This window comes from Scleropages formosus, chromosome 23 (assembly GCF_900964775.1).
Source record: "Scleropages formosus chromosome 23, fSclFor1.1, whole genome shotgun sequence".
Lineage (NCBI taxonomy): Eukaryota > Metazoa > Chordata > Actinopteri > Osteoglossiformes > Osteoglossidae > Scleropages > Scleropages formosus.
Genome location: NC_041828.1, coordinates 20,920,103 through 20,987,780, shown reverse-complemented (window position 1 = coordinate 20,987,780; position 67,678 = coordinate 20,920,103). Strand labels below are relative to the sequence as shown.

General features: G+C 44.4%; 1 protein-coding gene across 2 annotated transcripts; it reads right to left on the bottom strand.

Moving 5' to 3' along the window:
* Positions 1-6,965: 6,965 nt before the first annotated feature.
* On the bottom strand, positions 6,966-34,628 carry LOC108942525 (adhesion G protein-coupled receptor B1-like). Of its 2 annotated transcripts, XM_029248451.1 has the most exons (33): positions 34,074-34,628; positions 29,703-30,592; positions 28,060-28,218; positions 26,973-27,071; positions 26,608-26,769; positions 26,243-26,407; positions 25,819-25,983; positions 25,448-25,612; positions 24,995-25,096; positions 24,586-24,692; positions 23,866-24,057; positions 23,326-23,394; positions 22,883-22,991; positions 22,605-22,748; positions 22,310-22,382; positions 22,030-22,132; positions 21,629-21,672; positions 17,998-18,124; positions 15,167-15,270; positions 14,808-14,910; positions 14,547-14,697; positions 14,044-14,113; positions 13,429-13,495; positions 13,218-13,303; positions 12,671-12,842; positions 12,422-12,517; positions 12,277-12,307; positions 11,797-12,001; positions 11,373-11,682; positions 10,422-10,457; positions 10,049-10,153; positions 9,672-9,725; positions 6,966-8,734 (listed from the first exon to the last, which is right to left on the bottom strand). In XM_029248451.1, the coding sequence occupies exons 2-33, from the start codon at positions 30,373-30,375 to the stop codon at positions 8,537-8,539; spliced, it is 4,446 nt and encodes a 1,481-aa protein (XP_029104284.1). In that variant the 5' UTR covers positions 30,376-30,592; positions 34,074-34,628; the 3' UTR covers positions 6,966-8,536. The 2 variants fall into 2 exon arrangements, with proteins under 2 accessions (XP_029104284.1, XP_018621450.2); XM_018765934.2 differs by having other exon boundaries at positions 11,373-12,001.
* Between the last annotated feature and the right edge of the window lie 33,050 nt (positions 34,629-67,678).

The following is a 67,678-nucleotide window of genomic DNA, read 5'->3' as shown; positions in this document are numbered from 1 at the left end:
GAAATGCTGCAGGTGGTGCAAGGCAGCTCAGTGGTGTGGTAGGCCTACCTGCAGTGTAGTAAAAAAAAAAAAAAAAAAAAATCCTACCTGAAATAGGTGAAAACTAAGTTGCTTTGGTAATTATAATACTGCATTGGAAGGACCAGCTTCAAATCCCACTTCCTGCTGTAGTACCCTTTGTCAAAGTACTTACCATGAATTGACAAGTCATTCTGTTGTATGAATAGGTAAATCACTGTGAGTCACTTTGGTGGAAGGTGTCAGGAAAATGTAAATTATATGATCCGTTAGTCAGTGATGGTAATGGCATGATGCAAGTAAGTATATAGCTAAGCGCATAGCTCAAGCATGGTATTCTGCAGTAGCACAATGGACTGCTGGCCACTGTTCCTCATCATGCAGGCCTATGATAATTCCTAACAATAATCACTGAGATTTCTACAGCCTGAAGGCCAAACTAGTTTCTCCATTACTGCAAACGAGGCTCACATCTGACATTTTTACTGCACCAGAATTAATATGTGTGGTTTCCATGGCAACAGTCTTACAATGAATGATTTTGATCATCCTGCTGCTGTAACAGAGATCTGAGCTGACTTTTGCAGCAGAATTTTGTAACTCATTACTTCTGCTAATAAGTACTGGGGTCCCCTCTGAAGTCTTCTCAGTGTCCACTGGCATTGAATCTCTATTTTGGAAGGGAGCTGGTGATGACAGCACTGAAGACCAAGGGAAAAGTAGAATATTCTTCAAGCAAAGTGCAGTTTGTGTCCACTATGTAGGGAGGAAAGAGGGAAAGCTTCTCTGTCCTTCGTTCAGGAGGTGTCATTCGTGAGCAGAAAGAACATGTGGAGGACACTGAGGGTACAATGGGAAAACTTGGAACACAGGGAGAATACTGCAGACACAATGACACAAAGAGGACACCACTTGGTCCCTCAGTTAAGAGGATGTGTCAGATGAGCAGTGACTACTTCCTGCAAGCTCAAACACTTTGAAAGGGTCACAAGTTGTTGACTAACACATGCTTTGCTGACACTTTTAGCCAAAGCTACTTACCATATGGGGCCAGGTGAACAGCAGGGCTTTTTACTGTGCCAATTTCAGATGTTATAGCAGTAGTGGGGAGTGAACCAGTAACCTTCAGGATACTCCAAGTGCAGCAGTAAAGAGATTCTTGTATTTTAAAATATGAATTAATTTTAGAAATAATGTACTGTAAAAGTTACAGTAAATGTCTTAAATGACTTCAAATAACAGTTCATACCAGCAGTTAATGTTTGAATCCTGTTCTAAAATAGTGAATTTTAAATATTCTTGTAATAAAAATAACATACGACACTTCTGTTATACTACTGTCTGACAGTTTTTCCACCCTGAGAAACAAAGCACAAAAAACACAAAATCATGTAAAGAATGACAACCTAAATGATACTGAGTATGTGGTGGAGTTGGTCTCTTCATGTCCTCAGGCTTTGCAGTGTAATTCATGGGTTCTCTGTCCACATTGCGACAGCCTTTGACGTAATAAAAAAATTCAATAAATTAAAATCCATACAGTTCAGGCACTGTAAACAAACAACATTTTAAAACAGATGCTAATGTGCATACTGCACATAATGATAAGGCTGACAAAACACAGCAGGCAGGAGGTGGACGGATGGGTGGACAGGAGGACAGGTGGACACATGACGTAAAAAACAGCACAGAAGAATATGAATAGCGGCATTAAAAATCACACACACTTTAAACAAAACCGCTTGTCCCAAGTCAGGTTACAGCAAGCCAGAGCCTAAGGCTGGAGGGGGAGAAGACACACCCAGGACGGGACACCAGTCTATCACAGGGCAGCCCAAGTGGGACTTGAACCCCAGACCCACTAGAGAGCAGCCACAGGCCAAACCCACCACACAGCCACACCACCACACCCCCTCCATTAGAAATCCAAACTAGCAAATCCAAGTTCCCTCTTCAGCTACCAGCTGCTATAAAATCACAATTTTATTCAGGACTCAACAAAACTACTTCAATTAATTCTCATTTCCTCCTTTTTACCTGAATTTAAGCCATTAAAAATCCCACAAATTATTATCTTTAGTGAAAAGCCTTAGTGTTCCATGAATTTTGCTCCTCACTGGTTGACAAATAATTCAAGTTGGGCATCTTTAAGAGTGAAATTAAGAGAAATGCCATTTATTAAGAGTAATGACCATCAGTCAGAATCAAGATTTTTTTTTTTTTTTTTTAAGAGACTGTTTGTTGAAGGCTGTAATTCCATTTTCTCAAAATGAAACAAAAGCATTCCAATTTATAGTTTTACAGTGTATTTATGGACTATTATTTAGATTTGATAACTTTTAAAGGCTGAAAGTAAAGTGCATCTCCCACCACTCTCTTTTCAAAACAGCATTTAAAAATTCCTGGTAAAAATACAAATTTATAAACTAATTTCCATGAAGTCCATTTGATATTTTCTAGAACTGATGTTTAACAGAAAAAGCAGATTTGAATGGTAAGCAAGCAGTGGACTAAATATAACACTGAAAGATTTTACAAAAATAAAATGTAATCTCAAAAGTGGGACATTTGTAGATTACTTAATGATACTTGATGAGCCCTTCAGCTACATTTTTCCTTTTTAAGTCTTCATATTTACTTTATATAAATAAACAGCTTGTGGTTATTTTTCAATTCCATCTTTTGTATTATGCTGTATTTCAGTTTCCTTGATTGTTCCCCTGTAATGTCAATGCTTTTGCAGCAAAGTTGTCCCACATGGAAATGGAACTGAAGCTTTTTGAAGCATTAATTTTCTCTGATTCTCTTCTTGAAAAAAATAAATTGAAAAATTTTTTATTATTTACAAATTAATTATACACAAGTTATTGAAAAAGTGTATCCTGTGAAATCCAAACTCTTTCTTTTCCCCTCAGCACTTAATCTGAAATATATTTTTACTTTTTAACATATGCCACAAAACTAAAACTAACTTTGCAATAAAGTATCCTTTTTAGTAAACTTACTTAGTTACACTGCAGTAAAAATGCAATGGGAGAAAACCTTACCATGCCAAGGCAACAGCTCAAACCACTACACTCCCTGGTGCCCCAGGTTAATGAATATCATTTCAAATAGATATTTTTTTCATCCATTTTCAGCAGCAGCTTCATCTTCAGCCCTAGTCCTGCTGGTCTGCAGTGTTTGACACTTTTTCTTCCAGCTGAGACCTTAATCATTTTGCTGTGATTTAGCTATTCAATGAAGGGTTCTACCTTCAGTGGGGGATCCATAATGGCAGCCATCTTGTGGAAGTCATTAGGTCTGGTAAGTGCTCTGTATGGTTGTTTAATGACCAAGACCAGGTGCACCATATGTAGTAAAAATTGTTCCCTTCTCACATTCCAGGATACCCTCTTACATACTGCTAAACAATTTAAAGAGTGATTTTATGAACACCAGGATGAACTTAAATGCTTTCCACAACCTCTCCAATCACCAAATCTGAACATCATCAGAAGAAGAGCTGGTTATTTTCAGCAAAGTAGTGATAGGTGAACCCATGAGAGGTGATATCAGAACCAAGGGAAGAGGTGTAGGTGGAGAAGAGTACGGAGGCCAGCACTGAGGCCTGAGGAACATTAGCTGAAAGAGACTGAAGACAAGATGGGGATCTGTGCAACATCACCCATCAGGACATATACAAGTTTTCCTCAAATAATACAAATCTGATTATACAAATAAGGGAAGTAGGAGATTAAATATAATGTGAAACCTTCAGCACTTTGAGTCCTCAGCTCCATCAGTAATTGAGTTTATCTGAATAAAACTCATGGACATGTGTGTGACCAGGGTCTGGGTTGAAAGTAAAAGCATTAATGAAACTTACAGTGGTGCTTGAAATTTTGTGAACCCTTTTGAATTTTGTCTATTTCTGCACAAATATAACCTAAACCATGAACAGATTTTCACAGAAGTCCTTAAACTCGATAAAGAGAACCCAATTAAACTAATGAGACAAAAACATTATACATGTTCATTTATTTATTGAGGAAAATGATCCGCTGTTATATATCAGTATGTGGCAAAAGTATGTGAATCTCTAGGATTATCAGTTAATTTTAAAGGGAAATTAGAGTCATGAGTTTCAATCAATGGGATGACAATCGGGTGTAAGTGGGGGAGGCCCTGCCTTATTTAAAGAGCAGAAATGTGGGGCTTCATTGTCAAAGTCTGATCTTCACAACACATTTTGCGGAAGTCTGTCATGGTGTGACCGAAGGTGATTTCTGAGGACCTCAGAAAAAAGTTGTTGATACTCACCAGGCTGGAAATGGTTATTAAACCATTTATAAAGAATTTGGACTCCACTGTCAGGCAGACTGTGTACACATGGAGGAAATTTAACACCATTGTTACCCACCCAGGAGTGATTGACCAACAAAGATTATCCCAAGAGCGATGCGCATAACAATCTGTTAGGTCACCAAAAAAACCCAGGGCAACGATTAAGGAACTAGAGGCCTCTCTTGCATTGGCTAATGTCAGTGTTTATGAATCCACCATCAGAACAACAATGGTGTACATGGCAAGGTTGGTACTACTCTCCAAAAAGAACACTGATGCCCATCTACAGTTTGTTAAAGACCACATGGATCAGCCAGAAGGCTTTTGAAAGAATGTTCTGTGGATAGATGAGATCAAAATAGAAATCTTTTGGCTTGAATGAGAAGCGTTGTTTGGTGAAAGGTAAACACTGCATTGCAGCATAAGAACCTTATCCCATCTGTGAAACATGGTGGTGGCAGTATCGCGATTTGGGCCTGCTTTGCTGCCTCTGGACCCAGATGGTTTGCCATCATTGATGGTGCTATGAATTTTGAATTGTACCAGCAAATTCTACAGGAAAATGTTAGGGTAGCTATTGGTGAACTTAAACTTAAGAGAAAGTGGGTCATGCAGCAAGACAATGACTTTAAACACACAACTTGTTCTACCAAAGGCTGGTTAAAACAGAAAAAAGTTAATCTTTTGGAATGGCCCACTGAAAGTTCTGACCTTAATCCTATAAAAATGTTCAGAAATAGGTGAAAATTTATTGAAAGCAAAGGTTCTCATAATTTTGCAATACACAAATATCTAACATTGTATCATTTTCCTCAATAAATAAATTAAGAAATGTGTTTTTGTCTTGTTTATTTGGGTTCTCTTTATATACTTTTAGGACTTGCATGAAAATCCGACCATGTTTAAGGTCATTTATGCAGAAACCGAAAATTCTAAAGGGCTCACAAACTTTCAAGCACTACTGTATTCATTATTCACAGGGAAGAAGGGTAAGATGGCAGGGACAGCTGGTAGCATTGTGGTTAGAGCTGTTGCCTTTGGACCAAGGTCGCAGCTTTGATCCCCACCTCGGGCTATAGTATCCCTGAGCACAGTACTTACCCTAAAATTGCTCCAGTAACACTAACCAGCTGTATAATGGGGAAATACACACACACACACACACACATTTTCAGAACCACTTGTCCCATACGGGGTCACGGGGAACCAGAGCCTACCCGGCAACACAGGGCATAAGGCCAGAGGGGGAAGGGGACACACCCAGGACGGGACACCAGTCCACCGCAAGGCACCCCAAGGAGGATTCAAACCCCAGACCCACTGGAGAGCAGGACTGTGCTCCAACCCACTGCGCCACCACACCAATGGGGAAATAATTTTAGGTAAACTAACACTGTGAGTCATTTTGGAGAAAAGCATCAGCTAAATTAATAAATTTAAATGTAAGATTCACTTGGCACAAAACACAAGTCCACCAAAGGATATTATGCCTTTGTCCAAAGTGACTTAGTGTGTGAGGTTACGCACTAATCTCTGTACTGTGATTTACCTATTTATACAGCTAAGTAATTTTTACTGGGTCAGTTCAGGCTGAGTACTTTGATCAGGGTAATATAGCAGGAGTGGGTAGAAACACGGAACCTACAGCCTTATGACTTTAAGGAAACAACTATAGTGATCAAACCACATGCAGTTCTGTTAATGTCAATAAGTGCTGCTAACTCCTGTTATCTGATGTTCCCTGGTTCTCCCTTGTATTCTCTGAAAATGCCCCTGCGTGTTTTAATTGTGCCCTGGGGTAATTAGGGTCTCTTGACTGACAGGAGGTTGAGAAAATGTAATGGCACTTAACATCCACCTGGTGAACTGATATTAAATTTCTCTTTAATAACAGTGACTTCAGCCATTCATGAGTAATACTGAGGAGTGAGCAGCGAGTTCCAGTGTGTGTCATGTTCGAATCAAACACAGTGAAATGTGTGTGACTAAGTGCAAAGTTGGATGGATGAGTGTCCCATTGTAAGTAGTGTATCTATCAGCGTAAGTCACTGTAGCACGCCGAGGCTGCTCGGGGAGACAGGGGCAAAGCAGCCACAGCTGGGGCTGATTTCACTCCCTATTTCTTCCCCGGTGCCTAGCAGTAGAGAAAAGAGACCGAGGCGAATCCAAACCCGATTCCTGAGACGACGCCCGCGTCCCGACCGACCCGACTCTCCCAGCTCCCCTGACCAACACGAAACCTCTCCTTACGTGTTCCCTGGTCCCCCTTTCCCGTCTCCTTCCTTCTCCTGTCTAAGGGCAAATAAAAGCCCACAGCAACGGGCGACTGCATCTCCTGTCTCCTGCCTCGTCTCTTACAGTCACCTTGGTGAATAAGGTGTGTGGGCTGATAATACTACATAGAGTTCATTGGAAGTCACTTTGGAAAAAAGCATCTGCTAAGTAAATAAATGTAAATGTAATGTAAAGTGTTTGTGACACCAGTATGGGTCCTGCATCTGTGGACAAGAAGCAGTCACACACAGCCATGACAACACCCTGTCCGCTTCTACTGAAACACACAGAGGCTTCTTCATTATAGAGATATATTTTATTGCAAATTACAGTTATTTTGCGTTCAGAAAAAGGTCATACTGAGAGGAAACCTAAGAAATGAAAGAAAGAAGAACGGAATGAGTCAGACAAACCAACCTTTAGACAGGGGGCTCTGGGGCAGGAGAGGAGCACGCTGGAACAGCAGTATTGTAGCACATACCTTTCCTTAATAAATAAGAGAACACTATAATATTTGACAAGACAGCGGATTTTGAAAGAAGTATATCCAAAAACACAGTACAAAGATGTCTGTTAGTCAAAACTCAATCTGTGCAGCTTTGCTGATGTTCTACAATATGTACCAGTTAGAGTAGCTGCACTTGGTCTTAGTTTGCACCCAGACATAAATTAAATCACAGTTTCTACGCTAAGTATACATTCATATGGACCTCTGAATGATACTCTTTGTATTAGCTGTGGAAAATGAGAAAAATTATCACCAATATGATCGGTGGTATTTGGCCGAATGCTGTGTCAAAAAAGTGCTCAAACACGGAAACTGAACAGAGACATGGATCTGCCCAACCACCCTCTGTGGCACACATGGCATCATCGACACATTAGGATTATACTGAAATTTCTGCACGACCTGCAGGCCCTCAGCTGCTGTCTCACGCCTTTGGGACTCTGCTCAACTGGATGGTGTGTGCTCCCAAAATGCCCTGCTCCCCAGGATATAGCTGCTGCATGTCTCTAACCATCTGTGTTCTCTTCTGAGTTACAGTTAAGGGTGAACCCACTGTTTGTAACATAACATCTTAAGGTGAAAAAAAATGATCTTGAACAATGACATGGTAACAGGAATATTCAAAATCATTATCATCATCATCATCGTCATCATCATTTTCACAGTAATAATACAAACTGTAGAATTAATAACATGATATCAAGTCCAGGTCGGTTTTGCAGTCCCTCTGAACTTTTACAGAGTCAAGTTAAAAAGCCAAGGTAGACTTGGGAATAACCATAATAATAAAGTTCTCTTCAGCAGTTCCACTGCAGGCCACATAACAGAAGCAGCAACACTAAAGGCAGTGTGTCCATCTCAAACAGTCCCAAAGAGGAAGTGTGTCATCGAGGTCCCGGCAGTCCAGCGCAAGGTGGACAGAAACCACGTGAGCGTTCACTTCAGGATCTCCTTCTGACAGCTGGAAGACGCCACTACAGAAAGCTAGAGCAGCCACCGACGGGCCGCGGGAAATGCCCACACGCGACAAGTCGGAGAGAGGAAATGGACTGGTGTGCCGGCTGATTACCGGAGTCCAGACTAGAGAGTGCAGGAAATTCCTGACGGAAAAACCCGGAACAGATTGCAGCCATGCCCCCTTGCAATTCACCTTCCATCAATGATACCACACTATTCCTTCCTGTCTTATTTTAATACTGTCTTTTCACAGATGACATTGCTTTAGTTTGTGTTGCAGAGTGGAAGTGAGACAAGCAACGCAGCCTGTTCTCTCAGTGGTTTAGGTTGCTGGGGGGTCTTCGGCCTCTGCTACCTACTCTCCGCCTGGTTCCATTCCTCCTTGCCTGTGATTTCGACCCAGGGTGAAATGATGAGAAGACTCTTGAGGTGGCATGGAGAGCTCTGCCACCCTCACACCTCCGTCTGCAGGTCAATGATCTCCTGGCCCACCAAGGGGATTGTAGCACTGGTCTTCTCCCATTCCACCACGGCTTGCAGCTCCCGGGGAGAGGCCTGCAGGGGCTCCAGGTCTGGACACACCCAAGCGGGGGGTGAATGCACCTTTGGGACACCTTCCCATGTGCGCTCACTCGGGGTCTGTGGCTTGTCCTGTTGGGTGGGGCAATCAGAGACATAACACATGAGCCAGTGACAGTCACATGTTCCACAATGCTTTCCTGTGATTCTCAATATGTCTCAACTCAACAGAGATGATACCAAGACTGTAAGTCACCAACAGTGTAAATCTGACTGCAAAGCAAAATTACAAGACAATTACAGTAATCCAGCTGTGCAATGCAGTTACATATAAATGACTGAGATGGTTGAGCTCTTCACTGAATGCTGTTCATACCATTTCACTTGTTGTGTCACTAATTTTGAAATTGTCTTAAACCAAATTTGCGGATGAATTTGTTTTCCTTAATCATTTGTAAAACAGTCAACAGAACAAATTTGAAAGCTATAGACGGCAACAAAATATTTTATTGAGCAGACCCCAGAAGGATGAATATTTATTGTGAAAAGTGATTAATTATAGGAACTAATGTTATTGTTTTTACCTTTCAGGCAAAATGAAAATGGGAAAAAAATGTATCTTTTCGTTCTCTTTGGGTAATAAGTTTTACAGTGAACCCTCAAATAATGCTTTAAGAGTCAAACGATTTGAATCGTGCCGTTTATTCAATGAACAGTTGAGTAAATTAATAAGCTGCACATAGTTGGCATAAAACCAGTGTGAACAGAGGTGTAGAATGGGGAATCAGTGGGAAACACTGATTCAATCCAACATCAAGGCCAAGACCAAAGATGACAAGGACCCTTAATTGCTAAATGCGATAACGGGAGTGTGGATTCAGACCCAGCATCTGAAGTGCTGCTGACCCACTTCCTGGGGCTAAGGAGATGCAACTGCTACACATGACAGATGGCTGCGCTGTGGGGCCTGTGGGAAAGGGGGGCACCTTCCCCTCATCCAAAGGCCAGTTCTGCCGACTGAACTGCGGTAGTAGCACGGTGACAACACAAGCAATTTACGGGTACTCACACTGTGGTTGGTTTTATCACTGCCTCCAGAGGACACACTCCATCTCTGGACAGACTGTGGGGTAGAGAGGGACACACAGCACAGCTCATTAACAACACATAGGTCTATTTTTTCCCCAAATTTAGTCACTGTATTCTGTAGTTCTGAAGCAAGAGAACAAGAGAACAGTTTTTCACAGCTGAGACTTTTCCTGGACACTTCCTGTTCACAAAAAAAGCAGAACCAACATGGACCAACAAATGTCCATGCACACAGAAACACACTGATGTGCTGTGTGGCATTTTTTGCAGTGTTGAGGTATTTATTGGGCTATGTATTATGTTGTGTGTGTGTAATGGGCTATATGTTTGCTGAGTGGAGTGTGCGCTAGCTCTCACCTTGCCATCTGAGGCCGGCGAGTCCCGCTCCTTGTCAGCATGCTGCAGCTTCCTGTTGAGGTCCTGGAACATGTCCTGGTGACGCTTCCGTGTGTGCATGACCTTCTGCTCGGGGACAGGAGCACAAGAGGAGCACAGTAATGAATGATGAGCCCAGCTCTTGCTGTGGACACACCCATGTCACTTTGACTCACTTTGATTTCTGTCTCAGCTCAAATTAAGGCTTAACCTATGCATGAGCTTATGGTCGATCTAACATGGACATGCTACTGGCCGACACAGGCACTGGTCATGTGCAGGAAAAATGGCCACTCTTATTTTCTACTTTAATGGTAGTTCGGTGTAAAAAGATATGGCTGAAGGAAGTAATTACCTCGAAGTCTAACTCGGCATAACGGGATTTTGTTCTCTGAAAAACAAGAGAGGGGAAAAAGACAAGAAGTTGAAACAGCTGATCTTTAAACTGACACGCAGACATGGAACGGAACTCAAAATCTCTCACTTGAAGAAAGAATTCGCACCTTCTAGGGCAACCACTTCAAGATATTTCCTGTATTGGATGTTCTCCTGCTTCCAGGTTTTTGTTTTCTCTGTGCAAACAGCACCAAAGCAGGCGGAGACACTGTGCTGTACCAAATGAGCACTCACTGGCTGATGTGAGTAATTAAGAGGAATGAAAAGGAATGGATTCGGTGAGAATGAGGGGAGCTCTCAGCGCTCTGACTCATGTTTGCTCGGCTTTTAGAGCCGGAAGTGTAGCCAGTTCTCCTGCCGCAGGCCCATCTCCGCAGAGGGCCAGTAATGCACTCTAATCTCTTAAACAGCTATGCTAATGAGCCCTCATTTGTGCATCGCCTCCTCTTGTTGTAAATGGGGGCCATTAAACAGGATTACCCACTACGAGGAGCCCTGAGTACACCCAACTCTCTGCTCCGCTATGAGCCCAAACACAACAAACACAAGTGGAGTGGATGAACGTCCCTCACACTACTTCTAGCGATCCCACCGCAACCTCTGAACCCGCCAGTACAGCTTCTGCATTCATGACTTGGGAAACAGACAATTTTGTGGCGCAGTGGGTTGGACCGGGTCCTGCTCTGCAGTGGGTCTGGGGTTCGAGTCCCGCTTGGGGTGCCTTGCGACGGACTGGCGTCCCGTCCTGGGTGTGTCCCCTCCCCCTCCGGCCTTACGCCCTGAGTTGCCGGGTAGGCTCCGGTTCCCTGTGACCCCGTATGGGATGAGCGGTTCTGAAAATGTGTGTGTGTGTTTCTTTGGTTATCCTCCTCTATGAAGGTAGGAGCCAGAGGTTTCCCTGATTCCTCACCTCCAAGGAGCTCATGGAAAGCGTGGAGATGGTTTCGCTTTTGGTCATGGAATTGAGCGAGTCCCCCGCATCGCAAAGGCTTCCCGTCATCTGGGACTCGCTGGACAGGTTGTGCAGGTTCTGGACAGGTGAGTCCCGTTCAGAGTAGGAAACGCTGATGCGGTCGGCAGGCAAGGTCTGAAGGCTGAAACCAGGGACAGGCTCCCCGAAGGGGTTGCTGATGTGGACAAAGCGTGTTTGGGGCAGTTGGTCTACGCTGATGTTGTACTTGGCTGGGTCTTCCTTTGACTTGACGCGCAGTGTGGATGTGCTGTTGGGCAGGAGCACATACCCGCTGCCATCAGGGGAGCCACCAGGTATGGCGCCACGGCCCAGTTCAGCATCTAGCTGCTTGAACAACTCGCTGTCACACACGTAGACAGACCTTCCTCCAGAGTGCTCGCCTCCAGGTTCTCCGCGTCCCTTCTCCCTCTTCAGGGTCAGGGTGTGGCTCATGTAGTCGGGTAGCGTGGGCAGCGATGCTTTGGCAATGTTGGCGGGCAGTGTGTGAAAGTTGGAGCCCTTGGGCATGGACAGTGGTGGGGGAGCTGACTTTTCCTCTGCTGGGAGCATGGGGCGCTTCAGGGTGCCTGGGTTAGAGGACAAGATGGTGAGATGCTGCTCTGTTTAATTCACTGACCTATAGTCGTCTTATTCTTCTAGATCGTCTTCTACACCGTTGTAACAACACCATTAGCAGAGTAAATGCTGCAAGGGACTATTCTCTACAGGCGAACAAAATTCATTTAAGATTTATGCACATTTTGACTTGACCATTTAGGGAAGTTATAAGCAAATCCTTGGTGAAATGGCAAATCTATGGTCCATGGGCTACAGACAAGAACAAGCCAATGTAGAGACTCACCTGATACAGAAGCTGTGTCACTGTCCTTTGACTGTAAAAAATACATACACAAAAAACTGTCAGGGATGCCCAAACAACAAAGAGAAAGAAGCAATTTGAGATGAGGTGTAAGAAAGAGGTAAACACATCCAAGATATGTCCTCACCACAAGCTGGGTGTGACCATTTTTGTGGGAACCACTTGAGTCCCCGTTTCCATCATCCTTGCGATCTACCACTCGGCACTTTACCGCTTCCTGAACCTAAGGTGGAGACAGCGTGAAACAGTTAGCATTTGCTAGCACAGGCAATTAGTCATGACTTGCAAATTTGGGTCATTATAGCTACACAGCTCAGTAATATCACAGCTATGGATTTAGTTTCCATGGAAATCCATGCAATGCTTCCTTGGTTACCTCTCTGCGGAGAATGCAGTGCACCATGACAATGATAAAGCCTTCAAGTGAGTCAAACACGGCAAAGAGAATCTGGAAGAGGGCAGAGCGCCGGTCAGTGATGGCCAGCACAGCGGACATCCAGGTGAGGGCAAGCAGGGGCAGGACCACGCAGGAGCTCCACAGCGATGCCCTGCAGCACAGAATGGGAACAGGGACCTCGCGGGTCATACTTGATGATAAACATATGGTTAATATGCAGCGAATGAATAATATGAAGGGGGGCGCAGTGGTGCAGTGGGTTGGACCGGGTCCTGCTCTCCAGTGGGTCTGGGGTTCGAGTCCCACTTGGGGTGCCTTGCGACGGACTGGCGTCCCGTCCTGGTTGTGTCCCCTCCCCCTTCGGCCTTACGCCCTGTGTTGCCGGGTAGGCTCTGGTTCCCCGCGACCCCGTATGGGACAAGCAGTTCAGAAAAGTGTGTGTGTGTGTGTGTGTGAATAATATGAAAGAAGCATGTCTCTCTGAGCTCAGTGGTACACACTGAATATTTGTATCAGATGGGCATACCCAGCTCTCTCCTTCAGTTTTACATCAGTGATGCCATCTTTGGACACAAGTTTGTTGAAGACCAGAATCCCGATGATCATGTTCACCTGTGAAAGATGAGAGTCAAGCAAATGCTGGAGGAGGAAAGCCCTTCACACATGGCAGTAGCCTACACAGGTAAATGGCCAGAGGCACAAGAACCTTGTTTCCAAGGAGTGTGTAAGAGACCCACCAGCACGACAGCAGCAGCTGGACCCACAAAGGAGTAGAGGAGTCCACCCTCGAGAGAAAGCCAGCAGCTTGAATGGAGAAAAGAGAAAATATTATTAATTATCAGTCATGTTTTTAACTGATCAGCGTTACATTTAATTCCTGTTTTGTTTAATGATCTTTCCATTTTCTTCTTATTGAACCAGTAGATGCTCACAGTTAAAATATTCAAGTGTGTTGTGCATTTCACAGTATTATATTTTTGTAGTATTTGTGGCACAGCTCAGATTATTTTGACATGCTAGTAATGTTGAAATATGCAAATAAAATATTTTATTTTAATCAAACACCACACGATAAAAAAATTCTGCATTTACTTCCTTACCAAATTCTACATTTATAATAAAATCTTTGTGTGTTATTCAGTAAATCACTTCAAATACTGAAATAAAGTGATTTTTAACAATCTATGTCCCACTTTGCTGATTTAATTTATGGAAAGCCCAAAAAACAATACTGTGATGGACTGTTCATGGGCAGATCAACTGTATATCCCTCCCAAGGACTCTCACAAGCAGAACTAAAATTACCCCAACACAGTAAATGACAAAGGGCTCTGTCCAGTGTGTACACTTACTAGTTGACCGTCCCATAGCCCTTGGCCTTCGTGAAGCCCACTGACACGGCCACAACGAGGGCAGGGAGACCTGAGAGAGCAAGTGACAGCTGTCAAAACGTATGTATTTTGAGGCAAATGAAAACATAACATGGACAAGGGTGAAGGAGGAAGGAGCACACAGCACCAAGAAATGGGAGACAGGAGGCCAAGGACAGTCCGAGGGTGAACAAGAGGACAGACAAGTCCAAGGTGAGACCAGCATGAGAAAGAGAAGCAGAGATAGTGGCTAAAGATAAGAGAGGACAAAAACCTGGAGAAAACAGGACAAGAGAGCACTAGACAGGGAGGAGAATGTCAGAAAAGAATGTAAATGAACAACAAAGGGAGAAAATAGCGGAACAGAAAGAGGAAACTGAATTTGAGCAAGAAGATGAACAGGAGGGAGACAGAAAATGAGGAAGTGAAGAGAGTTGAGTGACTGGGACATGGCATGCAGGGGACACCAGAGGTACGTCGCTCACCCCAGCCCAGGCAGAGGAAGCGCTTTCGAATTATTCGATTGCGCAGCCGGCCTGTCACAGCCATGTAGGACTGCCAGGCTTCTGTGAGGACCCAGCAGAAGGAGGACAGGAAGAAGAAATGCAGCAGCGCAGCCACTAGCGTGCACCCCACCTGGTAGAGGGGGGAAGGGGCTGTAAGGGGTAGGTGTGGCTCCACCAAGCAACATGGGTATCAGACAGGTGTTTGGAAGGAAATGGGTGCAGAAATGTGGTGTGGCATACCTTACTGCGAGCCTGTGTCTGCCCAGCCAGGATGAGCGCATTAGAGCAGATGATGGAAAGGCAGAAGTTGATCAGGATGACTGAGCGCTCAGAACGGATGTACCTGCAAGAGAGAGAAGGTGGAGTAGTGCGACAGGGCGATACTGTCAACCTGCTTCTTCTGCTTTCCTTTATGTCGCAAGCCTATGCCTTCAGCCACTTCCTCCAGCATCTGCAGGCACTGGGAAGGTGCTATGAAAGACTAAATCTTCCACACCATGCTTCCTCCATACTACTTCCAGTTTCCACTGATTCTTCAGATGTCTGATGTGGTCTCCTGTCTTTCTGTCTGGCTCGAGGAGACGAGAAGGCGCACTCACCTCCACACGGAGACATAGATGATGATGAGCAGCAGCAGGGTGAGAGAGGAGACTCCGCACCCCACAATCATTGTCACGGAGGGCACCAGAGTCTTGTCCATATTCTGGCACAGTGGAGAGACAAGGAGTAAGGTTAACACCCTGACGATGCACACATACACACTCGCGCGCACACACTGCTAACTACTGCTAACACCCAGCACAGCAGTGAACCCTCAGCTGATGAAAGCAATCACACCAGGACTGCAGCAAAACAAGGTGATTTCAAGGTGACTGGGCGAATATGGAGCAGAGAGACCCCTGTGGCTGACTCGCTTTAGAGTGATCACCTTGAAGTAACCTTGAGTCCTAATGTGCCAGAACACAAATCTCAGAAGATGACTGCCTGCTATAAACAGTATTAGCATGAAGTCCTGATCATCACAGTTTCTCTACCTGCTGCCTTCTGTTTCACCTTTATCTGACTGTGATGGAGGACACACGTGCACATCTGCACAAGACTCCCTGGCACCGTTTCTCTCTCCCATAGTCGTGTCTCAGGCTGAATGTTTGCACGGGGAGGACTTTGTTCGGTACCCTTGATTAATCTGCAGCGGGTCTCGTAAAATAGATTATGAGCACTTTGGAGCAAGAGCACCATGGAGACGGTGTAGCCGGCCAATCGAAAAAGGGCAGAGGGAAAAAAGTAACCAATGGGAGAGGGAGCCCAGAGACACAGCAAGGGCCATGATATAATATGCAGCAGAATTCAAACCACAGCTCGGTATGTGGAACAAGGATGTAATGGATGGAGAGAACAGTGAACATGCAGCTTTTCAAGGGCTCTTAATATTTGCATTTATATATTTAGCAGGAGCTTTTCCCCAAAGCAACTCGCAATATAATGCTCCTTACGCTGATTTACCCATTTATACAGCTGGGCAATTTTTACCAGAGCAATTCAGAGTAATCTTGTAATCAGAGTATCTTGATCCAGTACTATATCTGGGTGTGACATTCAAACCTGCATCTTTCCAGCGCAAAATGGCAGCTCTAACCACGATGCCACCTGCTGCATCAAAAAGATACTTCTACAGGAACCACACACACATTTTCTGAACTGCTTGTCCCATACGGGGTCGCGGGGAACCGGAGCCTACCCGACAACTCAGGGCGTAAGGCCGGAGGGGGAGGGGACACACCCAGGACGGGACGCCAGTCCGTCGCAAGGCTCCCCAAGTGGGACTTGAACCCCAGACCCACCAGAGAGGAGGACCCGGTCCGACCCGGTCCAACCCACTGCGCCCCCTATTCTACAGGAACCAATGTAAGCATAATTTTTTTGTTTAGCTGATACTTACTTCCATCCAAAGCAGCTTACAGTTTTTGACTAGGAACATTTCAGAGTAAGTGCTTTTCTAAAAGGTAATGCAGCAGAAGTAAAGAGTGGAGGAGAACCAGCTACCTTTAGGTGAAAAGTCCATATACTCCCTGCTGCCCAGGTAAGGGCAGAATGCCCATCAGACCATGCATGCACGGTCTATCAAAAGCCTCGATTCTTAAAATCTACCAAAAGAGGGCAGTCAGTGTGGTAGAGAAGAGCTTGGTTCTAATCTCATCTCCTACTGTAGTATCCTTGAGCAAGGTGCCTATACTGACTGATCCGGTAAAAATGACCCAGGTCCAGAAATTGGTAAACTACTGTAAGGATCTTAACTCTATAAGGTGCCGTTGACAAATAAGTAAGTGTAAGGTAAATGTAAACAAATTCAGTTTCTGAACCAGAGCTCAAGCTCCTTGGCGCGCTCTCTGATGAGCTTTTGTGCAAACAAACACACACACAGAAGAGCTTGATGGCTCCCTGCTTGTATGGCATTAACAGCTTGTTCTATACAGGCTCTGACCCCTAACCATGTCGGAAGGTGCCAAAGGGGTGTTGGGTCCTCAGAGCTCTCAGTCAACCATTAGCACTATGGTAAGAAATTCAAGGTGCCATAATTGGCTGGGACATTGATCAGCACATTGATCTGCCATCAATGTGTGTGGCCTTTTCTGAGCAGGATGTGGATCCTGTGCCATCAGGGTAAGAGTGGGTCCGTCAAACGAAAATGTGGTCGCAGAGGCCGTGGATGAAATCCAGGCTGCACAGCACTTTGTGTAGCTGTGTACGAAGCACTGACAGGGCTGTGGCATGAGGTGGGTTGCAAATTTGAACTCCCTGCCCCCAGCTCTGCATGTATTTGGAAAAGCCAAACTGAACCCCAAAGCTGTGGCTCTCCTCTCACAAATCGTGTTTACTATATTTGCTCTGCAGATCCTGTTACCATGGCAACCAGGAACCAAATAGTTTATAGCCAATAAACAATCTGTGCAAACTGACCTTCTGAACAAAGACAATCCTCACATTCAAAAAGCTGAATAAATGGCCACTAATGAACACAGTGGAAATGTAAAATATATAGAAGGATCCATGTGTCACAGTACTGGGGATATGTAAATACTGCACAGTCACATTATTTCCTGAATGAAATCCACTGAGAGGTCCAGGCAGACAAACGCAATTTTAGACATGATGTCATGGAACTGATCGCAACTACACGCCAAAAATATACATATTTCAATCTATGCGTGATTCATATTACTGATGCATGCCTTCATTTTCATTTCCAGTTTTAATTTAACTGAGAACGTTAAAATCCAGCACATGAAAAACGGCAGGAATGATGAGCAGCTACTGTTATATTTTCGTGCAGCTGCCCAAAGGCGTGAGACTCCCCGCGCGGTCTCACACGTCGTTACACACGGACAAACACTGATACACACGGAGACACACATGCGGCCGAGGCACTCACCGCGTCCGGGTTCAGGCGCGCTAAGACGGCGAAGGCGGACAGGCGCTCGCACACGCACTTGGTCCGGAGCGCGTCAAGCGGCACCGCTCTGCAGCCTCGCGCCGACCACGAGCCTAGCAGCGAAGAGCTGCGCGCGCCAGCGAGAGGGAGAGGAGAGAACACCGGTCAGCGGCGGGAACAGCGCGCGGGAAGAGCACGCCGAGCTGCGCGCGTCTTACAGGATCCGTTGCACGCACATCTAATGCTGTTCACACACCACACACAGGCACGGCAAAACATTGTGGAAACTGCAGTAAAGCCCCTCTGAGGGGGTCAGTAGCACTTAGGACCATACAGTTCGACACAAGGTGTGTGCCACTTTATATTGCAACAGTTTACTGCAGAAATTATAACAAATATTAATGTATTCACAAAAAAATGTAGGCAGTAAGGCACTTCCCCTGTTTCATACAGAAAATAAACGAGTTCACTATAAGAATGACAAAAGTGATGACTTTTACCCCTTATGTAGTGTATGAGCAGCCCATTCACTAGCAGAGTGTGTTCCAGGCAAATTGAGTCGCCATTTTCTGTCCCTTCAGCCCAAACCCTGTTTTTGACCTTGTGTCTTCTGTGTTTCCATAACGCTAATTTCCTCTGGCTGAGACTTAAGGTAAGGGATCATGGAAGGGGTTTGAAAAGAAGCTCCAGCTTGGTGTGTTAAAGTTCAGGGTGAGCAATTCAAAGAATTTCCCAGCAGTCAGCACCATTGTTGGGATATGGTGGAAAGGTTACGTTGCTGGGCTTCAATAGAAATACACACTGTCTGCCTCCTCAGAGTATTCCACTTAAAATCTTTAAATCAACGTGTTTGCCGAGCACGCCAACAGGTGTTCACCGTTAGACATGGCTGGGCTGTGAAAGTGGTCAACCGCATACAGAGAACGATACTGCATAAACACAGATTGTAAAAGAGGTCTTTTGGGAGTTTAAGGTATAGGGTTGAGATGAGAGGAAAGCCCTTTAATTCTGGTTAAGACTGTCACACCCTTAGGGTCCATCTCCTTTCATCAGGTTGTGCATCAAATGAATGGTACATTCTGCCAGGAAACCCTTTCCCTTTATCCCCTCTTCATTACAAGATATGAGATAAATTGATCAATATGAGGTCCCTTTAACTTCACCAAATGAATAATTTTGTGTAGTTAGATTTTTCAGAGGATAGCATGAAATACGGTAGTTGACCAACACAACAACTGGGTCTGTAGTTTACCACATTGTGTATATGACTATTTAAAGTCTTCCTCTGCCTTAAGTTGCCCTATCCTCCAAAGAGTAAACCAAAATATGGTCAAATCATTGTGAGGAACCTGAGAAAATCTTGGGTTATCCCCTTTTAATTAAGAATTCCAATGTCATTTTAATAAAAGTATTGCCTTCTTCTTTTCCATCAAAAAATAACATGCACCACTAGGTCTTGATGTCATTGGTTTCACACTTGGCAATGCACATCATCTAATAATATTCTGGAAAGGTGCGGATTTTGCAGGCGGTGAGGTGCGAAGCTGAGCAGAGGGAGCTGGCCGGGAGTGGGTGGCAGCACGTGGGTGGTTGCTCGAGCAGCGTTGGAGAAATTAAAACACGCTTTTAAGGCCACCATGGAGTGGAAGATGTCAATCTGTGACACACGTTCAAAATGCAGTGTGAAAAGATGGGCCAAAGTGCGTCACTAGGAGCCCACCTAGCAAGCAATCTCCGTCAGCAGGAATATTTTTGTATCTGAGGCATCTAAGTTGCTAAGACCTCAGAATATTTCATTATAACTTTTTTATACAAACCTGTTCTTTCGGCATTCAGGGTATGATTTAGTTTCATATCAAGTCTATTCTTAGTTTCTTTGAAAGGAGTATATTTTATGAGCATACCAATTGATACAACATTATCCTCAAGTATTACTCTACAAGTGATAATAAGAAAGGAATTTTCTGATAATTACAGGAAGACTACACAGACCTTCTACCTGTATAGTGCCATGGAAGTAGTCTGTATCTTCAACAGCAACGGACATGGCATCAGTGACCCCATGGTGTCCTCACATCGCATCTCAATGTTTGGCCACAAAGTGAAGATTTACTTCTCTGTGCCACACTTTTGAAATGGCATTGGGAAACTGATGTTCTACCCAACATCCAAATTCGGTCACTTCAATGACAGCAGTCTGTTGAATACTTCCAAGCTCTAGTGGTAATAACATCTATATATAGGTGCCTGATGCAGGGAAATGACATGTGTGGGGAATATGCCATCTCTAGAGCCAATTTGAAAAGAGGAAGAAAACCCCACAGAGTAGGTGGCTGAAGACGGAGCTGTCAATAATTAGTGCTGGCAGGGGCTAATCTGAAATGCCAACCCACTGCTGCTGAAGCAGCGATGACGCACATCAACCAGCGGAGGACATTCTGTAGAGCTTCCATCATCATGGCAACCGCTTGGAGCACCTGAGGCCACATACTGAGGCCGTTGAGGAAGACTTTCAGAACATTTTAATAGCCCTGTCATCACCTAACAATGCTTTATCTTGTTGATTTCTGTTCCCAAAAGAAAAGATCACTAGCTGGCAGGTATTCTGAACCCTATTTAAAATCTCAAAAGGGTAACGGGGTTTGAAACAAAGCTGAAGTTTTCTCCTTTTTTGGACCCTGATCTATGATAATATTTCATCACACCAGTTAGGGCTAGGCTGTAAAAGCTTTAGGAGACAGGTTGGTCATTTGAATGCCCTGAACATGAAGTCCCATAGAACATCACGGACACTATCATAGCACTGACAAAGCGCTTAGACCATAAACTTCAATGGTTGCTTAGTCTGGGACTGTTTAATTCTACTGCTTTGATCATCTGCAGATACCTAAACAGAGATGTCTTGTTATTTGTTCAGTTTCAAAATGAGACTACATGACTTAATTTTTATTGACAGGTAACTCATCTTCACTGAAGGCAGTAACCCAGGACCTGCTACTTTTTGCTTTGTTCTCTGTCTCACACTCAGTAGTTTAGCTGCTCCAAGGACTCCTCTTAGTAACATCCCCTGTGCTTAAGGGATGGTTTTTACCACTTAACAGACAACTAGCTTTTTTCACGTTACCCACAGTACATCAAAGCATCTCTTTGTAATCATCCACAGTGCACTTGGGCATCACAAAGACTCTCAAAAGGAAAGGAAAACACTTAAACAGCAGACATTTCTTAAAACCCTTGATTACATAATATCAGTTCTCCTAGAGCTGTCACAGTACATGTTTGGATTACATTTTTCCTGGTGTGCCCAGTTGTGGTGTGATGGACCATCAACTGTTGTTATTCTTCTGTAGTCGGCACTGCACATTTAGAACCTGATACAGAGCCTCCCATTTTTGTCTCCCTGCTGCAAAGGTGCATAGTTAGCCTGCAGATTAAGTTCTGTTTTAAACACTCAGTCTGGAAACTTCTGTTGGGCCAGAAGAGTGAGGCTACACAGAATGGGATGGAAAGGCTTTCTGCTTCTGTTGCTCCAGGGATTTTTCAAAAATGTGACATCCCCAGGTCACACCACAGTTGAGAACACTACAGCACTCACATCTGACCACAAGTGAAAGTAAGAACAGCTTCTTACCTGTCACTTTCATCCCAGGAGATGCAGGTTTGGTTGGTGGTACCCTGTAAAGATATTGAAATATATTGTTGGTTGACCTATAAAGATATGTGTGCATGTGTGTGTGTGTGTGTGTGTGTGTTCACTCTATTATGTGATACAATGTTTAAATGACAGTTCCACTGATGCACCAGTTCATGATGAACCCCAGCTATGGCCTCTAATACTGCTATTCATTGTTAGGTATCCCACTCCTTCAGTTTTCGATGATATAACCATATGCTTGTGGAAATATTTCTTCTATGGACTAATTTAGGCTAATAGTTTGCAAAAAGACCACTGTTTGTCCAGCGTATGTGCAAGAAAGATATGGTATTTTGGCTCTGTAGGGTATGGCCTATGTGAACTGTGTAAACACTCACATTATAGACATGGGCAAATTCGATTTCCACTGGGGAAGGCAGAAAGTCTGGGGTGGGCTTCACTGTCACAGAGACCACCTTGGAGTTGAGCACAGTGGTGTTCCTGAAACAAAAAGAGATGTGTAACGTCGGGTGCTGAAAATGTATCACTGGTCTTACTAAATTTTTATGAACGTCCATTGTATGACCCTTTAACTGATGTGTTTCTAGATGGACGTAAATGTTTAGAGCGTCTTCGGTTTCTTCATCAGCAGAAAGCAACAGTGTACAATGATCTCACCTCTGCAGTGACAGGATTGTGCCCAGGTTTCTGTATAGTACAATCCCAGTTATGGAGGAGCTGTTCATTACATCTGCAAGACAGAAAACACAGAGAACTAAATTGAATTAACTGTGCAGAGATGGGTTTTGGGGAAATGGAAGCAGACCGGCAGTCAAGAAGAGCAAAGAGTGTAGTAATTATGAGGGGTAAATATAGTATGTTTGATCTCCAGGGTCTGTGTGTTTACCAGGCAGCTGCAAGTTGACATGACGTTACTCTGGTTGTGGTAAAATTATCTTTGTGGCACTCCTACCTGGAAGGGCTGTCGACAGGGCATTTTGGGTCACGGTGACTTTGTCCTCAGACTTCCTGACCCACTCCATCATGCCCCTCCATCCCCGCACTGGGAAGCTGATGTCAGCAGTTGCTGAGGCCGGGCGCTTATAGACACTGAGCACTGGGAAACACAGTAGTGCGAAAGCATACAGTTAGTAATGTACGTCAAGCTTTGCCATAGCAAGGGAGGTAAGACCATCTGACCTTCAACCCTGCTTTAAGAGGCCTAATGGCATATAGCAGCCAAGGACTGACCTAGGTTGTCTGTGGCTTCATAGGTGTCCTGGAAGTCCTCCATCTGCAGGCCAATCACTTCCACAAAGTCCTCAACCAGGCGGAGGAGCTCCTTGATGTTGGGCCCCAGCTGGGACAAAAAGAGCATTGGTCATAATTTTTACTCCCAGTATACTGAAATGGATATGCATTCAGCAACCAACTGACATGTTTGTCAAGTGCTATAAACACAGATGTTCATAAGGTAAAATTAAAAAAAGAAAAAAAAACTTTTGCATATAATTTACAGTTTTGGTGTCAAACAACACCATAGGGAAGCTCAGCATGTGACACAGATCTTCTCACAAGACATTACATAGTAATGCACTTCCTAGAATGACTGTGAAGACTAAGGAAATGGCAGTATGAGTACCTGGAGGTAATGTTAGTTGGGCAAGGCTTAACACATGGCCCACATTACTCACCGCTTGGGCCTCCTCCCACTTCTCGTGGTTCTCCTCCTTCAACAAATTGCTGACTGAACGAGCAAAGTTCTGCAATATGTGGAAAACAAAGGGGCAAGTGCTCAAAAGCCAGGTCATTTAAACTATGACTGCCTCTAAATAAGCAAAAGAGATGAACAAATCCTGATGAACCTGTACATTTAGAAGCATTTGTTCAGTACTGTTTGAAAGGACTGAGAACAAAAAACATTGTACGCAAAGGCTGTTCAGTTCACAGTACATTGGATGACACAAAATACCTAACATTGCTAAAACAACAATAATCTATTCATTTTATCAGGTAACTTTTATCCACATAGGATTTTTCATTAAACAGCAAAACAATCATTATCAATTACCACTTTTCTTAAAGCAACTGTAGAGAACAAAATACAGTAAAATTTATTTTACCACTGTCTACTTCAAGCACTACAGTGATATAGAACAAGACACTGACGACACATGACAAAATGTTAAGTGAATAAATGTAAATGTTCAGTCAAGCCATCAGTGTTGACTCACTTGAATGTCCACCGTATTGGGGCTAAAATTTGGGCCTCTGAAGACCTCAGTCATATTCTTGAGGATGTCCACAATGGCCAGCAGGTCCCCACTATAGGTGGTCCCATCATCAGATGTGGCTTTCAGCTTGGCCAGGACCTCTGAAACATCTCCCACGAGTCCCCTCTGAATTCTGGAGATTTGATCACGTGTCTGGGGAGAAATAATTGTACATCTGTATTCTGGTTGTGGCACCTGAATATTGCATATTTAATTCCTCATGAGCATATTCAGTTTGCATTCATTGCTTCCACTTATAACACTTGAAAGCTTTTGAACAACACAATTATACAAAGTGAGAATGTGTGTATAAGCGAAGGCTTTACTAGTCACACACACACACACACACACACACACACACACACACACACACACACACACATTTTCAGAACCGCTTGTCCCATACGGGGTCACGGGGAACCGGAGCCTACCCGGCAACACAGGGCGTAAGGCCGGAGGGGGAAGGGGACACACCCAGGACGGGACGCCAGTCCGCCGCAAGGCACCCCAAGCGGGATTCGAACCCCAGACCCACTGGAGAGCAGGACTGTGGTCCAACCCACTGCGCCACCGCACCCCCTTCTTTACTAGTCAAAGGTGGCTAAATTGTATGTCTCCTATTTTCTGCTTTTGTTGCTGTTCCCACATAGCAATGAGCCCAAGCTCAGACACTCTGCTCACCATAGTCTGGAGGTCCCGGTAGTCATTGGAAACACACTTTGTGTAGGTCGGTCTCTCCCAGAACGCGACGCCGGCCTCATTGAAGGTGCAGCGCCGCAGGATCAGTCCTATCCCGGTGTTAAGAACTGCACGTCAGCGACACTCACATAGGAAGTGTATGATGCAGGTACAGCTGAGTCACGTTGCTGACCTGCTTGCGAGGTGACTTGGTAGGTGTATTTCATTTATTCATGTTTATAATTCCAATTCTTTAGCAGTGTGTCCTCAGCAATGACAGACACTGTATTTCACTCAAGGGAAAAATATCTGGAATCAACCCCCCTCCCCAGGGCACAAATCCAGCAGGTTTGGATTAGAGGTCCATCTCCTTAGCCCAGTCTCTGCTGAACTGGCTCTAGGTGTGTCTCACCTGAGGAGTTGGGAGGGCAGTGCACAGCTGCAGTGTCCCCGGCAGGCGTCTTTTTCCAGATGACATCGGCAAAGATCTCCTCGCCACAGATTTCATGGGGTTCTGAAAGCAGACAGGCAACCGTGTCATTTGTAGACCTCAAGATCAGGGGAAAGGTTGCAGCACCTCTGGCTTTCAGAATACCTCTTTGTGAGTCAAACCACTTGCCTGCAACCTAACTACAATGCCGCAAGCAAACCTACAAACATTTGGCTCCAACATTCACATAATGCGATTTAATTTGTTTATTTATCTGATGCTTTTCTCGACAGCGACGTTCATCATTGTGATACTTACACTGATTTACTCATTTATACAGCTGGGTAAGTTTTACTGTATCAGTTCCGGTTAAGGGTACTACAGCAGGAGGTGGGATTTGAACCTGCATCCCTCAGGTCTAACACCAGCACTGACCTGGGCACCGCTTCTCATTGCAGCGTCGCAGCTCCTCTCGGGTCCCAGGGCATGCTGCTCCCCCAAAGAAAGGGCCATCACAGACCCGACGCCGCACCTGGGTGCCGCCACCACAGCTTCTGGAGCAGCTGGCCCATGCTCCCCATGGCTGCCACCGGCCGTTCACTGAAAGGGGAGAGGGGTTACGGTTGACCTGTGCCTTGACCAGCCCACCTTCTGAGCTATTGTATAAATGGGCATTCCAAACCAAGGACTCATCATCGGTAGTGGGAAGTAACAGAAAGATCCTTCACTTGGTGTACCACCTCAAGAGTTTGTCCACGACAGGCCCTCACTGACTGGATGACAGTGATTGGTGAACCAGGTCTCACCTGGGCACTCTGTCATGAAGCAGTTCTGTGTGTCCAGCCAGTCGCCACGGCACTCGGAGCCCCCATAGGAAGGGCCATTGCACTCGCGTGTGCGCTGCATGGTGCCGTTGGAGCAGGTGGCAGAGCATGGACTCCACCTGGACCACTCAGTCCATGCTCCATCCACTAGATGGAGACACAGTCAGACAGTTTAGATAAAAGACATGCAGCAAGAGACACTGCCCAATAGCGGGTGATGAAGAGAAAGATAATAAACATATTATGATTTTTCAATTACTGATTCCAGTAAGTGTATAAGTGCTGCTGGAGTGATTAAATCCTCCAATAATGTCTCAGTAAAAATGGGTTTCACACTGAAGAGTCCCCAAACAATTTTTGTGTTACTGTAATGTGGTGAAGGGTTTGGAAAAGCAGGAATGCTCACCAGGGCACACGGCGATGTTGCAGAACTTGGTTTGCTTCTCAGGGCCACTGCAGGGGTTCCCGCCGAACTGGGGTTGCTTACATATGCGGGAGCGGTCCCTGTAGCCACGGCCGCATGTTGATGAGCACAGGCTCCATGGTGACCACTCGTCCCAGACACCGTGCACTGCAAGCAGAGGTACTTGAGGGTAACACACACTGTGTCTCTCTTTTTTTAATGTTGTTTAAGTCATTGCTGACCCCTTCCACATATTTAATGAATTATTAAGCAGGAAGGTTGGACATGAAGGCAAGGATAGGGACATTAGCATGGAGGCAAAGAGGATGATGGGAGAAGAGCCCTTGCCACACAGGGAGGACACTCACCAGGACAGGCGGTGCTGTTGCAGGGACGGTTCTCGCGGAGGGGTCCGGAGCAGGGGGCGCTGCTGGAAGAGGTGGTGCAGAAACGGGTCCGAGTCTGCCAGGACTGGCCACAGGTGGCCGAGCACTCACTCCAGGTGGACCATTCGTCCGTTAAAGCGTCCACTGTGGGCAGCAGGACACACAGCGCCACACATTGGTGGAGGATGTCAGTACTGGTACCCTCAACACTACAGGTGAAGCGACATTTCCAAACCCTATTTCCTGTTTACACACCTGGAACCCAACTGATCATGAAACATCTGCATGGTCATCACACGTGCCACATGATACCATTCAGAGAACACACGTCACAGCTGATTCCTCACCTGTCTGAGGCGCCAGATTGCCATACCGAGGAGCATCCCCGTTCTCACGCTTGCGGCTGTCGATAGCACGTAGGGACTGACTGCGAGATCGCACTTTGCCTGCAGGTGGAGTAAAACCACATGTTAGGATACACCAGAATGTTCCACCCTTCCATCCTTCACAGGACACACATTATTTAATTTACATTTTTACATTTAACAGTTTCAAAGGTACAAACAACTCAGAGTAAACAAAACAGCCACCATTGTGTGCAAGGTGGATAAGGTAACTGTGGCTTTAGTCAAATATTCATCATGCTGCCTGAGACAGAAGGGGGCGTAGTGGTTAGAGCTGCTGCCTGAATAGACTCAAGTTCAAATTCCTTCTCGTGTTCTAGTACCCTTGATCAAAGTACTTTGAATTGATACACTAAAAGTATGAATCCTGTATATGATAAATCAGTGTAAATCACACTGTAAAGAAGAGTAAGCTCTATGATTAAATGCTGAGTGTTCAGCTGTGAGTCAAACACACTGCACTGCTTGTGGCCCCCGGTGTCCACCAAGAACAACAGAACACAGTAATGACACCAGCTGCCTTGATGTACGAACAGGGGAAGGTGGGTAATTTACTTAGAGTGTGACTGAAGTCATTTCACTGCATGTGGTTTTGATTCCTGAGCTCTGGTCTCCTCTTCCACATCGATTCCGCTACTCTGTGCTCCCCCAGGGATGTCTGTTGTACATACTAAAACGGTTTACCCTCCTCCCTGCATCGGGTTAGATCGATGCAAAGCCGAACATGTTTATTTGCTGCCAACGGCCCTGCTGTCCATCTCAAAGGCTGAAGGTCCCCGTGGAGACCCTCCCTATCGTACTTTCTGTTCCTCCAGCTCTTGGCGATCATTGTCAGCCTTCACTGCGGTTGTTCCCAGCTGTGTTCATACCCATTAAACACACAGCAGTGCTGGCAGATACATTATTGGTGGCCTTTTCTGTCCAGGAGACATGCTGCGTGTGCTGAGTACAGGGCCATTGCGGTGTGTTCAGTGTGTGTGTGGATCAAAGAAGGCTTTGACATTAGACATGTGAGCAACGGCACACTCACCGATGCAGGGCTGCGGGTTGCAGGGTCGTGCCTCCTCGACCACGCCTTCACACAGGAAGCCTTCATCCAGGTTCGACTGACAGGTTCGGCTCCGGGTCTGCACGCCACCGCCGCACTCGTTGCTGCACTCGGACCAGCGGCCCCAGGAGCTCCAACCCCCTGTGGAGTCGAAGGGAGGGCTCCACCATCAGCGCTCACTGCTCTCACAGACCGGCCTCTCGCACCCAGGCTTGCAGTTCTACTTTATGGTCAACTTAACTACAGCACATTTAACAATGTTTCTGCTACATTATACAAAACAGTGACTATTTACTTAACGGTACATGAGAAAATTAAAAAACACAATACTCTGTCCTGCATCTGACCTTCATTCCTACACACTCCAGCATGAGGGCACTTTCACTTTTATTGAATGCTACAGAACAGTGTTTTATCTTTCTCCTCTTTCACAGCTGGCCTAACTCTCTTATTTGCCTTCAAACTTTACAGGGCTCACAGTGATGGATGCCCCAAAGGCTAAATCTGACGAGGGGTTCAATTTTTGGACCGAGTGAGAGAAGTCACATGTGCCCATTGTGCATGCAAATATAAATGCAGTCAGAGCTCATTGTCTTACCTACAACAATATATTAAAATGTCTTGTGATTTGTTGTTAAAATTTATCCGAACCTTTTAGTTCAGAGAAATACTGTGCCACAAAGAGCTGAGCTGAACACATGGTGTGAACACTATGAATTGCTTTGAACAGTAGTAATCTGAGCAGGAACGGAACAACTAGCGACACCTAGTGGCCAAATCAAGCTACTGCGCCACAGCAGCGCAGACAAGATTCATCAGACAATATCAGCATCATTTAGAACTGCCTAGAAAAAAACAGGATGTCATATCAGTATTACTTACAAAATAAGCACATGCTTTGCTATAAATAATTCTGACTGCATTTGTTTTGATATTTACATCTGTAAAACTGTAATTCTTTTAGACTTGCAAGACAGCTGGACAGGCAGAGAGAAAAAACATCCCTCTGGTTCTCTGTCTACATCACGCTCTTTCAGTCCCTGCATTAGGATTCATCGTCATTTGTTGAATAACACACCCCCACAAACACTCAGCACCGATAGAAAAAACTGGTAAAAGAAAAAAAAGAAAAGGAATGAAACATGAAGTTCTGTAGTTACAATGTGCACAAAGTGAGAGTTTGAACCCTTTTGAATGAAAGCGGACACTGAACCGCTGAGGTGTGATGGGTGGCAGAATGCTGCTGTGGGATGTTGAGCGGTGTGTGTCTTTTACAGAAAAAGTTTTGATAATGACGCAGTTCTTTTTCACTCCCCAGAACCCAACGTTTTTAAACGTGTTAGGTAACCATGTTTCCATGGCAACCACTGGTGCTCTGGTACCACTTCCTGAGAGAGTTTGGCTCTGTGGCATGTGGCCCCTGCACCCCCTATCATTCTACAGCTGCTCGCTATGAAGATCTTGAGGAAACGAGATATCACCCCTTGCTGGAACTCTGCAGTCTTAACTGTGAGTATGGAATTTTGATTCTGATGTTAGATTTTGGAAATAGGAATTTGGAGCTAAAACACAAAAGTGTTCACTGGAGCCGGAGGGGCTCGGCTGCAATTCCGACAAAGACTCACCCATGATCTCAGCATCACGGCTGCTCTCACGCACACTGGGGACACACTTGTCCAGGTAGACGCCTCCTCTGTAGCAGCCACTAGACTTGCGCTGGGGGGTCTCCCAGCACTGGCAGGGAGTGTGCATGATGCCGCAGGGGTGTGCATGGGTACTGGACACGAGGCAGGCCTCCAGCCACTGGCACAGCATCTGACAGGCGGGCATGCTGGGATTGCGGTTCCCTACCACCAGGTACTCGGCCTTGAACTCGTCAGCCTCCTCCTCCGGGACGGTGAGCTCCTCCTGCGGCACCACCCTGCGCATCTGTAGGAACTGCTTGTTGGACTGCAGGAAGGCCACAGGCGTGGAGGCATCACAAAGCTTCACCACCTCATCGAAGCTCTCCATGCCCAGGAAGGTGCGCGAGGTCTCCAGGAAGGAGTCGAACTGGAAGGTCTTGAGGCGGCGTGGCATGCACACATCCGTTGGCTTGGTGATCTTCACAAAGACAGTGTAGCGCCGTGGATCCGGGTTCTGCAGGGTCCAAGAGCAAGGGGCGGCTGGGAAGACTGCCGAAGAGGAGAAGAAGCCGAAAAAGCGGCCCTGGACCAGGGTGACACAGGTGTCAGAGGCAGGGCCAGAAGGCGTGGCAGCAGTCAGCCCCAGGAGCAACAGGCCGAAGACCGGATTCATGGCTGCGGTAGGAGGTCTGCGAGGGACGAGCAGAGATGTGGCGGGAGGGAAACTCCCAGAATAATGAGCTAATCTCTCCCTCTTTATCTCTCTCTCTCCGCTGAGGATTCTGGTGGAATGGACCAGCTTGGTTATGGTCTCGGAGGAACCTAAATGGACTGGTAAACCGGTTCAAGTGGATGCCTGGGGGTCCACTTCAGGGTCTGAGGGGTCAGATCTGGGACAAGAATAAAGACATCACAGTAAGCACTGCCCCTGGAGCCCTGGGAAAAGTCAAGTTCGGTCAACGGTTCATTCATTCATTGACACTGAACCAACAATCATGTGAAACCCCCCTGGGTTAATCTCATACAACCAACAGGGAGGACATTCTTTGCATAGGACTGGAGAATCTCCGAAGGCTTGCTGGAGTAAATGTGAAGAAGGAGGAACGAAGAATGTGTGTGGGGGAGGGGGGGGTAGTAGGTCACATCAACTGTCTATTGGCAGGTGGGGGATGGACAAGACTGAAATGAAAGCACCTGGATGGGAAAGAGAGTGTGCAGACCAGCAAGTGAGGCAGTTCTAGTGTCCTGCCCCCCACCCCACAACATGAAAGATGGATGATAAACAGGGCCTCACAGAAGCTCCCAGCAGAAAATATACACACACACACACACACACACACATACATACACACAGAGTCTGTCATAGGCTGGCTTTGGCACACTATAAAGAAACTGAGGCCATTAAGTGACCTATTCATGGCTGACTCAATGGCACGTCTGTTTCCGGAGTGTCCCGGGGCAGCTGCATAAGTCCACCGAGGGACAAGTGACCCCGTATTCCTTTCATCCTCACGCTAACTTAGAGTCTCGATCTGCTCTATCCTGGGCACCTGTGTAAATGTGTCCACAGCATCTGAACCGCAAGCATGCACCGTGAATCCCATGGCTGAGAACAAAAACATCCTCCTGTGCATTTCAAACAGGTGTCTAAGGGTATAGAGAGCGGGACCGTTGGTTGTCACGTGGAACGCCTCTTCACCCACACACCACGGAGCACGGAGCCTGAGAAAGCGCTGAACGGTTGCCATGGAAACGACCATTTCACAGCGAAAAGCAGATTAATTACCGGCGCGCCACTCATCTCTGCGCTTCTGTCCAAGTTCACACTCCTAAGAGTCACTTTGCAAGAGCGAGAGCATGGAGGAAACTTTCAGCAACGTTTACTCCAAAAAGTGTCACTTTTATTCCTTGTGGCGCGGTAATGGATGTGTGTGCGGTGTGTTTTGTTGCAGTGGATCAGAGTAACACGCCCGTGCGTGTGTGTGTCCCGTGCTCAATGACACACCACCGCGCTGTTTCCGACTGCTGTACACTTTGACCACCCTGAACCCAGCAGCTTCTCGCCTTCACCTTTTCAGCCTCTGTCCATGTGCTCCTCTTCGTATTGTGTGAATGCATCCCACATTATTATTATTACTATTATTATTATTATTATTATACTCAAACTACAATACTGCAGGGGGGTGCAGTGGCACAGCGGGTTTGGCCGGGGCCTGCTCTCTGGTGGGTCTGGGGTTCGAGCCCTGCTTGGGGTGCCTTGTGACAGACTGGCGCCCCATCCTGGGTGTGTCCCCTCCCCCCTCCGGCCTTGCGCCCTGTGTTGCTGGGTTAGGCTCTGGCCTGCCGCGACTCTGCTTGGGACAAGCGATTTCAGACTGCGTGTCTGTGTGAGTATGTGCGTGTACAATACTGCATGAAGCACCCAAGATTATAGGATTTAAATGTATCCTGTAAAAAGATCTGATAATAAATGAACGGAATAAAAGGGGTCCGAGATCCATGAGATCTGTAATCATATCTGGCACTTACTGTAAGAGTCAGATGTAGAGGAGAGTCGGGGCTGAAGGGAGCGTGTGTGACGCAGTAAAGACCACCCTAGTAGGAGTCTTTCTGCACTGTGGTGAAACACTGTGTCGATTCACGTGTATTATAACAGCACGTTCCAGAAATCCAGTTAGCAATAATCATGGAACTCGACATGCTTTGGCCATGGCAGTTATTAAGCGTTACCAATGAGAAATTAACACAGCAGAGTATGATCATTCGAGCTTTTCTAATTCTGCAAGGAAGTTAATAATAAGAAGAATTTTTCCAACTACACAAAGAACAAATGAAACAAGAATCCTTGCAAACAGCAAACAATGACAGCTGACACACATTAAATAATCTGTAATAACAGTCTACGCGATATTAACTTATTCTTTTTTCATATCGCTTGTGCGTGGTCAGATGGATTCGCACACATGCAAGCGCGCACATACACACGCTCACACACATACGTCGCGATGACGCGCGAGCGTCTCGAGGAACTGTCGCGCATGCGCATCGGAGTGTCGGCGAAACGTGCACCTGCCCGAGTTCCCTCTCGAGGAACATGTTTTTTCTCAAGCACGCACACACACAACTTTTGACATACAGTCGTCTTGATTTGTCCGTTTGCTTCGCGCTTCTACTAGACTCCACTCTTTCCGTTAGTTTGCTTATAATAATTTCATTCAACAACTGAAGTTGAATACTAATCAGCAGTTAATGGTTCAACATTTAATTAAACTCCTTCTCAGACTCAGAGCACAGGTGCTGAACATGTCACATGTGATCTCTGCTCGTCTTGCTCAGTCATACACTTTTCCTCCTACATTTTCGCCTCTGTTGAGACACTGGCTCAGTTTTCAGTCAGCATGGCTCAGTGCGCACAAATACAATTCGTGTTTATAATGCCGATAAGCCACATCATTTGTCCGATCATGTCTTAATGGTATCAGTTTTTTTTCCAATTCATACAGCCGGGTATTCTTTCTGTATTAACAGAAGATTAGCGGCCCGCTCAGAGATTGGAACCCAGAATCTTTAGTCTGCAGGTAGACAGCCTTGGACACCAAGAGACCCAATGGAAGAGTTAAAGCTCCAGACCTAGTCATCATGACATGTATCGACTTTATGTTCCACGAGATAAGCGGAGTTCACACTGCATGATGACTCGATTTTGTCCTCAGACAGTTAGTTATATGCAGCAGCAATAACCTTGAAACAAAATGTGTTTCTCTGCATTGTCGGTGCTCATTTCGCAGCGCGCGCAGCTTTCTCACAACTTTAACACTCCAAACATTTCTGTGAGTCCTGCGCGGGACACGCGGTCGTGATGAGAAACGCGCAAAACTTTCATCCGCGCGCGCCCCTGTCTAGCGCTGAAACCGCTGCGCAGGGAAACGCTGGACAGCGACTCTAGTTCATCCGGGGTCCAAGGAAAAGAGAGCTCGGTCCCGAACACACACGAAAGGAAGGCGGGCACCTGATGCGCCGCGAACGTTCGAAACACACGTGGTACAACTTCGCACTCAGTTCCACGCCTCATGCCCGCTGCATTTTAGTAGAGGGTGTAATTAAACGAGCATCCTGGTATAATAATTACACAGAACTGTTTCATTAGGCACTCAAATACTTGACTCAGGTACGAGCTACAACAATTTCCACCCTGACTGTTTGTGCGGTTTTAGAGCTAGGCAGCACGTGCACTGAAAACGCGCATCTACACATCCAGATATTTACATACGTGCATATGCATATACTGTACAATTATACACATAGACAAAGTATATGCACATATAATATACACACAGTACATACACACATGCATATACACAGACTGTTTACCTTCAGGAAGTTGCTCGCTCTTGCGCTTTATCCCCGCAGTCCATTCAATCACTTCGAAAGACAACAACCACAAAGTCCTCGCGCTCACTGCTGTGTCTTCAGGGCTTCTTCAGGAGAAGTGTATATTGGGGAAAGATGAAAATAAAAAGGAAACAACGAAAGGGAGCGGGGAAGGCGGCTGCACCCCGGTGCGGTGGACCCAACTCCTGGGCGCTGAAGGCTCCGCACATCCAGACGCGCGCGCAAGTGAGAGGATTCTAGGCGAACTCCAAAGTTTAGTACCGACTGCTCTCTCCCGATATTCTAACACGGCTCGGATCGGTTAGCTGCAGCGCGACCCTACAGGCTCTCTTCGTCTCTGGTACTTTTAACTCCGGCTTCAGAATCTCCTTGCGCTCCGTCTTTGCGCTCCGGCTGGATGTAGCGCCTTTGAAGGATGTGGGCTCAAGCTCGTCGCATATATCCACGAAGCCCCCCCCCCAACCTGCTCATCGCGCGTGGATCACACACCTCGGTGTATGAGGCATGACGAGGGAGGAGGGAGGCGTGTGTGCGTTTGAGTGAGCGTGTGAGTCTGGAAACAGGGAGGGGCGGGGGGCGCAGCAGAGACGATGTCAGAGCGCATCTACGCAGAGACGCGCGCAGGAGGAGCGGCAGACCGGAAAGGAGAGATGAGAGGAGAGGAACGGAGAGGAGAGGAGAGCAGAAGAGAGGAGATGACAGTCCTCTCACTGGGACGCGTAAGCCGCGCTCCCGAGGAATGCTGCTGGACCGCGCTCGCTCGCGCAGTTCTTGTTCGCCAGCTGTGCTTCCTTCACCCCGCAGGCGCGTTCTCTTGGTGCGCACGGTCAGTTAAGATAGAGTTCTGCCCCAAAATTCGAGAAACACACACAGATGCGAATGCATGGTCATTGTAAGGTGCAAAGCCTGACAATCCAATCGTTGCATTTGAAAATACTGTGTGACAGAATGGATGTTGTTACAATGAAACATTACCATCAATTATATTTGTCATATTATATCTAGAAATACAAAATTCAATGGGCATTCATTGCATTGATTGAGAAGTTTTACTGGTCATATTTATTAATGCAGTTATTTGATATCACCCATAATAAGCGTCCACAACTGCGGAAATATAGAATATCTATGTGCATTTTTTACACAACACAGACTCAGAACTGATCTTTGAAGCTTTACCGGTGTGTGAGTGTGTGTTCGCACGAGCGCAGTGTTTGGTACAGCGCAGGCAGCGTCTCACAACATGAAAAACTCGTGTTTTACAGTTCATCGCGTGGGGTCTCCCTCGCGCCGCGCGGTGGGCGGGGCAGAGTGCTGCGTGCAGCGCGTGGACACCGCGAGTCGGCGGCTTTCTTGGCCCAGGATACGCGGGGGTGTTTGTCTTTCCCTGCGTGTCCTGTGAAACACGCGGTGCTGTGTGTGTGTTTAGGGCGATCGCAGACACGATTCCTCCCTGAAAGTGAATAATCAAACGTGACCCGAGACAGGCTGGTTACTGCTTAGAACGGATATTTACTCCTTAGTCACACATCACACACAGCACACACCCCACCGCGGTCTCCCTAAGAGGAGTTTGTCTCATCTGCTAAATCATCACTATGTTGACACTCGTGACAAACTGTGTCTTTGGAGGATCAGTGTCCCTGGCTGTGGGTGTAATGGGGCCAGTGGGTGGCGCAGTGGTTACAAGTACTAGCTTTCACTTCAGAATTCCTTTATGAATTCTGGATCTAGTACCCTTGATCACTTACTTACTTTACTGATGCAGTAAAGCTGCCCTGCTGTAAATGAGTAAATTATGTCAAAGCTGATTCTGTAACAGTGTAAATGGCCCTGAATAAAGATGTCAGCTAAATAAAGGTTAGTAATCGGCAGTTTTGGTGGGTCCGGGGGTGAGTGCAATAAGCAGACAGTGTGAGTAGGCAGGGGGTGTGTCACTCGCTGGATTACACTATAGTGCCTGTGAGTACTGAAGTAAAACCGTGTCATTTGGCAGAGAGGATCCTGACAATGAGGAGACAATAGCATGGTAAGGAAGTATCTGCAGTGGCAAAGCACAGTGCTGGTGAGGAAGCTGCTGAGTGTATATTTTCCTGCGTGACGTGCAAGGGGGATCCCAACAGAGGTGCCATGTGGCACACCGCTATAATGCTAGAGTCATTCTGTATGAATTATGAAAACAGAGCAGAGGATGCTGTACTTTCAGAAAGGTTTGTGTGCCTCAGGGATAGAGTACCTGCTAGATTTCCTGAGGATGCTTCAGCTTAGCTGACCTTGTGCTGCTGATCCAGTTGGACAGAAGTTTGATGTGCTCAGTTCCACAGACCTTCTTCTTCCTGTAATTTGCAAAAACATTGTAGATTAGTTTCTCCTAGAAGTGTTGAGCAAGGACTTGGCCCTGAAGTATGAGTGGTCACAAGGCTCTATGGAGGGCAAGGATAAATCCTGGGGAAAGACAACTACCGCAGGAAGCCTTAACCATCCCCTTCTTCTCACATGTCTGTTGTGGCCAAGCAGAAGGAAACAAGCAGATCCACGGGATTACGAATTAATCGCCTGTGTTCTGGGCCTTTTTGGACTCAAGGCTGTATTGTTTACAGAAATCCACACAGTGAAAAACCCAAATGCACATCCATTTGCTGAGACCAGGCCATCAGCAGCTTCACTCACTCTCTTTCAAAACGGCAGCCACCGTTCACTGCCATTCATTCATATGGCCAATGCTCTTCTCCAAAGCAATTTGCACCAATTTGAACTTCAAGATAATTTTTACTTCATCACTTCAGGGTAAGTACTTCAGTCAAGAAAACTACAGCACAAGGTGGGATTAGAACCTGGGACTTTCATTTACTCCCCTTCAGTTACATTCATCCATCCATTGTCATTAACTGCTTGTCCCGAACGGGGGTCGCAGAGAGCCGGAGCCTTAACCGCCAACGCAGGGCACAAGGCCAAGGAGACACCCCCAGGACGGGCTGCCAGTCTGTCGCAAGGCACCCCAAGCAGGGCTCGAACCCCTGACATGGCCACACAGCGGGAACTGGCTGAACCCGTCACATTGTTACATTCAGTCTTTTTCTGTTTCTCCACTTGGTAGTTTAGCCTGTGAACTGTTGGAAATATTCCAGTATGAAAAGGAAACTGTATAAAAGTATAAAGGAGGTAAACAATGTAATTTTAAAACATAGGAACATGAACAATTCTGGGGTAAAGAGCAAGAACTCCAGTAAAACTTGAGAAGAGTGTTACATGTCTGTTTGGCATGAAAGTCCTTGTTTGACCCGGCTTGCGGCTCTGCCTCCTGTGGCCTCGGTTGTGCCGGGAGCCCGCGGGCCTCAATGTGCTCTGCAGCTCTGCCGTGGTAAACGGTAAACACACCCAGCCGCCATGCCGTCTGCCAGACGCACTGGCTCCAGCTGCCCCGGCTTCGCGGGTGCACATGGATTTATCCAAGAGCACAGCTAATACACTAACTCTCAACATGTTCAGCACCAGGCAGGAGGTACCATCTTACTGTTACACTGTTAAGTCCTGGTTATTCTCAGTTTACTGGAATATCACATCTCATTTCATTATTATGCTGCCAAGCCAGCCCTTTTGTGCAATTTGGATTTTACCTGTTCATTCAGTTGTATTTTTCCTTTAGTTAAGATATTTTGCAATTGTATGAGTGTAGGGTCCTTCTTGGGCTATAAACAAGTAATCCTGTGTCCCAAGATTATGTTATAATTAATAGACTCTGTGCAGTTTGTCTTGGATTTGACCCTTTAACATTCAGAGTCATTATTACTTTGAGATGTCATTATTGTGCCACCTGCTGCTCTGTGTGTGTGTAGATCACAGGGCAGGAGGACATCATGCTGCCCTGATGTGTTGGACTAACAAACTGACACATTTGGATTTACCATTAATTTACCATGCTGGGGATTAAAGTGTAGCACAAAAATTTACTGGGTGGTAACTTGTATTTTCTCACGCAAAAATGTTCTGCATGTTAGAGAGTGGAACCATCAGCTTTGAAGCTCCTTCGCTGCCCCTGCTGTCAGTTTCTTCCAGTTCATACATATTTCTGGCCTCTAGGGGGAGCTGTTTGGTGACACAGCAAGCCTCAGTCCCATACTGAGCAAAGCAGGGTAATAGCTGTGAATAAGTATTTTCTCCTTTGCAGCATTTTCACAATAAATTTGATCAGAACTTCCTGTCTGAGTTCGCAATATATGAATGGAGACTGTGAGAGAAAAAAATAGCAGCAGAATTTTTATGTCACTTCCTTGGTGTAGAAGTCAATGAAATTACAAGTGCAAGTGAGGGGTGTCCAGACATCCCAGCATTCCTTTGAATTGTTCTGCAAACCAAATGATAATTTCTTCAAGATGAAGAAAATTCTCCCCCTATCATTAGTCAATTTAATTAAATGGGTAATTGGGCGTAAATAACAGTTAATTAGGTAGAGTAGCATATTGCTTAGACCTGCAACCTTGCACTCTAGTAACCCACATTTGACTGCTTGCTTGTTCAGTAGTCCCCTTAATCAATGATTTAGTAGTTACAGGCTGCTTGACAGTGACAGATAACTAATTAAAAGGTTTTGGATGGCAGATTGCATAGTAGTTACAGCTCCTGCTTTGCATTTAAAAGTCCCAGGTTCAAATCCCACCTCCTGCTCAAGTATCCTTGACCAGGGTACTTATTCTAAATTGATACATAAAAATTACCCAGCAGTGTAATTGGGTAAATAAATGTAAGTTATAATTTACTTTGAAGGAAAACATCAGCTAAATACATGTAAATTACAGGCACACACACACATTTTCTGAACCACTTGTCCTATACAGGGTCACAGAGAACCGGTGCCTAACCCGGCAACACAGGGCGTAAGGCTGGAGGGGACACACCCAGGACGGGAGGCCAGTCCGTCGCAAGGCACCCCAAGCGGGACTTGAACCCCAGACCTACCGAAGAGCAGGACCTGGTCCAACCCACTGCGTCACTGCGTCACCGCGCCCCCCTCCTAAATTATGGGAAGTTATTTATAATAAGGCCTGATCTGAGTGAGACTTGTCCAATGTAATTTTCAACCACATAAAATCTTACCAGCAAAAGTCGGCAAAACAGGTTCATAGACACATCATGCCTACACAGAGAACACCAGTTCAGAGATTTTGCAATTCATAGAGTAGACAGGTAAAATTCATGATCAACCTTAAATACCACTTTCACAGGATCCTTGGTGTATGAGAGACCTCTCCATGAGTATGGCCTGATCCACAGAACATGTATGTCCTGTGTAATGACATGTGGCAGATTAAAGATATGTCTCTTGTGGATCAAAGTAAAAGTGTGACTTTGTCAAAGAAACACTGAAATATTTTAATAGTTCATTTAAATATTGTGAAAAAACGACTCACTTTATTTAGAGGAGGAGATTTTGTATTGAACATAATAGAGGTGGGAGGAAGGGACAGCAGATTTTTAAGTGGAATATCGAACAGAGCCGTGTGACAGAAAGAAAGCAAATGCCAGAGTGACACATGGAGTGCGCGGTGACAGGTCTTTGCATCATCAGGGTTTCACAGGAAGGGCCTGCATTTCCATGTGTAGCCTGGGCATGGGCACATAATGCACATGCAGCTTTCTGTGAAGCTGAGAGGGACTAGTTGGTGCGGTGCGAGAGGTGGCCCAGATGCCTACATACAACCCAGTAGGCTCTCCTTTGATCAGCTGCCACAGACACATCTTGACAATCAGCTTTATAGTACTTGCACCTCTGTAAAGTATACTGGCACAAAAAACTACAGATGCTCGATGTGCAACTAATAATTATTATTTACTTCAGGAGAAAGGCATGGTGAGGAAGTGAAAACAGGCATAATATAAGTCATGAAGCGTTGGTGGTACAAGGAGAACAGAAGAAGCTGAGGTGTGTCATGCTCAGCCTCCAGGGTTTCCGTGTGTTCTGGTCTAATTGTTTAAATGTATGAAATGGAATAACTTTCAAAATCAAAAGTTTGTAGATTCTGTGTTTTGGCTCCAGTGAAAGAACGAATTTCCCCTGTCCTTCAGAACTGCTGAATTCCTTTCAATATTCAAGAAAGGTCTCAAAACACACCGCCTCTAGACCGATTTCTCTGCTGAACTCTTGCCTGCTCTGTAGACTTGTGTCATACACATCTGTCACCATCACCACTGTATTTCCGATCAATCCTATATGCAACTACTTGTATAATGTGCACCAGCAAAAATAGTGGCACTGGACAAATTGACTGTGCTTCAACAATCATGTGTCTGTATGGTGAAATTCTCTTTTAATCGCTTGTATGTCATATCTGTAAATGTACCTGGTCTATTCTTATTAGCCCAGGAATTAAACATAAGAAACTGAATGCAGTCTACCAGCCATTAACTTTGTTTTGTTGCATGTTGACAAAATTAATTTTTCAGTAAGGCAAAAGAATCCTGAGGTCCTATTTGAGGTAATAACATGTCCTGGAGAAGATATTCTTCAACCTGCTTCAGAGAATGACAGCTGTGAAAATCCTCAGGCATCTTGTAACAGCATAAACAACAGTAAGCCCTCATGACTTTTACAAACCTCAGTTGAAATGTTTGGTTTGTATACCAACCTTCTTACAATGATTTACATTGATACAGCAGGGTAACTTTTATGTTGAAGCCATTCAGGATATCTACAGTATTTTGCTCAGTAGTATGAGTGCACTATTAACACTGTCTTCATAATAAATCTCTTAGCTGGCACTTTGATCCAAAGCAGCATTTACAACATCAAATAAATACCTTTTAGATAGCCTTATTTGACAGATACCCTTACTTGAACCAACAACCTTACGGTTAGTAATCCATGATATGAGCTACAATGGTAGCCACTGACCAAGAAACCCAATTTTCTTTCTGTTTTGTGCTTGGAAATATGGCACAGCTTTTAGCATGGATTGCTAATTTGTTTCACTCCTTTGAATATGTTTGAAGTTCACTTTTGGTGGGTAAATAGTAAGTCAATATGCATGTGAGGGGCTATGAGACAAATAATGTCCACCGTCCAAGAGGTAAAGTGAAATGTGGATTTTTCTAGACTAACTATAATCTCAAGTGTCCCTCAAAAGGAGCGGTAAACAAGAACAGTAGGACCATTGGGCTTTGAGTGCGTTCCAGGCAGGACACCGGGTGTCCACCGTGATTACAATTTAAATATAGTCTGCAACAAGTGTGGCAAATCAGAACTTACAGGTTTATAACCTCTGAGCCCTATAATTATCATGTCACATTCATTAAATGGTTTGTGAACTGGGAAAAGAAATAAAGCATGCTGGGAGTTTAGAGCAATTCAGTTAATTTAACCCCATTTTTACACACATTTTCTTTGAAAAGGCCTTTTTCAAAAACTTACTTATTAATTTGTCTGATACTTTTCTCCAAATCAACTTACAATGATTTACCCATTTATTCAGCAGGATAATTTTTACTGTATTACTTTAGTGTAAGCACCGTGATCTACTTATAGGAGGTGGGATTAAAACCTGGGTGCAAAGCAATGGCTACAGCCACTACGCTAGCTACATATATTCATTTATTTACATAAGTAAAAATTGTAAAAAATCCAATAGTTACTTATAGTAGGAGGATAAATATAAGAACAAAAAAGTCCTTTATCAGCTTTGACAAAAATATATACCTATTTAAATCATTCATAATTTACCAAAGGCCCATTTTAAAAAGTTAGAAGCTCTTTTTGAAATGACTTTATAGGTTAAAAATAAGTTAATGATAAACTAGAATTAGAACCATACACTACAAACTGCCTATAGTTTACAGCCCATGTCCGCGTCCACGTCCTGTCCTGTGTATTTATCATCACATCACATACTCATGTTGGTACCTGGCTGGTGTGGTTTGTTGGTTTGGTTGGTGGGTTGGTTTTTTGTTAGACTTGGTTTGTTGATTTGGTTTTGTTGGGTGTGGTTTGATGGTTTTTGTGTTGGTGGGATAGCCTTGGTTTGGTTCTTTGATGGTGGGTCAGATTTGGTTTGTTGGTTTGGTTTTGTTGGTGGGTGTGGTTTGATGGTTTTTGTGTTGGTAGGTTAGACTTGGTCTGGTTTTTGTTGGTGGGGTTGGTTTGATGGTTTGGTATGATGGTTGGTTTTTTGTGTTGGTGGGTTAGGCTTAGTTTGTTGGTTTGGCTTTGGTGGGCTTGGTTTGATGGTTGGTTTTTGTTAGGCTTGGTTTGTGTTGGTGGGTTAGGCTTGGTTTCTTGGTTTGGTTTTGTTGAGTGTGGTTTTATGGTTTTTGTGGTGGTGGGTTATGCTTGGTTTGTTGGTTTGGTTTGATGGTTGGTTTTTGTGTTAGTGAGAGTAGTCTTGGTTGGTTTTTGTTGGTGGTTTAGACTTAGTCTATTGGTTTGGCTCTGGTGGGTTTGGTTTAATGGTTGGTTTTTGTTAGTGGGTTGGCTTGATGGCTTTTTTGTTGGTGGGTTAGGCTTGGTTTAGTGTTTTGTTGGGGGTGTGATTTGATGGTTTTTGTGTTGGTGGGTTAGGCTTGGTCTGGTTTTTTGTTGTTGGGGTTGGTTTGGTGGTTGGTTTTTGAGCTGTTTTTTTTTGGGTTAGACTCGGTTTGGTTTTTATTGATGGGTTAGGCTTGGTTTGTTGGTCTGATTTTGTTGGCGGGTGTGGTTTGATGGTTGGTTTTTGTTAGTGGCTTAGGCCTGGTTTGGTTTTTGTTGGTGGGTTAGATTTGGTTTGTTGGTTTGGTTTTGTTGGTGGGATTAGTTTGTTAGTTTGATAGGTGGGTTGGAGAAGTCAGTTAAGCTTCTTGGTTTCGGATCATGAAGATATATGTTGGCTATGCTGGGTGTTGTTCTCTGTGGCTTTATGTTGGTGGTTTGACTAGGTCCTTGTGTATAGCCATTGAAAAATATGCATGGGGTATAACATCCTTTCCTGTGTATCTTGAATCACTGTTTTGTACTCTGTTCTGTGTTGCACCATGGTCTCCAGCAAAACAACATTTCGTTCCACTCTATACAAGCTATATCGAGGAATGACAATAAAACAACTTGAACTTGAACTTTAATTACAGACTGCATTGAGCAAGATATGTATATATTTTATGTGCAGTGATATTGGCTAAGCGGCAATGAAGATACAAAACCTAAAGTATATCCTCAATGGGAGAAGAGCAAATGCTAATGATTCTCAGTGAATTTTGCTATTGATGCCGCTGATGTGCTGGATGTCGTTGCCATAGCATCTGTGTTCTTGTAGCGATGAGTGGAAGGTAAGAGGGGTGAGGATGTTGGGGAGGCTGAGAGGGGATTATGGTTGTTGGAGAAAGAAAACCCTTCCTCTACCTTGGTTCAGACCATGGAGCAACCAGATGCAGTCATGAGCCACCCACAGGTTAATTAAGAAGGGGCTTTCGGATGAGATGTCTCCTTCCCCATAACTAATGCCGGAGGGAGAAAAACTGAGACTTATCCTGGCACCTCATCATCTCAAAACCCACTTGTGAACTCCAACTCTTTGAACCAGCAAAGGAGTAAGAAGGAGTTTGGTGGAGAGCGGTGGCTGGATGGGAAATATTGCTACAAAATCCACCTGTCCATGCCATGTTCAGGAAGACACTTCGACATTTCTAGAAGATGTCAGCATCAGAGAAGGTGCCTTAGGAGCTCATTTCCGTGAATCAATGGAAAATGATCTCAACTGTGTGTTTTAATCAAAACTCTCTGCAGGAACTGTTTTTGTCTCAGAGGACTGAAAACCTGTACAGCTTGGGACATAAATTAGAAAAAAAAACACCAAAGCTTCCTGTGGACATCTTGTCCTTTCCTCTGGGAACAATGATGTGTTGTTCTTAGTGTGAGACAGAATCCACAATGAACTGATGAACATCTTAGCAACTGTGATCCTTGAAATCCTCTGCCCATTTTAAATAATACATTGATCCGCTGAAGCTCTTATCAAAACTAGCTCATGATTTTATACTTTTACATGATGCCATGTTTTCTTGCAGTAGTCCTGGTCAAATCCTTTCTGGGACCTAAACCTGCAACCCTGAGGTTGCAAGTCACCTGAATAACATACAAGTGTGGGATGAATGGAGACAAACTGTATTCACTGACAAGTTGTTGGTTGGCTGTGATTATATAATTCTCATTCTGTAGAAGGTTAAGTCAAAGTGCCCTCTTCCCAACTTAGAGCTCAAACAGTAAGCATTTATTTACATGACATTTTTCCAAAAAAGGACTGGCAATGTTAAGCTGCTTATACTGATTTAGCCGCTTATATAGTTGGGTAATTTGTATTGCAACAAATCAGGGTAATTACTTTGATCATGGGCATTACAGAAGGAGATGAGATTCAGTCCTGGGTCCTTGGATTGGAAGATAGTAGCGCTAACCACTACACCACCTGCTGTTTATAGCTGAATGGTTTGCTAGAAACAATACTCATGACATACGGTTATGTATGTAGTAAGAGTTACTGCTGCTTCTCTGACATCAGCAAGTAGTTCAAAGTATCATTTGAATCCAGTTTCCAGGAGTACTGCAAACCTCTTTGAAGTAAAACTCTCTTAACAGCCATAAATCAGAAAGGAAGTGATAACTTTGTATGAGAACAAAAAGTTGATCAAGAATCATAATGTTCCTGCAGAAGATTATTGGTGACATGGAGCTCGGCCATTCTCTGAGTGCTGGATTTACATAACATCAGACAGGAGCAGCCCCTGCTCTTGGAAGAGTGTCGCCCAGCCTGCCTGTAATTCGCACAAATCCACTGGCTTCCGTGCCAAACCGGTGGGGAAGAACACCGGGATCAACGTGAAACTCCCGGGGTATAGTGTGTGTGTTTCTGCATGAGCAGACAGATTGTTGGTCATGTGTGTTTCGTGGAGGCTGGGGGAAGGGAAGGCATTCATTACTTCCTCTGGGTAATGCTCAGTGGAACACAAATCAGACTCTTTCTCTTTTCTGCCCCTACTTCTGCTGTATCAGGAATTGTCAAACAGCAGGGAGTTTTGTGGAAAAGGAGATCAATTTGAAATTAGGAGTTTATATCTGAGACCCTGGATCACCCCTGCTGTTGTGCCTTTGAGCTAAGAACTTCAGCTGAACTTCTCCAGTGTAATATCCTGCTGTAAGTTTGCTTTAAGCAACAGAACACAAATGTGCCACTGATGGTAGAGGCAACCATGTACAAAATGTGGTTTGTGGAGGGATGGACAAATTGGGTGCATTGTGTCAACATTCACTTTTACAGAATCTTTCACATTACTGTGTCATTCTATATACTGTTTACCTGAGCTTGTTAGCTACAGCTGTTTTGCAGCAGGCCTGAAGAAAGTGTCTCAAGATGAATCAAACATTTAACCATCAGTTCTGTGCATGGATGTTGAGATTCTTCTGAAATGTAAATGTGGCACTATACTGTTTTCAGTAATGTGTCATGCATTATGACATGAGCATCATGTATCGTTGCTGGTGCCCATGGGGGGTGAGCAGCTGGTTTTTAGACCCCCAGAGGTTTGTTTTTTTGTCTTTCTTCACACTGTGGGTCTTTTGTTTTCCTTTCCTCAGTTGCCAATTGGCTTGATTATGTACCGAGTTCAAACCTTCTTCACTTCTGTATCATGAGACCTCAGTTGTCCACCACTGTGCATCAATATTTAGATGAGTGCTCTTTAAAACTCGAGTGAAACTGAATAATGCATTTTGTGTTGGTATAACATTTTGTTTTAAATGCTTCCCTGCCTGCCCAGGACCTGCATATGAAAACTAGCTTTGAAAGTATGGTGTAACGTCTGGACGTAAAACAAGCCCATAAACAATGTAGCTTTCTGTGTCTGACCACAATTACTAAGTCTCTCTCTACAGTACTTTCCCTCCCTTCGCTGCAGCTCTGTTAGCATTTTGTTCCCTTTCCTTCGCTGTGCTGACTCTCTGCTCACATGCTGCCGTCGAAGCACAGTGGGTGGGTGGGCGATGACTCATGTGGTGCACACCTCTTTGCCTGTTGCCCATATTTGGGTAGGCAGGAAGTCCATTCCAGGAGCCACATGGCCATGTGGTGCCAGTGCGCAGGAGCGGCAGATGGCCTCCCTCTCTTGTCCCTTTTCTTTAAGCAAAACAGTGACTGTTAAGGGTGAGCCTTGTCCCTCTACTGTTTTTATTAGTAGTGAACACACCAATGAGAACCCCAATGCTGGGTGTTTGATTATGATGTCATCAACTGTGGGCTCAGTGAATGGTGGGAATGTGTGAAATAGTTGAATTTATATTTACCTCTGCTGCTCATTCACTGTGCCCACGTATTTGATTCAGTGCATTCTGTCTGTGTGCTATATGAATGCATGTATCTGGAACAAAGCCTAAACTTTGGTTTGGAGAAACAAAAATGGTATTTCCGGCTGGGCGTAGCTAAAGATGTTTGTAGCTAAAGAATTTTGTAGCGTTATTCCTTTTGTCTGTCACTGCACATACTCACCTGAGCATGGGCCTTGAAGGAGAGTCACATTCAAGTAGAATCTATTAAAGACACTTTCCAGTGGTTCTTTAGAACTGCGGTTAAGGGTTTAATATGTTTTATACCAGATCAAAAATTTTTTTTGGCTATAAAAGGCTAAGAAAAACTTGTCAGCATCTCTGCCTTTTACACCCAGACAACTGCAATGTTCTCCTCCACCTTCTGCAGTCTTCTGCTATTAGTCCAACTAATTTTGACAATTATAGGTCTTCCTCTATAACACTTCATATGATATAAAATGCACTTAAGTGACTGTAACTCCATTTTGTGAATCCTGTTGGAGCTTCTAAGTTAAGTTCTATGGAAAAGTATTTTATAGCAATTTCCTCTGTTTTTGCAACTTTTTTACGCTAAATTTGATCATATCTTTCTTTCCATTCGGATAGTGCATGAACTCAGCCTGAGAGTGAAAAAGCAAAAGCAACACCAGTGCTCTTTTTATGTCATTTGCTTGATGTGGAAGATAAAGTGTGCAAGGATCTGTGCGGAAAAAAATAATTGTGGTCAGTCAAAAGTAAGAAGAAACCTGTCAATAACTGCTTGTGGCACTTTCAGCTGCAATGACTGCAACTAAATCCTTCTTGTAGATGTTGACCAGGGAATTTTGCCCCACTCCTCATGCCAAAATGCTTTAGCTAAGCAATATTTGTAAGTTTTCAAGAATGAACAGTTCTTGGTACAGCACACACTGTCTGAAACCGCTTAGCCCGAGTAGGGTTGCAGCAAACCAGAGCCTAACCCAGCAACACAGGGCATGGGGCTGGAGGGGGAGGGGACACACCCAGGACAGGACACCATTCCACCCCAAGGCACCCCAAGCAGGACTCAAACCCCAGACCCACCAGAGAGCAGGCACAAGCCAAACCTGCTGTGCCACCATGGCCCCTCTTGGTGCAACCCCTAAGTCAAATTCACTTTGGCTAGGCCATTCTATAACTAATTTTTTTAGCAATTTTGATGTTCACTTTCTTAAATGTTTGGAATCATTGTCTTGCTGCATCACCCAGCTGTGCTTTAGCTTTGGCTCAGACTGATGACCTGACTTACTTAGCACAGAATCCCACAGGAAGATGTGGCCAGTCCACTTCATCATCACTTTAACGTCACTTCATTGTGTTAAAGGACAGTGATAATTGTATTTTTTTCTTCTTTAAATAATTTATTCATGCATTCAACAATTTGCTTTTGTCCTTAAGTTATTATTATAGAAAATAGAAAATAGAAAATAATAGAAAACACCAAGGCCAATACATTAAGTGGTGTACACTCTTTCATGGAGGTAAAATATTCGCACTGTATTCCACTGTTTGATGTAAGCAAACAAGGCACAAATACAAGGCAATGAGCGAGAAGGTGCTTGTGCTGATGTCATAGCATGCGGTGACATCACAGCAACTGTGTACTTCATGCGCGCCGTTGACTCAGTGTTGGTGAGTGTGCCTGTGCTTGAATCATGAGGCTGTCCTGTCAACCTGCAATGCCACACTATTCACTTGTCATTATGAATCACAGGGTTAATTAAACACACCTACATGAAACATAATGAACCGATACAGACATAATGCGGCGTGCAATTGTGCGACAGCAAGCAACACCGTTCTACACCATGGGAGACTGAAGTTTTGTGTGTAGCCATGAGCAGGTTAAGTTGGCAATTGCTGAATAGTGAAGAACTCACTCATTTGAAAGGAATTTATTCTATGAGGAGCTGTGCTGTTGAAGACATGATCCATTATGGCCTGGCTCTGTGCAACCCCACACGTGCTCTTAAACCAGGGTTAAGTGAGTTCAGGGAACTCGGTGCAGTGAATATGCCCTTACCTGCTAATGTAAGCCTAATGGTTTGGAAGGTATGAAGATCATCTGGCTACAAAGCCTCCCTGACTCATCCTCATTACTGGGCTGCAGAGCGTGTAGACTGTGCTCATTGAGGTCAGAGGGCCAGGTGCAAATGAGGGGTACTCATTTTCAATACCATACTATTTCCTATGGTGATGTCCTCTGGAGGGGAGGAGTCGAGTCTCCTTTGATGGAGCAAATGATGGTATTTGTAATTTCAATTTTCAAATTTTTGCCTAATGAACAGATTTCTGGAAATGCATTAGTTTTGCAAACTGAGGAATGGGCGTTTTTTCTTTCTAAATAAAGCTTCTCTTAGAGCTGCCTCAGAGAAGCCACTGTCACTTGTGGGCCACGCAGTGATGTCAAGTGAACTTGACCCATCTGATAGTCTTGATTTTGAACAATACAATGAAACATTTTTTGTTTGATGCTAGTAAGCTATTTTAAGAGACTACGCAGCATGTCTTCTTTTGTGGATTTTATAAATGAAGTCTATGGTTGGGCTTTCTGATGGCATCGTTTCAGCTCATAATCTAAAATAGACAGGAGAAGTACCACAAAGTGCGTCAGTTTAATACTGGACCACTTGTTCCTAGTTATGTGTGAAGTTAATGGGTGCACATGGACTGCATGACCTCCCTCAGTTTAGGCACAGAACGCTAAGGCAGCAAGAGTGATGTGCGTTTCTGAGAAATTTATTAATGGCAGATAAAAGAGTGACAGGAAACATGGAGGGAACTGAAGGCTAACCCTAACTACACATAACACCATGGCAACCCCACCACATCATTTGTGTTGCCAAGTGATTTCACTTGCAAGGGGAGTGCATACAGTACAATAGGCCTATGAAAGGAATCACTATTAAATTATAACATTGCAGTCATGTCTTCTTGCAGAAGATGCCCCTGAATTTTATCTCTCTGGTGACATACAGTATTGTAGTGTCACATACTGTTAGCCTTGCACAGGCAGATAGAGAGTGCCCTCTCTAGCACGTTCCATAGGGGCCAACCGGAGCTGGAAAGGTCCAACATCACTGCTATGTGCTATTCTCTGCTTTTTTCCTCACCTGACCTGGGCACTTAACTTTGCTTCACCCTGATTTCCAGACAGCACATTAACGGATAATAATGAGTATGAGAAATATGATACTACTGATGATTATGATGAACACCTAAAAGAAATATTCACCTTCTGCCAGTCAAGGGATTCTGTTTACTGATACTGAAAATACTGTTAATTGGAGCGCATATGAGTATGACTGACTGCAGGTTAAAGTGAAAAACTTAACCCTGGTGTAACTTCAACCCCTAATCCTAGGCATGACAAAAGCTGAACAGCTGGCGAATTAAATGCATTTCAGCATTGAACAGGTCGAGAGAAGCATTGAGAGACACCTGTAACTTGAAGTCATAACTGAGTCACATTCACAAACACTTAACATGAGCAAGCAATATGGTTTAGCCTTTTGAAATGACAAAAGCTTACCTCTTCATATTTCATCTGCTCCACTGCACTGTCACCATCCTGAGGATCAGACAGCTATCATATCACACTGAAATGTATTGCATATTCAGAAAAAGCCAGACAGGAAAGGAGAGCACTTTTTAATGGAAGCAGCCAGACTGGAGTTATACAGTTGGGCAAATTACAGTTAATTTGCATCATTCTGAAAGCTCAAGTTTGTTTTGTATAAATTGTTAGAAATTAAATTTCGAAAGAAGAAAGTACATAGAGAATTTTTCCAAGGCTAGGATGGAAGGAAGTTCAAGAACAGTACGTTCTAGATTTATAGTTTATCATCTTTGCTTAGCAGGCACTTTTGTCCAAAGCATCTTGAACTTCATACATCTGCATCTGTCAGTGAAGGGCTTCACAAGGTGCTATGCTGAAGGACATAGTGTCTCAATAGATCCTGTGTTCACACACAAGTTCACACCTTACCCGTTACACTGACAGCTTTACTACAAGCTCACACTGCTCACCTGTGTCTGTTTCCAGGGTTTCGAACTGGTGAACATGAACATATAATCATGTTGAATGGGAGCAACCACATACCTGGACTTAAGATTCTCGCATTGAGTTCCTCTCCTTCATCCCCTCAGTCACCAGAAATTCTGCTTACTCTACACTCTAATCAAATCCACTGCATAACATTACTCTTCACACACCAGGTACAATAAAACTTCCTACATTATTTCTCCAAAGCCCATCTTTTGGTGTTATCTGTTGGACACATCTGGCTGTGAAGTCCTAACTACATTTACATTTATTCATTTAGCTGACACTTTTCCCCAGTTTTTTTAATCTGTTTTCTTACACACACACACTTTCTGAACCGCTTGTCCCATACGGGGTCGCGGGGAACCGGAGCCTAACCCGGCAACTCAGGACGTAGGGCTGGAGGGGGAGGGGACACACCCAGGATGGGACGCCAGTCAGTCACAAGGTACCCCAAGCGGGACTCGAACCCCAGACCCACCGGAGAGCAGGACCCGGTCCACCACACTGCGCCACTGTGCTCCCCTTATTTTCTTACAATATTATGTAAATGTAAATGTAACAATCTAGTTGTGTTGACATTAATACAGCTGTGTAATTTTGTTAAATACTCACGTTAAACCTAATCTTAAAAGGTGCAACGCCCAGCATCAGTGAGAATCGTGGCTTACATGATACCCAACCTGGTCAGTGAGATGCTGGAGATCAGGTGCCTGAGGACTGTAATTGTAGGGTAGTCGCCTTGCTATCAAGAGCAGTTTGATTCAATAAACACTCTCCACTACAGAAGACCAGCCCTGCCCACTTGCATCTTGCCGGTGGTAATGAACCCAAAGAGAGGGACTTAGAGAGTGACCCACCAAAATATCATGTGGCTATGTACCTGGGAAAAATCAAAGGTGCCGTGTAAATGCACCAGTTAAACATCAACAAACTGAAACAGACATCATCATCATCATCATATGAAACCCAAGCAACTTTCTCTAGGGTCACCAATCTGTCTCTGGCTGCAGCAAGGGAGTAAACACACACCCTTATGTCACAAACCATGACTCCCCTTTAATGGAGCTAAATCGTCTCTGTCTCACCGAATGTCATGCTCACATAACATGTTCCGCCTCCCTGCTTACTGCTTGTTTTTTTCTGTTTATTAGCCCATTTAGTTCATTGTGTAATGAGGATCTCCTGTTTATAGACAATTTCCTGCCTAAAGCAATCACTATATTCATTCAGGAAGAAATAGGCTGGAGACTGAATTAGGAAATAGGGTTAAGATGCTGGATTTTGTGAATATTAAAAATCCTGTTACCTCTCTAAAAGAATCTTGAACAAAGGGACCCAGTGTGAGTTTATACGTGTCTCATGTGTTTTTATGTGATTAGCAGCGGAAAGGTATGGGCGCTGGCATTGGCTGTTGACTTTCACAATTACCCTTTACACAGTGACTTGTAGCTGGATATTCCAGTAAGCAGTTTAAGTGCAATACAATCCAAGAGATGCCTGCTCAAGCTGCAAGAATATTGCCTTTACGAGTTTTTAAGTTTCATTTAATTCCTGTACTTAGGCTTATGAGGAATTTCTTCATATTTATGAGGAGCAGACTTACGCTTCACGTGCCTTCTGATAGCTGAGTTGTGCAAGATATTTACATTTATTCATTGATCAGACGCTTTTCTTGAAAGCGATATACGGTAATTATTAAGTAGTATCAATCTATCTGACACTTTTATCCAAGTTTATTTCAATTTATTTTATAAAGCGCTCTTCTCACACGGTGACACAGGCTGCTGAACAAAAGGATAAGACAAATAAACAGACAGTTGGCTATTTACTGAATTATTACATTATCCATGCAGTCATTAAAGCTATAAGTATGCCTATTTAAGCTGACTTAGAGTGTTAAATACACTACAAAAGTATGTACTGTTATTCACAAACATATACAGCAGAGCAGTGTGACACACACACACACACACACACACACACACACACACACACACACACACTATTGAAGTCTGCCCAGCCTGAGTGAGGATTGAACCCAAATCCAGTAGAATAGCCCAAGAGCTGTTAGACATGATGTCAGCTTGTTCAATGAATTCATTTGTACTGTTTTCATTGAATTCTTTACTGTTATTTTTTTCCATTAAAGGCTGAATTAAAACCTTTTGCTAAGTTTTACAGAGCCCAGTCCAATAATAAGTGGAGAGATGTCTATATTAATGCAGAAATTGTACTTTTTCTGAGATGTATGTCACTTTGGACAAAAGCGTCTGCTAAATGAATAAATGTAAATGTAAATGTATTATTCAGATTTGATTGAGACTTAGTGGGAAAAGAGACTTTAGAGGTAAACACCAATGGAGTAAAACCAGACTTCCGGTACCAGTTGTGTTTGTATGTTGATGACTCAGTGTAATGAACAAACAGCTAAAGCACCTGCAGTAATTCACACTACAAGAGTACCGTTCATCCAGCAATCCTATCATCTGCACGTTTCTAAATGACCACTCAGATCTGGATACACATAGTGCTTTACTATTTCAGCTGAAAATGGCAGGTTTTACAATTGGAAGGCTTCTCTCCATTAAAACCTTGCTTCGTAATTTATTTTAAGGAAAACCTTATTGTCACACTTTTCCACACTTATCCCGCCAAAAGCAGTACGTTTTTGCACCAAGGCAAATATTTAAGGAGAATGACGTTAGTAGAAGAACAATATCACACTTTCAAAATATCCCTAACAGATACTGCATGTGTCAGAGATTTATTTTGGCTGCATCACATAAGTTTACAAGGTGTTTGGAAAGCAGTTGGCAGTGCACAATAGACCTGAGACTTGTGATATGTTTTTCCTTCATCATAAAAGCTGATGAGGCATCACAGCCCCAGTGATGAGGGCAGTCCATGCTGTTATATTCCTGACATGGCCCTTTAATTATGCCTTACACCTTGGCTAATGCTTAATGGCCCATGGTGCACATGAATTTGACATGAATGACAGTTAGGTGGGCCATAGCTAATCAGACACCTGTAGCTGAACTGTTATTCATTATTTACAGTTTGCAGTCAATCCAGACAGAAATACTGTATAGTAACTAAAGTTATTCACTTGGGGGCTTCAGTTCAGGTTCAAACCTGCAATCTCTCGATATAAATCTGAAACCACAGTACAGCTTGCTGCTCTCTGAGACCCATTAAAAATCCATTACACACTGTTAACAGCCATTGTTTTGAAACCATGATACTGGTGGCAACTGGGTTTCAGCAGCTCCTGTTAATGTTTGGAAACAAATATACAATTTGGAACAATTAAATATTTTTTGGAAAATGTTTTCCAGTGCACTCCACAGGCTAGTGACGTGAGTAACTAGTCGCTATTAATTCTTTAAAATATAATAAAATAAAGTAAAAAATTCATAATTTATAAATAAAATTCTCTGAAAAACTCTGTTAAAATTTATGAACGTAAAGTACACATGGGCCTTACATTTTGCTGTGAACATCTGAAGTTTTCATACTCCATTTGCACCTAGGCTTACATCTTTTTGCCGTATGCTGCAGATCGCCAAACACTATATTTTGATGAATTTTCTACTCATAATTTTAATTTAATTTAATTAAATTTTAATTTTTTATATGTATTATATGTACTGTATACATAGTTTATATATGAACCTGTTTCCTTCTTACAGTGAGATGCATTTCTTCTGTTCATTAACCTTGCAAAATCCTGTAACTTGAATATTTTCTCTATTAATGCCAGTATTACTGCCGTGTTGCGAGCTTAAATGTTAAAATTTAATAAATAAATAATGAAATGATAATCAAAGAATGCTAAATAAATCAGCAAGCCTGTGTGACAGCAGTGAGGAAGGCGAGACTTGACGGTTCTGGTCTGGTTGGGGCTGGGTGAGAATCCTGCTGACGGGGGGAGTGTGAAGGACGGCACGGTGACGATAATCATGCAGGAGTGTGAGGGAGGTAATTAGCACCCTCCTCCTCCTCATGTCCTTCTACCAGGCTGACGCACCAGGCTGCCGGAGTCCTCAGTGGCACCGGCCCAGGGGGCTGGGCAGTCCTCAGTCCAGATGCTTCCGTGGTGCTGGGCATCCCAAAATGGCCTCCTCAGCACGTTGTAGGTGGCTGACAGTTCCGAGGGATGGCGACAGACCCACGTATGGCGTCACTCATGTCCTTCCAGTCATGAACCAACTCTCCTTCTTCCTCACAGCGTCTGTCTCCATGGCGCCCAATCAGCAATCAACTCTTTTTAGCCCTGGACACCTCTATCCACATGACAGCCAATCACTAACACTCTGCTTCGCAGTCAGCGCTCATGACCATGGAATCAGAAACAGAGCAGCTTGCAGAGGAGGAGCCGTATGTGTATCCACAAATTCATGAATGGACGCTGCTCCTCCATCCCTGTGTCCCCTCCTTTGTGGCTTAACTGGGAATGACCAGTGACACAACATCATGCGAATGGCTGCTGGTTATGCCTCACTGCATCCATCGCCATGGTGACAAAGGGCTCCGGAAAGACTAATATTCACCATACCCACACGGAGGATTGCTGCAAGCAGTGCTTATTGGGGGTGGCAGCTCTTCCTGCTTATCATATTGACCGTTCTGTGTTATCGAGTTCCGCAGCCCACTGTACACATTAACACACACACACACACATACAGACATGCACATACATGCAGTCACGTACACACAAACCCACACATGTACATAGATGTACCTGCAGTCAAACACACACCCACATGTACACAGAGGCATACACATGGACATACGCATGCACACACATTCAAGCACATAGCAATACACATGCGTGCAATCAGGTGCACAAGTAAACACTCAAAAAAGACACACATCCGAAGGTTATGTGCATAAAAGTACACAAACACGCTGTCACTGACACTGCTAACATCAGTGCAACCAATATGTGAAGAACTGAACTTATATACGTTGTCACACGTGATCAAGCCCCGTGTTCAGACCCACGCAGGAAGGAACTAAGAAATAAACATTCTAGACAAACGTTAATTTCAAAGTATACCTAATTATAGGCTTTTTAATTAAAATCAGTCGCCCTGCTATAAAAAACTGACTTTATTATTTGATCATTTCACCTCATGGAGACTGGAGTGAAGCACCGGCTCACAATGAAGTTTTTAATAACTGGTTTTGTGACTTATTTATAGAGAAGATTATAATTGCCTCATGCTGTTGTTGAGCACACTTTGAGTATAGAAAGAGTTTTTATACAGATGCAAATGTGCCCACGAACACACACTGAGACACATGCCTGTAGTTTCGTACAAACACACACACACACAAACACACACACACACACACTAGTGCTCACTGGTGCTCATCCAGGATATGGGGTGGTGGGTCTGGGTTTTGACCTGCAAGGAGCCAACAGTTGGTGGCTGGTTTATGACTTCTTCCCCAATAATCTCGATAAAGCTGTCAGACTCGTGCTCAGCTGCCCATGTTTGTTCCATCTGTCTCTCTGCTTGGTTCACCTTTTTCCCAGAACATATTTCCTTTAATTGCCAATATGAGGCTTAAGTACCGAGTGTCTACCCGTAACACAAGAGATATGTCTCCATTTGCAATTCAGTTTACAATGCACTGCTTCCCTCACCCTTAATTTAATATCTGCTGATTATGTTCCATAAGAAAAGTATTTATTCAAGTCTTTGAATGTGATGGAGGGGCACAGAATGAGCAGGTAATTATGGTTATTTCAGAGCTGAGCCAGATGAAGGCAGTGCCAAAAGGGGGAGTGCAGAGTAATACGAGGGCTTTCATTTGAAGATTGGCCACATATTATTGCTTTTGTGCCACTGAGGTGTAAATATCAAAAGCAGAAAGGTGCCCTTTTGCCCACTCTTCCTCATGATTTCTATGTGTAGTTAGTGTGACCAGAGAAGCCCACACACTTGTTTACATCTTTGCTGAACTTCAGACACACATCACGATTTTGGCTTTTCGGGTCTTTTCCACAGGCCATGTGTCTATTCACTGGCTGCAGGTCCAGGCTGCATATGCACTGGTACTGATATTTCTCCTGTGTGCTCCTCAATCTGCAGCAGTGTGTGCAGAACAGAACTACCACCACCTTCCCATGAGTTCCTACACCACAGGGCACTGCCACCTTTTGCTCTCCTGAAGGCACTGATCATCACTGAGTTAAACATGACTGAAACCAAAGCATCTGTGTGATCATGCTACTTGTTATTTAGCAGATACTTTTATCCAAAGTAACTTCCAATGAACTCCATGTAGTGTTATCAGCCCACACACCTCATTCACCAAGGTGACTTACACTGTTGGATACACTACTTACAATGGGTTGCTCATCCCTAAATCAGTGGAACACATGCACTCTCTCTGTCACTCACACACTATGGGGGAACATTAACAGCATGTCTTTGGACTGTGGGAGCAAACTCCACACAGACTGAGTGGGGACTGAACCCACATCCTCTTGCTTCACCCAGGAGTTGTGAGACAGCAGCACTATATGCTGTGCCACTGTGTTGCCCTATTAACATAGAAAGTGTTTCACTGACAGGACACTTAAGTAATATAAGAGACTTGACTCGGGTCCACATTGTACACTGAGTGCAGCTATAGAAGTCCATAGATGCTGCAAAGACCAAATAGTTCAATAACAACACTTTATATGTAAGGCAACCCCCTAATAATCCATTTACATTTATTCATTTCCACTTTGCATTGCATTTACATTTACATTTATTTATTTAATTGACACTTTCCATGAAAGCACCTCAGTGTTATTTACACCGATTTACCCATTTGTACAGCAGGATAATTTTTACTGTATCAGTTCAGTATAATTTCCTTAATGAAGGCTCTACAACAGTTGGTGGGATTTGATGCAAAAATGCTTATCGTCTTTGCTGTTTACTGCTGTCTCTCTCTCCTTTTGTTAAGGGTTAATATATTTAATTTTATTAAGAGTTAAGACTTGTGTGAGTGTTAACTTATGCACCTAAGTGCAGGTATTAAGGGTTAGTATTTATTTTAACTTTGTTTTGCCTACTAACTATTACTTAGTGTCACCAACAAAAAAAACTTCATAGTAAAAGCCAATACATGTCGAGGTATGTATTGTCTGACATTGCAAACCTTCAGACAAAAGGCATATTTTCCCTGTAGAGTACATTTAGTACAGCAGCCATCATTGATTCAGCCCATGAGGTTTGTCTGGCAGTGGCATCCCGGCACTCCCAAAGGGTGCTGTGGGAATCACAAGGAAGCAAATTGAACAGAACCAAGACAGATGTCCTGCGCCCACGTCCCTCTGAAAGCCAGAGGTATAGAGGAGTCGTTGCATGCCTGTGCCAAATGATTCATACAGAGGTATTTCGTTAAGGCAATCTTCACATTCATGCCTGCTAATAAGCACATCTGTTATGGATTGCACTGACAAAGTATGAACTAGGAGACACGTGCATAATGTGCTGAGATTTCTTAGTTCTGCATTTTCTTTGGGAGTCAGTGCACATTTGGCAAGGCATGGCCAAGAAGTATCAAAATAAAAACTGAAAAAATAACAGATGAAAGCACTGAGTAGAGTGTTTATCATAGCATTGTATAATATGCCACAAGATTGTTGAAGTGTTCGAAATTGTAGTGAAAGACTTGCCATGGAGAAATGTCAGATCATTGGAGCAGTTTTTAATTTTTGCTGCTCAGCAGTGTGACGCTCTGTGACAATGAACAGGAATAATTTGATTTTGGTTGTAGAGGATTTTTCCCTTCACCCATCAACTTGTACCTGAGCTATTGCTGGTAGCAGCTCTAGTCTGTAGATGGAACAACCCACCTTACCCTGTGCGCCCACAGGAAGATCTGTCATAATGAAACCTGCATGTAAGAAAAATGTACTTGTTCTTTTGAAGGAGGGAAACAGCAAAAAATAAGCAATGTTTCTCAGGGAAAAAGCCCACAGTGCAGTGGCTCAATCTACTGACCCTCCCTCTCAGACTGACTCTCTCGGGATGACTGTGCTTCAGAAACTGCTGCCTCTCACTCTAGTACACCAGGTTTCCATGGATATCCTGCCTCCTCCAGGGTTGCAGACTATTTCTACCTGGGCCCTGGTGTGTGATATCTACAGCATGTACTGTGGTATATTGAGACCCATACCCTTACCCATAAACCTGTTCTGTCCTCCTGCTGCACCTACTCATGTCTTACATGTCGCCTGCAGGGTACGTCTGTTGTGACTGTACTCACATGTCAGGAGCACATGGGGACCTGGAGTGTTCCATTGGGCCAGCAGGTCGATCTTGGTGCACTTCCCACCATGTGACATCAGGTAAGCGGATGTGTGGAAATGTGAGCAAATAAGAGAAACCGTTTAAATACAAGGGCGACACCAGAAAACAAGTTAATAGACATGCAGACAGGTAGCTGTCACACCAGGATACATCCAGTAAATAAGTGGTATTTGCTGTCTCGTGCCTAGATGAGGCACCCAGCTGACTCTTGTTTACACCAAGTGTCTCCCGACTGTTTTAAAGCATGTATTTAATTTGCGGAAATGTTACTGTCTAACCATCAGTCTTTTAATCACTATAATGTACTCTTAGGATAAATAAAACAATTCACTCTTCAGTATTTTTCTTTTTTTGGGGAAAACTAGATTCATAGCCCTCAACACACAGCCCTGAAAAGTAAATTCACAGCCCCATTCCTTAAAATAAATGTGTTGCTTGCTGCTTTTTGTGCCCTTTTTGGCAAACATCCTATGTAGCCGAGCGCTGCTCCGGCTCCTTTCAGAGGAGAACAATAAGTTGACTAACCCTAATGTTACAATACTTGCCTTCTTCATTCATTTAATGTTCTCAGAAAATGAAAAAGTCGAATAGTACAATACTCACTCTTATTTGTTAGCTTCTAGGCCACGATCTGACATATTTTGATTGTAGAACCTGAGTGTGCTGGTAATAACTTTTATTATTTGTATGAAGAACTGAAACCTGAAGTAAAGTGGAGACATCTACATTTACATTTACATTTATTCATTTAGCAGACACTTTTGTCCAAAGCGGCGTACATCTCAGCAAAAGTACAATTTATGCATTACATGATACATGAGACATGATAAAGTATAAAAAAAATCCTAACCCCTAACTCCCTAACCCCTAAGATGAACCACTAAACCCAACCCTAACTGTAACCCTGGCCTGTTATTTGGCAAAATTAAACCAAAATTGTTTTTAAAAAAAATCTAAGTTTTTTGAAGCAAGCAACTCTCAGTACATTACATGAAAATATTGTTTAGAAATGCACAATCAGAAGCAATCATTGTATTTTTTGCACCAGCCTCCTCCCTCTCATGATGACCTTTGGTAATTTGATTAAATGAAAAACATTTGTTACAGAATAACTTTATTGCAATGTTTAAAGGGATTTCTACACATTAAAAATTCACCTATATGGTAGATGCCTGGACCCTCCCCCCGCCGCCACTGGTGCTGTAATACAAGAAAGAGCTGTATGTAGTTAAGGTTAGTGTAGGCAAACAGTTTAGATCAATCCACATCTGGACTTCCAGCTACTGGCTGCACGATGGCTTCCTGACAGCTCAGTTCTCCACTCCACCTCTGTAGTGCTTCTTGCTCTTCCATCATTCTGCAGCCCTTGGCTTAATGTGGACACCCAGTCCATCTGAGAGTGATGTAAGTCAATCCCACATACATGGGGACTGGACCAAGGTGTGGGCTGCCAAGAGGATGTTCCGGAACCTCCAGTTTGGTTTCTGTCCTGCTGCCAGGAAGTTACATCACTAGCTCTTTCTACTTGTTCTCCCTCCTGCTCCTTCGTGTCTCCCTGTTCATGCATCACAGTGCTAACTATAGATATGACCACACGCGCTCTTCCACTGGTAGGAGGCTGATGGAGAAGGAGGATGAAGTCATGCCTGGTGTGGGGGTCTATGAGTGTGTCTATGTGTATGTGGGCTTCAGACCGTGCCATGTGTGTCCCATGTGCAGCTGCTGGTGTGTTTGTCTTTGCCCCAGTTAGTGTGACTCTGTGGGGCACTCAGTGAGCCATTGTCAGTGCGTGACTGTCTAGTGGCCTCTTCTTGTCTTAGCCAGGGTTTTTCTCCCCTTTTTTGTTAGCATCTTTACAACTACAACGGCTTTGGACAAAAGCATCTGTTAAATGAATAAATGTAAATGTAACTATGAGTGATCTTATCTAAGTTTGTGTGTATTTGTGTGCCTCTGTGTGTGGGACTCTATGTTTACGTCTGTGTGTGTCTGCTCCTCTGTGCACCTGTGTGTGTGCACCTTGTTTGTCTCTGTCTCCTTCTCCTCCATATGCACCTTTGTGTGTATAAGTGCCTTCACCTTTGTTTCTGAGGCTGTGTGTGTTTTTGTCTGTTCCAGCATGTATGTGTGAGTGTCTGTGTGCATTTATGTGTGTCTCTGTGTGTGCGAGCACTGCGGAGGCGTCCATGGAAAGTGAGCAGGTGTCACCGGGCTGTGTACATGAGTGTGTGGGAACTCCGAAGCAGATTAGAATGAGAGAGCAGGATGTGCGGGGTTTGAGGGGAGGGCATGGCGTGGGAAGCAGGACACATCCAGCTGAAGGGGAATGGAAGGGATATCCCTGTGACATCATCCTGCTAGCTGTATGTATTTTAATGGCGCTGAGTGGGGATGATGTTGATTAATGTTAATAGTTGATGTCTATTCTTCTATATAGTCCTGTGTTCCTTTCTGATTGGCTGTTATGTTGCTGATGCTTAGTCTTCCAGGGGGGAATTCTCTGGGGTTCAAAGGGGCAACCCCCTAATCATTGTGTGGAGTAGTGAGGCTTAAAGTGACCTGGGGGAACTCTTAAGTGTTCAGCAGGCTGCCTTGTATTGTCTGTGCTGTCTTTGTCCAGATTGCCAAGACCATTTTTCTGGAACCCTGTCTCCAGTAGCTACATTGGTGTCAGAGCAGGATGGAGCAGAGTTCATGTGCGCAGACCAGTTTTGCACATCAGAGGAAAGAACACGGACTGGAGACGCAGGATGTGCAGCAGAGGACCACGGAGCTGCTTGCTCTGGAACAGCTCTGAGGATCGCTGCCAGAAAACCAGCAAGCGGCTCCTCCTGCAACGCACTGGGAAGGAACTGATGTGCCCCAGCCAGCCCCCAGGACAACAGCCCTGGAGGAATTGTTGTAGTTACCAGTGGTCCATCTGCCATGATACTCAGGGTTGGAGCCATGGGAGACCTATGAGGTGCAGCTCCAGCTAGAAGTGGCACAACGGCTGGAGAACGGCAACATAGCTAGAACTAGCTGTGGAAGGCAAGGTGCTGACCATCCTGCTGCACGTAAGGGTGGACCAACATCACAAGCTATCTGTGTCCACTGCTGCCCTGTGGCACCCCTTTGGCTGGCAAATGGTGGACCATTAACTGCTGACAGCTCACAGCCAGCAAAGGTAAAGCTTTAAGGGTGCTTGCTGCTGACATTCAACTTCTGGCACACCAGGTGTACCCTGAATACCCCTCAGCCATCCAGGAAGACTTGGTGCTGCAGGCATTCCTGCAGGTGCTCGCCCCTAATTGCCTGCAGCAACAAGCCAAGCTCGCTGCCCTGACTAACCTGGATGCAGCACTTCACAAAGCGGACTGCGCAAAAGCAGTCCTGAGGGGTTCCACGGAACCAGCGCACCCTTGCCATGCCCTGGAGGACATCACTGATGATGAGACGGAGGAAGAAGAAGAAGTTTCCCATCAAGCTGAAGCGATGCCAGTTATCCACTACCTGCTGGCATTGCTGGAAACAAGGGAACCAGGCACGTCACCGCAGGGATCTTGCTCCTGTCTCGTCTCAGGGAAATTCCAGACAGGTGACACTATGATGGGGGCTTCATCCTATGAATATATCCCCTCTCATGCCGCATCATCCTTCCCAGTGGGCCATCTGGGGATGCTCCACTGCCTCTGCCTGCCCTGCCTCATAAAGAGCATAGCCTGGAAAGCCGTCCTAGACATGGGGTCCTCAATCTCCACCATCCCCACCAGGGTGCTGCCCTGAACCGCATGCAGTCCTACTGAAGGATGGACTGAGTTGTTGGTGAACCTGCACGCGGTCATGGGTGAGACTGTGGCAATGTGGGGAAGACGACTCTTGCGCATGGCCGTGGGCAACCTGCAGGTGAAGCATGAGTTCTGCCTCACAGAGATCCAGAATCCATACATTGTGGGGATGGATCTCCTAGCCAAGACGGGAATAGTACTGGATCTGGGCAGGAGATTGCTCCTGCTCGTAGGGGTGGACTAAGCCTGTATTCTCCTCCCCAGTTTGCAGATGAATGAGACTGGGGCTGTGCGCAGTGCGGAGGTGGATGGAGAGACCTGGGCAAACAGCAAGGTGGGACTCAGATGGCACAGTGGAAGTGGTGTGGACGTTGTGGCAGTGCAGTGAGGTGGGGTTGGAAGACGGCCAGGAAGAGCAGTTGAGGGAGCTCCTGGAGGCCTTCGCGGATATCTTCGCGGCCAGGAATGTGGACTCCACTGGGATGGATCTGGTGCAGCACCACATCGAGACAGGCATCACGAGCCCCATCTGCTTACTACTGCATCGCCCGGCTCTGACGAAAAGGCAATCTCCTCCAGCGGCAGGTGAAGTTCGTGGGCCACGTCAGGGACGTGGATGGAGCATCCATGGACCCCAACAAGGTGAAGCAGGTGCAAGGCTGCTGTCAAGTCTTACTGCTTGCAGTGGGACAGCCTCACCCTCCGAGAGAAGCTATTGTACCAATGATGGGAAGGGCGGGAGTGGCCAGGTCCTGTGGCAACTCCTTGTCCCCTGTAGCCTTATGGAAGATGTGTTGCGGACGAACCCGCCGGCATCAGGTACTTCGTTCTGGTGAAGACGATACATCAACTCACCAGCGGTTCTGCTGGGCAGGATGCCAGGGCTGCAGTAGGCACGCATATGACACCCAGTGTCACAGGTGTTCCTTGAACCCAGGGGATCGAGTGTGCTTCTACAGCCCCCGGTGGAAATGCAGGCTCTGCCCCAAGTTCTCTGACAGCATGGTGGGTCCCTGTGTTATCCTGGACTGGCTGTCAGACATTGTCCACCAAGTGCAGATGGCACCTGGACATCTCTCGGTGGTTATGCACAGGGACAGGCTTGCCCCTTATCACTCCAAAGACGCCCCTTACCAGAGCCTCCCATCATGACTTCGCCAAGTCCACCAGACTTGCACACATCACCTGCACGGAGACCCAGGAGAGAGCCCAAGTTTCTTCAGTGCCACAGTGACTTTGTGCTGGAAATATCGATCCTCATCGTGGCGGATGACTCCTAAGCGGGAGGCTATGTAATGGTGCTGAGGGGAGCTGATGTGGATTAATGTAGATAGTTGATGTTAGTGTCTATTCCTGTACATAGTCCCATGTTCTTTTCTGATTGACTGCTATGACTGATGCTTAGTCTGCCATAGGGCAATTCTGCAGGCTTCAAGGGGTGACCCCCTAACCATTGTGTGGAGTGGGGAGGCTTAGAGTGACCTTGGGAACTCTCGAGTGTTCATCAGACTGCTTTGTACTGCCTTTGTCAAGACTGCTATTTAGAAGACATACGCAGTCAGTAAAGAGCATTTTCCTTGAACTCTGTCTCCAGCAGCTCCATGGGGGAATGTTACAGTGTGTGTGTGTGTGTGTGTGTGTGTGTGTGTATGATGATAATATGCTTGAGAACCGAAGAACAATATAAAGCAGTTATGATCTGCAAAGAGCTCAGGGCTGTTCTCCATCAATAACTAACATAATTAGTTATTAAAAACTTAAGTGCAGGATGGTCCTTCAGGCTGGTCTCCATAAGGTCACATGACCAAATAATAATCTCCTTTTAATAGCAGGTTGAATGATTTTAATTTTTTAGAAGTAACAAAGCCTGCAGTTAATTGAAAAATACACTGAATGATTAAGTTAATCATGTAACTGCGGCATTTTTATTCCTTGGTCGCATGAGCATACACTAGGAGTCAGAGGTATCCAGCACTTCAAATACTGGCTCGAGTCATATTAACTTTCTATGTTTTTTGTCTGACAAGATTCTTGAATCTTTTTCCATTGCAAGCAATTTTTAATATTATCTTTCTAATACCATTACCAGTGAAGAAAATGGATTCTGCCACTGATAAGGACAATAAGAGTCAGCTATAATCTAATGGATAAACTTCAGTCATGAAGAGAATTCTGCAGAAGTTTCTTTGAGCCAATGATGCGGCTTAAGCGCATCCTGTATTTCTGCTGATCTTCTTCGGTGTCTATACTTGTGTGAAATTATTGAACATGGGATGCAGTGCTAAAAAAAAACAAAAAAATAGATCTTAAAAAAATGCACTAAATGTAGACTAGATGCAGCCTATATAGAGCACAGTTTCCCCATTTGCATTTCTCCTAGACATGTTCTTGTCCTGGCCAAGTTACGGTGATGACGCAGAGGGTTATGCGAGCAAAAATAACCCAGTAATTATAATGTGCCGGTATTTAGCCACACGCGTGTTCAGACTTCTAGCTTCCTCCACACTGTGACAGACTAAGGATGCTTCCCACTGGTGCTTCTTACTGTGATGTTGCTCCACATGAGCAGGCTTAGGGCAGGTCATGTGGTAGCCGACCTGTACAACGTGCACCAGGTGGCCTCTTGGTCTGCAGAGACACATGGAGATGCGGAGACCCAAGTGTGGTCTTTAGCCCACCCTTTTCCACTCCTGACTTAAGTGTGGTGGTTAAAGAACTTTACTTGTAATTTAAAGGATGTTGGTTTGAGACCCAATTGTCAAACTGTAAGACAGCTGGTCAAGGTTCTTTAACTTTGTAGCATTGTGTTTAGAGCTGCTGCTTTGGAATCTGCTACTTAAGACTTATTGCTGCTACACTACACTTTACAGCCCATGTCCTGTGTATTTGTTGTCCTGTGTATCTAATGTCCTGTTCTGTATATTTATTGTCCTGCACTCATTTCACACCACTCTGTATTTGCACTTTATGTAGTTTTGTGTACTGTTCTGTGTTGCACCATGGTCCTGGAGAAACGACATCTCGTTCCACTGTATACAAGCTGTATAGAGGAATGACAATAAAAACCCATTTGACTTGACTTGACTTGAAGGTCACAAGATTAAGTCCCATTTATTGCTTTAGTGTCATTGGTTCAAATATTTACCTTGTTTAAATGAGTAAATCAGTGTAAACAACTCGGCATTTTAACTTGCTTTGAAGAATTGGTCACTGAAATTAGTAATATAAATGCAAATCAAGTAATACAGTAAGAATTACCCTGTTGAATAACATGGTGAATGTCATAGAATGTAATTTCCTTTGAGATTAATATCTATCTATCTATCTATCTATCTATCTATCTATCTATCTATGAAAAGCAGTAGCACAATAACATTTGACTTCCAGACACAGCAGGGTGCTGAATGCTCAGCTCTCCACATACCAGCAGGAACTTCAGGACTTCAGTATCCATGTACATTACTTCCACACCCATCAGAAGTGAGTTTGAAAAGACGTTTGAAGGAAAACAACTTCCATTACTCATCATTTTAAGTTAATTATTTTATGAATGATTCCAACGAGTAGAACCTCTTAAGTCAGTTGCCACACGTTTATCATTTATAAATTTATTTCTAAATTTATTATTTATCATTTCTGCCCCTGGCAGAGCGACCTGGATATGGAACGGTCAATGCAGCTTATCCCATTATTTTCAGGATGTAACACCAGGTTGCCAGGACATGAATGATACACAAAGGGGTTCCAATTTGTGAGCAGCAAGGCCTCAAGTGTCAGTATGCTTCCGCTGACGAATAACAAAACCTATTTTTATCCCCAAAGATTTAGGATGGTTTAATCCCTTGGTTGCGCACAGCTCTGAATATATATACCAGTAATAAAAACATCATGATGACGAGATTCATTGGCAGCAGATCGGTGAAGTGGATATTTTTCCATTTCCAGGGCTTAGCTGGCAACAGCAGAAGGCACAAAGGATAGAGTTCGTAAGACTCTCTTATGAAAGGTACACACAGAAACCTGAAAATTATTAATTTACTGTTTTTAAACCTCTCATTTGACAAAGTAGTTATAGTAATGTGCACATAAAGTAAGAAAAAGAAACACATACACAGACATACCCTATTTTCTGCTTAGAGGCTCAATGAAAATGAAATTCAAATTTAAATTTTATTTTTAGAAACTTTTTGAGCACATGAGAGCTTTAAGTGTTTCCCTGAAGAAAACGCAGCATGGGTCACACACGTCATGGCTGCCTGGAGAGGGTCGCTAATGCGCAACTCTTTTGCTCCTGTTTGTTCGGTGCACTTGTACTTTTACTTGTGCTTATACTTCTGCTTGTATTTGTACAAATAAACACCACATTGCACAACAAAGAAATAAACATTTTTTTTTTAAATCAGCAACTCAACATCCACTGCAGTTTTTGTAAACTTTACAGCAAACGTGGAGGGACAAAGGCTATTTTTTACCAGAGTTTTTACCAGAAGTGTGAAGAAATGCACTGCTGACAAAGCAATGTTAATTGACAAAAACAGGAAAACATGTTTAACAACAAGGACAGGCCACCAACTCTACTAGGATATTCAGTAGGAGAAGGAGGGGGACATGTTTCAGGCCATGGTCCGTCATGATATTAATGACTTGTCTCCAGTGAACACCTCAGGGCCACATAAATATTTCTGCCACCGAGATGATGTCATGCAGTTAAAAATGCAAGACAATGTGAGCCATAGGAACTTCAGTGAAAGCAAAGGTGGAGCAAAAGGTCACCAGTGGTAGATCTGTAAGTGAAAAGTCTCAGGTATGAGTTTAATGAAGGACAAGGGATTTTCAGAAGGGTTTATGATGAAAACACAGGAAAGGTCTCTAAATTCTGTATATTACAGTCCACAAGACCTCCTTGCATTGAAACATGAAAGACAGCAACAAGAAGCAGAAGAAACAGTGAAACGTCACATTCCAGAAGGTCACAAACATGACTAAATCCAACACATGCAGTACTTGTAATGTGCATATGAGTGTAAAGTCACCATGTACTCGACAGAGTGGGGAAATGACTAAAACCAGATAATGATGAGCATCTCCAAACTGCTGAAAAATGATAAAGC

Excerpts from the sequence above, each read along its gene's own strand:
- LOC108942525 (XM_018765934.2), bottom strand. The coding sequence starts at position 30,375 with ATGAATCCGGTCTTCGGCCTGTTGCTCCTGGGGCTGACTGCTGCCACG. Across the intron at positions 25,097-25,447 it reads CAATGAGAAGCGGTGCCCAG|AACCCCATGAAATCTGTGGC; the intron begins GTCAGTGCTGGT and ends GTCTGCTTTCAG. Across the intron at positions 24,693-24,994 it reads CTGCCCTCCCAACTCCTCAG|GACTGATCCTGCGGCGCTGC; the intron begins GTGAGACACACC and ends ACACCGGGATAG.